This window comes from Chenopodium album, chromosome 20, assembly GCF_948465745.1.
Source record: "Chenopodium album chromosome 20, dcCheAlbu1.1, whole genome shotgun sequence".
NCBI lineage: Eukaryota > Viridiplantae > Streptophyta > Magnoliopsida > Caryophyllales > Amaranthaceae > Chenopodium > Chenopodium album.
Genome location: NC_137853.1, coordinates 30,009,231 through 30,074,590, shown reverse-complemented (window position 1 = coordinate 30,074,590; position 65,360 = coordinate 30,009,231). Strand labels below are relative to the sequence as shown.

Here is a 65,360-nt window from a genome sequence, read left to right as displayed (position 1 = left end):
CTCTACAGCTATATTTTGCCGAACACGCCCTAATTTTACTCTTCGTTTTACAAAATAATCATATCTTCTCTCTCTCTCTCTCTCTTTTTTGCTTTTTCCACTTAGAAACTTTAATTCTTCAAATAAATTTTTAGCTTATAATATCAAATATAAATTAGTGGATTTATTTATTTCATTATAAATTGGAGTATTAAAAATGATTTTACTAGCTTGGTGAATCTATTAACTAATACTAAAACAAAAAGTTGCTGACATCATGTCTTTTCCAAATTGTACACATGTCACTCTGACATAAAAAAATTTCCCGCCAATTTGCTTTGATAATGTCATTAATTTTTATTTTTTATTTGTTTTTCTTTTGCCTTTGTTTTTTTTTTTTTTTTTTATCTAATACAGTAAACCTTTCACAAATGTTTTATCCTTTGTCCCTATCAACTCTTTTTTTTTAGTATGTTAATATTTCAATGTTCAAAAGTGTTCATTGTGATTTTATTTTTATATATATATTTTACAAATAATAAGCTATAGTAGAAATTACTTACCATGTACAAAAAAAAACTAACAAATTAGAAAACTTTCTTTCTCTCCAATATAAACAAATCTCATGATACTCGAAAGCAATAAACGCATTCTAACATGATACTAGGAATACTAATAAAAATATCCTAAATATGATGCTAGAAATTAAACAAATCTAAGCATGCTTTCTACAAGAATAAGAAGTAAATTTATCCTTACTTTGATGACTCGTACCTCTTTTTAATAACAAAATACACACGTTAGTAACTTCAAGGAAAATAATAAAATTAAAGAATTAAATCAAAGAGATAAGGTCAAACCCTCAGAAAGTATCATCCTTTCACGTCTAGGGTGAAGGCAACGTCGAGCCTGGCTAGGTGCGTCTAGATCTCTTGAATGCGGTATGGTGTTTATGAAAAAACTAGTTTAGAAAGCAAGAGAGAGAAAGAAAGCTATATTGCTCAAAGAGAGAATTGTGATGGTTGTGGCTGATTGTTGATGATTTGAAAACGAAGTTCAAGGACCCTATTTATAGAAAAATAGTTCGAAAACCGATAGAAAAGACATCGAGTTCCATTCGGAATAAAACACTTCCTGTCGCCAAACGACAGAACCAGCGCCAGACAACATGAGTTAGCGCCAAGCGCTACACCCCCAGCGCCAGGCGACGGGTATTAGCGCCAGACGCTGCTTCAAAAAATACACACGTTTTCCACACGGAATCCACTTCTTAACATGATTAAGTCGTAAATTCCGTGTTTATCAAATAAAATCAGATTTTCATAAAAACACATATTTTATTCCAAGTAAAACTCTTTAATTATCAACCCTAATTCCATTAGTATTTATGAGAACCTTCTAGAAAATTCTAGAAGACTATAATCAATCCTAATAGTTTTAGGAATGGTAATTAATATTAGGCCCTCCTCTATATCATTGGGCCGCATAATAAAAACCATATCTGGCACAAATTAGTATTATGGTCATAACTTCCTCATTATTCATCGGAATTGGGCTTATAATATATCGTTGAAAAGCTCTTTTCGATCTCAATTTAACTACACTATTATTGGACCCTTATCATGGACTAAACTAAATTGGACTGACTATTTTCATAAATAGAGCAGATTTTCAAAAACAAAAAGAAGGAGTTTTAATAAAAACTACTGCATCAATAGACTTTTCACACTTTCACTTTGTTCGATAATCATTCGACGTGAAAGATATTCATCACTGGGTTTGATTTTGGGGAGACACATTTGGGTGTCTATACTAATTAGCTTACTATTGGAGTTGCTCAATACTTCATTGATTTTTTTTTAATAGGATACATTTTAACTTTACACTATAATGTCTCAACCAGTCCAGCGAACACCCACCCAAACCTTAACTCTAACTCTCGAACCCCACTTATGTGGCGAACTCCCAACCAAAGCCCAACCCTTACTCTCAAACCACACTTATGCGGAAAACTCCCACCTAGCCCCAACCTAGTTGATTCATCGAACCCACACAACTCTCACCCACCTAGCCCCAACCTAGCTAATCATCGAACCCACACAACTCTCATCCACCCTAGTCGGAACGAACCTATGACCATCCAACCCTCCACACCAAACCCAACACCCTAGTCTTTTAAAAAATTATTTATTATAATTAAAATTAAAATTGAAATTAATGTTTTGTATAAGTTAATATTAAGCTATATTTTATTTTTAATTAAGACAATTCTTATTTAAATGAGAGTTCATTATAGTATAAGTCAAATGATGGCTTGTTTGACTGATCACAAGTAAAATCTAGTGCTTAAAATATTTATGGAATATAGACATCAATGTTACTTATTTTTTAATTTACTAACGTTTAATTAATATTGAAAGATCACCTAAAGTTCGACTTATTGTGGTTATTTTTTTCATTATTTTACTGTATTATGTTAGACTTTCCTTTTACTTATCATATGTATATGCATTTCTATTTTACACTAATATTTTCCATATGAAAATGACAAAAAAGGCAAAAAAAAAAAAATGGCGCCATCAAACCAAGAACGAATTTTTTTAGTGTGCAGTGTCATTAAATATATAGTTATTGAAATATATACTTATCGATTATTGATTAGTTATTATACATTGATGATTATTAGTTATTTATTAAGTAAATTATATAGTATAATATTTAATTATAATATAAATCACAAAACAAGGTAAAAAAAAAGTGTGGATAATGAAAAAGTCCAAATAATGCAATTAAATAAATAGAGAAAATATTTAACAAATTATATAAAATTATTTACGAATTAACAAATTATATAACTATTTAATAATTATAAAAATAAATGATTTTTTTAATAACCATTTTGCCCCGGGCCTCCAAATTGTCAAAATCGGCTCTGCTGGTATTATAAGTAGATCTAAGAATCATTGTCTACAATAAACCTAATCTTGTTCTTTTTCTTTATCTTAATTAGCAGTGTTTTGAGCCAAGTCAGAAAATTCAAGTATATATTCAAGTTAGGATACTGTTAACCTACTATTCTAAATGGGTTTACCAACACCTCGACTTCGATGGTCTTATCTCTTTAGGGCTTAGATAGACTCTATGAAGTCCCTCAGCTCGATATAATTTACCTGATATAATGCTTGTAGAAAGATTCTTGATCTTATCTTTTTCATAACTTTGTTCTCATGATCGAATCCTCCATGGCACTCTCGATAAAGGTTCTTTTTCTTGACCAACTGCAGCACAGTCATTCCAAATGAGTACATGTCTGTTTTCTCGTCATAATAACTGTCGAAAACGTCTGGTGCCATTGTCTCGCAACCAATACCCCACAAAGACCCGGTAATCCCTGTCTCAAAATCAAGTTCACAAGCAATACCAAAGTCCCCTAATTTTACATTTTGTGTATCGTGTTCAATAAATAAGTTTTCGGGTTTGATATCACGGTGAACAATTAGAGGATTTCGAACATTAATTGCCAAAAAAATTTGTCGACACCACTTCTTGAGAAGAGTTATATCCACATTATTCTTCAAGTATTTCTTTACGTAATCTCTTAAATTACATCCGCAAAGCTCCGTAATCATAATTTCCCGATTAGTACGACTTGATTGCCAATTGTCCAAACATTGTAAGTATATTTTCGTGATGTAGAGACCGCAACAACGCCGCCTCATTCCGTATCGTCTCAGCAACAGTTGTCATCTTGGCTTCACAATATGCTACTCCTTTATCATTCAACTTATCCCACCCTTTATAAAAGTCCTTTTCAGCACCATGTCCTAGCTCCATTTTCAATTTAACGTATCGTTGATTGGGTGAAGTGTCTACCCACTTCATTCTCTTTGGCATATTCATGAATAAATTTGATTTTCTAATGGAAAGAATGAGAAAATGTCCTTTCTTGATTTCGTTTTTTAATTTTAAAAAATCTTTGATCTTGAATTAGCCCTTAAATCAAGATTTTTTTTTTTTCATTTACAGTTTTATTATTAAATGACTATATAAAAACTACCAAAAATTGTTTGTGGAAAAAATCTAAAAATCTGACTTGTGAGTATACAAATGGTATAGTCTGTATTTATATAAGTGTTTGGTTATTAATTATGTACAAACCATAAAATTAACAAACCGATTAATCTTTAATATATCCGGTTGTAGACTTGTTACTTGTAGATAGATCAATCTTTTATCAAGATCAAGAATTAGAAAATGCCCTTTCTTGAATTTATTTTTATTTTTAATTTTTTTTCTAATTTTATTAAGTGACTAGTTAACACCTAATTAAATTCGTTTGTTGGAAACATTGAAAAAAAAAATTTATGTGTGACACGTGGCATGCAATGTTATGACTTTTCTGAATTGTGGTTCTTCCCACAATTCCAAAAAAATAACCAACAAACTCTATAAATTTATTTTTTTGAATAAATTCCTTTAATTTGCCCTTTACTCAATAAAGATTTAATTTTATTTATTTAAGAAACATTTCTTAAAAGTGATTAGTAACTAACAAAAATCGTTTTTTATTTTTTTTTGGTAAAGACTTTATACTATGATTTTTATTTATAATCATTAGAGAGAAAACTTTGGTTATGCAAGTCAATCTAAAGAGCTTAGTGATTCTAATTAAAACACTCAATTTATTTTCAATTTATGACATAATTTTTCTTAAATTTGTCCTTTATTTTGTTACATAAAATGGTATTCATAATTCTAACATTTTATTTGTTGATGGCAGGTACAAATAATATTAAATGAATTTTAATTCTTTAATTGTTAAAGCAGTTGTTAAATACGGGTCTGGGCCGCACCCGTCATGAGAGAGTGCAAGTTCACCACTTACAAGACTAAGGAAGTTCCACCTCAAAACCATATGCCAATGAAGGGATAAGCCTCTTAGCCTTATATAGTGGTGGTAACTCTTGAATTCTTTCAATATGGGATTCCATTTCCACTACACCCCCCCCCCCTTTAGTGTTTTTAGTGTGGGACAAGAGAATGCTCACATGTGAATTGTTCATGGACTCAACACTCCCCCTCACATGTGAGCTGTCCATAGTGTTTGGCCCAGTATACTTTAGCCATTAAGGCCCCATTCATGAGATCATGGGCCTGGCTCTGATACCATGTAATATACGGGTCTGGGCGCACCCGTCACGTGAGAGTGCAACTCCACCACTTTACAAGATCAAGGAAGTTCCACCTCAAAACCATATAGCAATGAGGGGAGTAACCCCTTAGTCTTATATAGTGGTGGTAACTCTTAAATTCTTTCAATGTAAGATTCCATTACCACTACACTCCTCCTTTTTAGTGTTTTTAGTGTGGGACAAAAGAATGCTCACATGTGGGTTGTTCACGGGCTCAACAGTATTGAAGCAATACATTAATAAGAATGATTTTAATTATATTTTCCTACAACTAAGCCATTTTAATTAAACTATTGATAAACTGGGTCATATCTAGAGTCTAGACCTGGCAATCCTGACCCCGACCCGTTGACCTAACCCGAATGACCCGAAACCTGAAATTGACCTGATCCTGACCCGACACCCGAAGTCGACCCGACCCGAAATTGACCCAAAGTGTTTAACCTGAATAGACCCGATACTTAAAATTGACCCGAACAGACTCGATAATCTGATATTGACCCGAACAGGCCCAATACCAGAAATGCCCCAAACTAAAATCACCTTATAATTAAACAAAAAATGTCTTGTGCCAAAAATAATTCAAATTGTTCATTTTCAACCGTAGCTTAGCTCATAAACTAAAATATACTCTCTAAAAAATTATTGATTTGAGCTTAATCCACAAATGAAACAACCCAAACATGACCCGATCAGATTTGACTTGACCCGAATATACTAGACCCAAAATTGACTTGACCCGAACATACCCGACTCGAAAGTTGACCCGACCCAAACTCGAACCAATACCTGACCCGAAGTTAACGCGAAACTCGAATTGGCCCAACCCGACCCATACCCGACCCGAATGTTAGCTGATCCAAAATGAATCGACCCTAACCCGACCCGAATGACCCATTTGCCAGGTCTAGTCATATCAAACACATTTTTTTCAAGTAAATGTGACTCTACTCTCTACCCGTAGTAGTCTAAAGTGATCGGGGTAGAAATATTGTCAGCAGGTTATATTGAAACATAAAATTTACTTGGATATAAATAATTTATGTTGAGTAAGTAGGTTTATTTTTAATTTTAGAGGACAAATGACCCGGCTTTGCCCTGCTCACCGCTTCTTCAGTCCTCTATTACGAAGTACTCCCTCCGTTTTTAAATACTTGCTCCATTTCTCCATGCGCGGAGTTTTAGGAGAAATTGGAGAAAGTGATAAAATATGGAGGTAGTGGGGTTGGTGGAAAATAAAATATTGTAAAAAACAAAAGTAGTGGAGAGAATTGGAGGGGAGAGAATATATGTTGAGTCCACTATGTCAGAGAAATTAATTAAATATTGTAAAAACTTTCCAAATAAGGAAATGGAGCAAGTATTTAAAAACGGAGGGAGTATTTAATTTTAGAGTAGTAGAGGTTGCGTATACATAGTCAAAGTTATAGAGTAATGAGAAAGAAAATGAAAAACAACTTTTCTTTTCTTTTCTTTTCTTTCTTAAAAAGTATCTTAATTGTATATTGTCCGATTATGATGATATTTTTCCAAGGTCGATCGAAAAGAAAAAAAAAATAGAAAATATAGTTGAACACCCAAAAAATTGAAAAAAATGAAAAGGAAAAAATAAATATATTGTGAGAAATAAGATTTAATCCAAGATCCTCTAATAAAATCAATAAACAATAACTTTAGTCTTAATCACGTTAGGAAACGGATAGAGAGAAGTATGACATTCTTTTGAGGTGATGGTTAATATTTCTACTCGACTCTTAGTGGTAGCAGAAGAGAGTGTGTAAGTAGCTACTGAGTTGTGACCAAAGGTGGTACCGTGCTAGTATTACCATATTAGTTAGCATAAAGAAGGACTTAGGCCAGTGAGTTGGTAGAGTATTCAAAAGAATAATTAGATACGAAGTACTTCAGTATAAGTTACACAAGTTATTTTTTCTAACAAGGAATAACCAACTTAAATTGACTAAGAAAAATAAGGCTGCATTGATTTTATTACTTTGCAACCTTTTGTATTAGCTATTGCTCTTGTTGGTACCACAGGAAAATTTTGGGCAGATTAATGTTACAAAATTTTATTTCGGACACAATGTTATCCCTCGAATTTTGACCAAAGCAGCCACACCAGTGGCAAAAATAACAAATTACATCAATATCAATGTGTGAAATTAGATAAAATTCATAGATTGATTTGAGATTCAGTGTTCAGCAGTTCATTTTGATCTGTGGCATGCTCGCTTTACAGCTCGAACAATATCCTCAATCTGAAATACAAAAAGGCAGAAAATAGACAATTATAAACAAATGACATAGCAAATGTCTGGGTTTAGAATATATTCCCAACAATTTTTTTCCACGGCCATGGGATGTTAAGGTACAAGATGCGACCCGCTTTGCCCAAAAGATTAGTTACCTTATATAAGCAACAAGTCCCTCAAGCGTAGTTAGATATTAATGACCACATATCCTAATAGCCTATGCTGAAAATCAACTATATGTCGAAAATTGCAGGCTAGTATCAAATTCATTGTCTTTAATTGAGCTTTAATTTTTCATTTAAACCTTGATTGCACTTACTTTCTTGCAGGCAAGTTTGTGTTATTTATGAAGAGCTAAATTTATATTGTAATACCCCTTAAAATAAAATAAATATAGCAGGATTGACAGGTGCTACTACTTCATGAATGTAGAAAGAACAAAATTACTATGATCAATAAAGAGAATATAATTTGAACCTGTGGGACGGCCATCCTTTCGAGATTTGGGGCATAAGGCATAGGAACGTCAGCACCACTAATCCTTTCGATTGGTGCATCTAGGTACGCAAAGCTATCTTCAACAACTGATGCACTGTACAAATAAAGAGAAAAAAAATTAGCTAAACAACATATAGTTGATTTAAGCGAAAAAAGTACAGTTGAGAACTCAATGCCAGATGGTCTAAGCTCAATTGACACATGACATTGTTATTGCAGCACACCTTATAATGAGTGAAGCAATGCACGAAGATCAACTAAAAATATAATATTATACAAGCAATTATAAATGAACCTTTTTGAGGGAGCACTAAAGAAAAAGGGGGATAAAAGGCAAGTATATTCAAGGTGATGATTACCAGATTTCTGCACCAACTCCATGCTGCGGGAAACCCTCTTCAACGGTTACCAGCCTATTTGTTTTCCTGACAGATTCATTGATTGTAGGTCTGTCAAGAGGACGAATTGAACGGAGATTTATCACCTGAACAATAGAAGATGCCAGTTAATATCCTTGAGTCCTCAAAATGTAAGCAGCAATTCTAAAGTAAGAACAGTATGCAGCAATATCAATATAAAACAAAAACAAAAAGTTACCTCGGCACTTATTCCTTCTTCTGCCAATATGTCAGCTGCCTGCAGTACAGGAAAGTCAAGTTATACACTCTATAGTTTACAGAAAAATGTGAAAAGAACAAAATGATGTACTAAATTTGAGGGCAACGTTTAAAAGAAATATTGTACCTTCAGAGCGTAGCCCACCATCTTAGAGAAAGCTGTGATTGTGACGTCCTTTCCTTGTCGTTCTACCTGTATTGAAAATAAAGAATTGGTCAGGCAACTTCATCAATCTATGTTCAATAATTGAGATATTTCATCAAGAAAATCATTGAACCTTTGCTTTCCCGATTGGAAGGATGAAATTAGGGTCAAGAACTTCTTCTGAAACAGGGAAGGACTCTCCATATCTACAGAGAAACATATCAAAATTTTGTAAATTAGACGGTGAGCAAATCCACAATTGAAAAGATAAAAAACAATAAATATGTATCATCACTTACAGTATCTCATTTTCTAGAAAAACAACAGGGTCAGGATCCCTAATGGCAGCTTTGAGCAACCCTCGGGCATCTTCTGATGAATATGGACATAGTACCTTCAAACCAGGGCATGAACCGTACCACGCTGCATAACACTGCAGAGGCATAGAAGTAAGCTTAAACCATGACTTTGAATTTATAAATAAAAGATTCCAATAGATTGATTGAGCTGATCACCAGCAAGATTCAACTAATTTTCAAGAAATCAGGGGATTGAAATACAGAGAATTACACAATTTAAGTACAAAACTAGAAAATAAAGGTATATCTAGGGGAAAAAAAATTCAAAAATTACCATATAAAATAAAAAAAGATAAAAAAGGTTGTCGAAATCTCCATAACTAACTAAAAAAGATTCAAAGGTTGATAAAAAAAAATACTTGTACTTAAGTTACAATATAATACAGTATTTGCCCCATTCTAAAATCTAGATATTGCAACAGTTCGCTTTTTAAGGTCTGGCTATATTAGACCAAAGATTTTTATAAACTAGTTACATGGGGACTTACAATATTTAAATTGCTTTTAGTCTAATATTCAAGAAAATTCAATAAAATTATACAAAGTACTCCCTCCAATCCTATTTGTTTTTCTCATTTGGAATCGGGGAGTTATTTAAGAAATGAATCTTAATGTAAGAGAAACAATTAACATACAAGAAATTTTACTTTTGATACTCCCTAGTCCCTATGATCCATTTTGTTCTTCCCATTCAGAAAGGTTCAAATAGATACCCATTTAGAATCTTTTCACATATGAAAGAAATTCTCTTTGATTTTCCTTAATTTTGGTGAATATGTCAAAAGTTATTACCTTTTTTCTCTTTTCCATACATTTTTTCTAACAATTTTCCACTAATTGAATTTCCTCCTCCCTTTTTTTCAATTTTTTGCGATAAAAAAACTAGAATCTCAATTACTTTAATTTATTTTCTCGTTAAAAAGATTCACTTTTCATAGTTTACTCCCTGATTCAAAATGAGAAAAACAAAAGGATCAGAGGGAGTATTAAATAGTCCCACTTTTCATAAAAATAAAAAAATAAAAATAAAAAATAAAAAAAAAGGGCAAAGAAATCGATATGATGGTTACAAATTGGGATCGTGGATGGGGAAATTCACTTAGTGAAGAATTGTGAAAATAATAATATTAAATTTAGGCACATTCACCAAATAAATAGAGAAAAATTAATGAGAATATTTTATCTGTATTTATAGATGATTCCAAATGAGCAGAATTTATTAAACCTTCCTAATTGTGAAACAGAAAGAACAAATAAGGTCGGAGGAAGTACTCTTTATAACATTTTCTTCAAATTTTAAGTTATTTTGAAAGTTGACCCCGGACAATGGAAAAAATACACAGTTAAAATATAAAATGGAACAGATATCTTGGAAATGTTAACAGGGTAAAAGTGCCAAACAAAAGAGTTGATATCATAATTGAGTACAAAGTATCTAGTATAAGAGAATGGTACAATCAATCCTACTCATAGTCTGCAGTGGTGAAATAAGAGAATGAAACACCAGATTTTTATATGCTAACACGCTGCCCAGCTTATGGGAGAGCATGCTATGCTAAACTATATGCCTTGCAACTTCTAACAATGGTGGAAGAAGCAAAGCCCAGGTTTACAGGTTACAAGTCTTTATGTGTATCCAGCCCATTTGGGTAGAAAGAAAATTTGTTACTCAAGCAAAAAGCAACACCTGACCATGGTGATCTTCAAGTCTAAGAGCAGAAATGATAAAGGGCTTGGACAAAGGTTTTGTAATATGTTAAAAACCCATAATTCTTCCTTGCTATTTTATAAAATAACTGTAATAGCACAAGATAATCCGGAATTGCTGTTCTCACACAGACCTACCCATATGGAAGATGTAAGAGGGTTCTCATGGAACTTCTTGGTTTTTGCATGATGCAATTGTATCAGATGGGTTATTTGTTTGCTGGAATAGCTAATAGCAACCACTATTCTACTTCTCATGCTTTTTGGAATTAATGATACTCAATTAGTCTTGAGGACCTAGGATCAAATCATGTATGTCATAACAAGATAACCAAAATTTCAACCAGAAGACATGTGGAATTAATAAACACATTGAAATGTCAATCAAGAAAAGAGCCAGCGAAACTTTATCAGCCATCACCATAAATACTTCCTCCATTCTCTTTTAATTGTAATGTGGAAGGGATGCAGGGTATTATAACTGAGGAGAGAGGGAGAAATAAAAAGAAATTTTTTTTAAAAAAAAAAAAAGAAAAAAAGAAAGACACATGTGGTAACAAGAGTAAAGAGAGAATCATTGTCCAATTTAAGTAATGTTGCAATTAATTTTGCAGCTTTCCCCAAATGAAGTACTTCAAGGATTCTTTCAAGGACTAATAAAGCTCCAATGTCATGATAAAATATTCAAAGATCAACTCCACACCCTTCTCCAGAATGCAGAGAAACATGTTAGATCTTGAAAATTCAGGTATCAACAGACTACACTGCCATTATGCCTGATGTTGAGGCATTTTTAAGAGAAAGATAACCAAGTAACATACAGGTCGCAATAAAAATCACATTAACTTTCTGAACAGAGGCAATGAAATCAAACCTGGGAATGTTGAGCACCAACTCCAGCAGCAGCACCATTTGGACCTCTGAAAACAATGGGTACAGATATCTGACCGGCTGACATATAGTTTGATTTTGCAGCGGAATTTATAATGTGATCAATTGCCTGTTACACATAGGAATGGAGTATGTCAGCATGATCAAAGATAAAATAGAAGGCATAAAATTTCCACACATTAGTAAAATTTATCCATATTGTAATATTTTAATAATTAGTATGAATGGGAAACTCTAACCAGCAAAAAAGAACACTTCAATGTGAATGGTAAATTTTTCTGAAGAAAAACCAGACAACACTTACACGTCTCTACAAAGAAGGGGCTTTGATTTTTCTATCCCAAACAATTAGGGTTTCATTATCAGCGAGATACCAAATATTAGAAAGTTAATTGTGCGATGTTTGTTAGCGTCAGTCCTAACGTGCGAAATTGTAGTTCATGTTAACACAGTTGATGCCAGGTAGCTTATTTGTACAGCCTTGGAAAGAGAACAAAATCCTTGGGACAAATCTCATCGACATCTATATAATGTATATATTTTAATTAACAAGTTGCAGCACTAGAATTAAGAGAATTCTGAAACATAAGCTATGCAGCGGTTAAGAAGGCTGAGAAACTTGTTATGATAAAAACACAAATATATCTGTCCAAACTGGATCAGCAGATCAAGGATGATACTTAAGAAGTCACAGCAAGAAAGGAGGTTGTTCATCGAATCCTATTCGTCATGGTACAGCGTACAGGTAGACTAGGAAGAGAATATTCATTGCATCATTCGCCATGAGCCAGGTCAAGAATCACTTAAATGCCAATAACCCAATAAAGATGCAAGTGGTGTTAAATCCTATTCACAAAACAAGACTGTTGGCAAGCACAAGGAAAATAAGACCAGACGCTTACGGTTTGTTTGGATCGAAAAGTGGAAGGGAAAGGTAAGGGAGGAAAGAAGAAGAAATGGGGAGGAGAGGGAGGGAGGGAGAAGGTAAGATTACACTTTCCCTCCAAATCTTTCCATTTCTCTTCCCTTCACTCCTACGAAATGGTACTCAAACAAGGGAGGGTAGATCCCTTCTTTTCTCTTTTCTTCCTTTCCCTCCAACTTTCTCAATCCAAACAACGTGCTAAAACTTGTTAAGAGTACACCAAAGACTAATTTCATATGGTGGATGTAGCAACCACATATGATATGCAAGAAATAAAAAACTCGTTAAAATAGCTTGATTAGAATATTACAGTTTAGTCACTAATAAAAAATAACAAGGCAGAAATATCCAAGGGTGCAGAAGTGATTTATGTCACATTGTCACCTTAAATGGTGTGGGATTGGATTCTAGAAGATTAATAATGATGTTCCCTCCGTCCCAAATTAGTCGTAACACTTTCACCGCACTACGCACAACATTTTATGCAATTTACTTGACTTTATACTGTTACCACCCCCCGCGCGAGCTTTTTTTGATCTCACAAAACATAATAAATGGAAAGAGCAAAAAGGATCAAGATGAGTCAGTGGAAAATATGTCAGCACTTTTTGAGGATGTGAGTGAAGAATTTCTTTTTATATAAAATAAGGAAAGTGATGCGAGTAATTCAGGCATTTCAAATCCAATTAGTGTTCCAAGAGTGATTGAACATATTCAAAATCCATATATCATTAAAAACATATGCCATTGACAAATATCAGATTTAGAATTAGTAGTATAAACGTACTGCACAAGTAATGTATGACCATTTAATTCATAAGGCTGTTTCAAGAGGCTGTTTGGATATAAAAAATACTCATTGATTTTGACCAAGACAAAGGACCCCAACTGTCTTTCAAATTGCTAACTTGGGTTTTGTTAATATCCACTGTTCCTGTTTCGCACGGGTTTGTTACTAGTGGATGGATTTTGTTTGAGTTAATAAAACCAACAAACAAGCTACTAAAAGTGAAAGAAGTTCAAGCAGCAGCTGAAAATCCTGTTCTTAAACTGCAGCACACAGTTTTGAAGAGTAATGTCATTGAAGCAACACGGCTATTAAAAATGCTACGAGACTAGGTCAGACTTTTAGTTCTTCATGAAATTATTTAGTTAGATTCTTTTTTAATTCAATCTACCTTAAAAAGACAAAACCGATATCCCAGCACATGAATTGTGAGTTAAGACCAGAAATTGTGGTTGACTTAAACCAGAATAATCAAATTGAGTCAACCAATCAAAGCCTTAATCCCTGCATATGAATTGTGAGTTAAGACCAGAAATTGTGGTTGACATAAACCAGGATAATCAAATTGAACCAATCTCCCATAAGTGGGGATAATCAAATTCAATAGCAAATAAATTATAAGCCATAGTTCTACACTTCTATGTTCTCCTGAAATTATCCTTCACTCACCCTTCTAACCAACAAAATAGAAACAAAACTGCCAATAAAAAAATTCTTACCTGCATCGAGAAGTTAAATGTCATAAATTCTATAACAGGTCTGAGTCCTTTGTATGCTGCACCAACTCCAATACCAGCAAAGCCAGCCTGCACAACCATATAACATATAAATCCCTGATTGACTACAGCATGTGAAAAGCAGTTTAAGAGGGAAAAAATATTCATTATTTACAAATCAAATGAAGATAAATGAATAACATCTTCAAGGAAAAACCTCTGTAATTGGAGTATCAATAACCCTTTCTGGACCAAACTTGTCCAGAAGCCCTTTGGTTATCTGATGCAAAATTATAACAGAAAAGATGTATGTGAGCAGAATAGTTTGGCGAAAGCAATAATCCAAGACATAAAAAGTGGACAGAATAGTAAAATTCTAACCTTGTAGGCTCCTTGGTATTCACCAACCTGTTTGTGTGCAAAAGAAAAACATATTCAGCATTAACTTCTACAAATCACATTCGGTATAAAGTGCAGAAAATACAGACATCCAATAGTATTTACACAGTACCTCTTCACCCATCACAAAGACACTAGGATCTGAACTCATTTCTTCATCTAATGCAGAATTTAGAGCATCCCTGACTGTCATCTGTAGAGTCCATAACATTGCGTCATCAAAAAATCCGAAAAAAGGGTGACTAAATGAAGAAGGAATTGTGCAAAAATCGTGAAAATAGCAATGTATATACAAACAAAGATCCTATCGTGCATAATAGGAAGAACAAACAGACCTAATGAAGGCAAGAACTCCTCTTATAATGTACAAACACACAATGTATGCTAACCTAAAACCAATTACACGTGAAGATGTTGTCTGACACTCAAGTACAATGCACCTCATTCAACAACCCTAATCAGATCCCGAACCATAACTAAGCAATTAACAGCAAACCAAAGCAAATTAAAGCCAACTCTTCCACAATTGCATAGCAGCAAAGGCTTCTCTCACCGTAACCAGAAAAATATATTTTAACTAACTAGCAATTTGCAAACTATCATATTAAACCCTAATCAAATCGTTGACAAATCGCAACTCCAAACTACAACAAAATTACAATTACAATGCGCGAAATCAATTACTGCAAAATTCACAAGCACACAAATCTAATTGCCAAATTAAGAATTCAAAAAAATAAAATTAAATAAATAAAATTAAAATTAAAATCACCTCTTTTCCTGCAGTTGCAAAAGTCCTAGCAGCATGTTGTAAAGCCCGAATTCTCTGCAAAAAAAATAGCAAAAAAAATATAAAAAAATCTACATCAATCAAAATTCAACAATTTCAATATTTCTACAATTGCAACAATAAATTTAAAAAAAAATGAAAAAAAAATCAGCAAAAATACCGAGGAATACTGAAGACTTCCATTGTTAACAACTTGCTTAACAAGCCAAGACATTGATACTCTTACAATTCAACTTCTACAACAAACAATGCAACATCAATCAAATGGATCGGAAAATCAAACCAAAAATTTGAACAAATCTGGAAAAATCAAAATTCGATGAAAATAGAATTATTCTTTTTTTTCTTTTTTCCAGAATCAAATTAAAGAGAAAGTCAATGAAAAGTAATAGAAGAATAGAATGTTGGTGAAGAAGTAGTATAGTAGTTAGGTAGAAATGGTGTTAGTTAAATCTATTGAATGCGAATATGTAGAGAGAGAAAATGTAGAGAGAGAAGTGACCTTGGTGAGTGAGGAGAGAGAAAGTGAGAAGACTGGGTTTGCGGTGAAATGGCGGCTTTTTGGTGTTGGTATCGGCGGATGAAAACGACTGTTTATTCGTTGATTTTTTCTGTCTTTTTTATACAACCTTTTTTTTTTTTTTTTTTTTTTTGGATATGTTGCTTTTTTTAGTTTTTTTGTATATAATTTTTGGCTATTTGTTCAAGGAAGAATCAATTGTTTAAATTTATTTCTATTCAAAAAAAATATACTATGTTAAATTACTTTTATATTGTAATTAAATCTTGGTTTGGATTTTTCGTGAGTAAATTACAAGAAAGGTCTGCTTGAAATGTTGTGAATAGAGTTGAAGTTTGTTTTAGCTCTTTTTATTTTTACAAAACTAAATTGTACTCTACTATTTGTATTAATTTACAAAAGGTTTTGTGTGAGACCGGGCTCAATAACAAAAGTCCAATAAAAAGGCGCGGGCTAACTAAACCCGATCGTGAGGCCCGCAACACCAAAAAATGATAGTGGACTCACGTGAGTCCGTCTCACCCAAAACTTTACCATTAACTTATGTACAAGATAATGCTCTAAAAGGCTATGGATTTATGATTAATGGTTGAAAAGTGATATTCTTAATTCTTACTATCTATCATGCACTAGACACACAACCTTCACAATAGACTTTACTACTAATAATTTACTAGCTCCATTTTACGATCAATGCAAATATGCAATGTTTTGATGTTTGAACTATTCATTTGTTAACTTTTTTCTTTTCTTTTCTTTTTTTTTTTTTTAAATTCCAAGGTTACTAATATTGAATAAGATTTAGTTCTTAGCTTAGCAACATTATCTGTTCTTCAAGATAATATGTGTTATAAATTTGTAGTTCAACTATTATATTATTTAGTGTGCAACTCGTAAAATATAAATTGACTCTAGATATTGTTTTTAAAAAAACATTGTAAACATTTGTATTTTTCCTCAATTAATTTCACTTTGAATTACACTTGAATAATTTTTTATTATCAAGATTCATTGACAGTGTCTTAGCTTAATAAAAGGTGGAACACTTAATTCCCTCCTTAAAAAAATAAATAAATAAAAGAACCTGCACAAGTTCCTCGAGGGCTTGCACATAGTATTGTAGATATAAAGTCAATCAATAATAGTACTAAAGGCCAAAACCACACAAAAAGCATTGCATATTACTACGTAATATACAATGATACAAATCATTTGCAAATTAAATGACTTACTACATAGTAACATTACAATGTGTGGTGGCTATTCTAAATTGCACTTCCCATTTTCGACATGTGATTTAGGAGATTGATTAAGTAGACATACTAAACTATATTATTTAAAATGGGTGTTAAATTAGTATGTTGCATATATAAGTACAGATCGATTGTAAAATTATTTCAATTAATTTGTTTGTTTATCAAGTCTATATCATACTTAAAGTGTGTGTCAAAGGGATATATTGTAACTTGCAATAATGATTAAAAAACAGAAGAAGTGTATATATAATAACAATTAACTCGCTAGTTAATACTCTTACTTCATATCTCAAGGTTTAGACTCAAATCTTACTTATGATGTACAGTGTTGACACAATGAGGATAGACCTAATATCACACGATTATTCTTTTTCTTATATACGGAAATTCTTCATCAAAAAAATTTGGTTCTATATTAAAATATTCTACGAAAGTGCGAAGTATATAAGACTACTATAAAGGAATAGAGGTAATGATAGGCTAGGGTGATAACTCAAGTTAAAAAGAAGTTATCAAAAATATTTCCACTATATACCTATTATAGAAAAAACTCCATAACATAAAAATTGCTCAAAAACATCAGCACAAAGGGATATGGTGAAATGATTAAGCATACAATTCAAAACAAGAACTGCAAATATGCTCAAATTGGAAAAGAAATTATATTAATCAAGAAAATGTTATTGACGATCTTGAAATTATTTTTACTGAACTGAACTTATTTTTACTGAACTAAACTGAATTTTACTGAACTAAACTGAATTTTACTGAACTGAAATTATTTTTACTGATTTTCTATTATAATTCTTCTTTAAGAAAACTGAATTTTACTGAACTGAACTTATTTTTACTGAACTGAACTTATTTTTACTGAACTGAAATTATTTTTACTTAATATTATTTTTTTAAGGTAAAGAGAACAGGGGCCTAACACAAATCACACTAATATTGAACCTAATCGACCCAAAGTCAAATTAATTTAATATGTAATCATTAATAACATATAGAGATTAACCAAATAAAAAAGTGGGATCCCTAGCAAATTCAAGTACACCCAATTTTTGCACCCAAAAAAAAGGTACACCCATTTAACACGTGCATAATATAAGTAAACCTATTTTGACATTAATACTATTCACAAAACTTACAGTAACTAAATCCCTGTTCACTTCATCTTAATTTTATTGAATTATAAAAATTATTTTAACAAACTGATTTTTTTTTGCTAAACTAAAATTGATTTTGCTAATCCTACAATTAACTTTATTCATAATCTATATAATTCTTCTTTAAAACTACTAATTTTAATTGAACTCAAATTATTTTTATTGAATTATATTTTATTAAGGTGAAGTGAATAAAGGCTAACTTTTGTGATTTAGACTCATACTACTTGTATGTAAAAAGAGCTAACTATATACGTAGTAGTTAAAACAATGACAAACACAACTAAAGAAACATATCAACGAATTTATTGGAACATAGGAAACATTTTGTTTGATTTCAAAACATAAATAAATTTTTCAAAACTGAGAGAGAACGCAAGATTGATTAAGGCTTTGATTATCACAAGGAATGGCTTGAACCAAGAACGGATCAATGTCCATTTTCACTAGTTTAAGAGGATTTTAGGACATCTGAAACAATAAAAGGGTGCTTATATTATTTTGAAACTGATATTAGTGCAAAGTGGATTTCTTCACCAAAAGTCCAAAACTAAAAGGGCACTAGTGAACAAATAAATAACAATTTTCAAGGTTATACAAACTACTGAGCTACAGCTGATATACACCTTTTCCCAGCATGATGTGAAAGTCATGGCTGGTTCCCATCGCCCGATTTACAACACTTTTGTGAACACCGGCAAAACTGTGGTATATTACAGAATTTCCTGGCCGGAAGGGGAGCAACCTGGCTAACCCTCAAGAACTTGTACATCTGAGGGAGGATTAACCAGGTACACTCCAGGGGCCAGAGGGCTCCGAGTGTGTTGTAATGTATCCGATATAATTTCAGAAAGTTTGTCTATAAGATATCATCCAAATCGTCTGGTACATGCAACTTTTCAATGGCAGCCTGGAAACCACAACCAAACTTTTCAATTTTTAAAGAGCAGTATAACTAGTTGAAAGCCTTTCCAACAAGTTAAAATCATCTCAAAGATAAATGAGTTTATTTTACAAATCAGAGAAATAATACGATCATGTAAAAGCAAAACATACACACACACACACACACACACAAAATAAAGAATCACAATAAAGCACGGTGTGATGAAGAAACTAATACTTTCAATCTGTCGATATTTCCGTATTAGGAGTCCAATTGGACATCAAAGAGTGAAAGAGGCCAATCCATATCAGAGTCCATAGATGCAAGAAGTTACCTTTATGGTGGCAACATCTGTTGCTGATGGCTTCAAGTCTAGAGCCAATCCGAAATGCAACATGGCCTTATCATACATGTTCTTCCGCTTATAGATCTTACCAATCAATGCATAGATACTGCATTCACGGGGTGCATATTCCTTAAGCTCTTCCAAGACCCTTAGAGCTTCATCATAGTTATCCATACCAGACAGTACAATAGCCTTTTGATACATGGGAAGAGGATTCTTTTTATCAGCTAAAATAGCTTTTTCCATCATTGCCAATGCTTCCTCATTTCTCTATTCAGCAACATAAAACAGTTGGATAAGAATAATGAAAAGAAATTTGTCAAACAGGAAACTAAAACCCACAACATAAGCATCATACCCTTAGAGCGTGCAGGGCTGTTCCAAGATATGACATGATTACAGAAGAGTGCGGATTAATCTTGAACGCAACTTGAAAATGATGTTCAGCAAACTCAAACTTCTCTTGGCGAAGGTAGACCATTCCAAGACCGTACCATGCATTGTAATGTCGTGAATCAACACGGAGAGCATTCTGAAAGCTTTTAATTCCACTCTCGAAGTCCTCCAAAGCAACAAGCTCATGACCACAGAGAGTATGAGCATAAGCAAATCTTGAATTAAGTTGCACAGCTCGCTGAAAATTTTTCAAAGCTGTATCATGATCTTTTTGCAAGCTGTAACAATTTCCCATGGCACACCTGCACAGCCAAGTAACATAAAATTAGTGTCAGGTCCCGAAGATTTGCAGAAAAGAACCAAACAAGATATATAGGTGGTAGGTCAAACTCAAAAGCTAGCGAGAGCCAGCAGGTGAAGTCACAATCCATCATTGAATTAATTACGTTTTGAGATTAATGACCAAAAGAACACCACACAGAACATGATAAACTTTCCAAACATATTGGATATAAACTTGAATGATAAAGCTTTAGTCAAATGCGTTAAATTAATTCCTAAGTAACACGAAAGCAGAAAGGCCAGAAACCAGATGAGAAAACATTAAAAGAAGGGGTTGTGGGGTGCAGATCTGAAAAACAGCATAAGCTTAACAAATAAACACTGAAAACGATTTTAGAATACAGTATCTTGTTTTCTTGTATATAAACCAGCTGCTCAAGAATTAAATTCAGTCTTTTTACGTGTCCCTTGCAAGCTTCCCCCTCCCCATTCTTTGTTCAACACAGCTATGGATGCTGTTAACCTAAAGTTACAAGGTTGTTGAATGGTGGAATGATGCATTAAAATCTGAGTAAATGCCAGAGATGTGAGTCTGCCACGCCCCACACATCATTTTGGATCAGTTACTCCAATCATTATTCAATTAATTTTAGAGAACAAAACATTTCATCAACTCTTTGGTACTATTGATGAATTTTATTTTTCAAAGATGACTTCATATCAGACACCAAAACAGGACCATCTAAAGCACAAGGCACATGAACCCACAAACCAGAACATCAAGAAGTAGCTATTTACTTGACCTCAAGAAAGTAGATGATAGGTATATGGACATGTTGGAACCAAAAACAAGCTTACTTTTTATTAAATGTTAAGACTTCACAAGTTAAACCAGCTTTAAGACAATCTAACTTAGCATATACTACCTCCATTTCTAAATGACATCAACACTTTTAATATTGGTTTGTTTCTAAAACATTATTTCAATATTCAAATTATTTTATTTTCGGCAAACCTTTTTTTATTAAATTACCTTTAATAACCCTACAATATTTTCATAATTTCACTCACTTTTACTTTATATCAACCTTTATACCCACCCACTTTTTTACCTTCACTATCTTACTTTAACCACCTTTTCATACACTGATCAACAAACTCACAAATTTTAAGAAAATATTTGTGCAAATAGTAAATTTTAAAATCAAATGAAGATGGAGACAGTACAAGAGAAACTAAAAAACTGCTGCTCAAACTTATATGATAAACATGTTTAAGGATCCATCAGAAAGTACCATGTTTGAGGAGCCAAACGGTCAATTGACAGCAGCTCCTGAGCCAGGTAACTTAGTTTCATATCTTCCTTTAGATGCTGCAACAACAACAAAAAAAAAAAAAAAAATAAATAAAATAAATAAAAAAATAAAAAAAAACCAACTTCACGTCACATCCAAAATATAAACAACCCAACCCCTCTTCATATACCGAGGGATATAAAGAGATACAGTGCAATGAGAAATTGAGGACACAAAAGATGGTACCCTTGCAGTGTCATTATATAAAGCTCGTATAGAAAACATATTTTTGGTTTAGGAGTTGAAATAGCCACAAGATCATAAATTAATAAATAACTCACATAGAGAACAGTTGAGTAGACATCCATCCCATCTAAGCTGCAAGGACATTGGCGTCGAGCGAGACTGAAGGCGCGATCAGCTTCCAGATAATCCACTAATTCAAAATATGCTCTCCCGACCTGCATAAACAACCAATCAGTATAGACAGCAACGCTTTCTACAAATGCTAGATAGCTCATAACAGAATTATTTAAGCCCATTATCTCAAGGATAATAGAACTTTTAAGCTACAATTCTGGAAGTAATTAATTATAAAGCCCCTCTACCACCCAAGTTCTGGCCTGATTTCACTCCACTAAATAGCCTAACCACTATTAACACAAATAAAGTAATAAGATTGATCAATTTGTAAAATGTCCTAATGTTAGTGCTAAATTTAAATACCTCCTGCATAGAAATTTTTATACGCACAAGTGCTTATGTGAAGCACCTAAATAGCAAAAAGGCAACGCCTAATAATTATAAATTGAAACTAGACTCATAATTTATATCTACACAAACAATCTCACCTTGTTCATCTAACAATACCAGATACAAAGCAGGTGGTCTGAAACAGCCAAAACAGACCAAGAAAGGATGATCCTAAGAAAGCACGGTCCAAAAATTCAGAACTGTAGTTGTTATCCACAATTAATTCTCAATTAAATCTGATCAAGACCATAATATGTGCTGTAGTACACCCAGTCCTACATATTAATATGTTGTAATACAACAGTCACAGCAACTCATGCAACATTGATGACAAAATAATAGGCACATTCAATGCATATTTCAATTACACAATCTTTTCAATAATAGAATTGGACATTACTTTTCATCAGAGGAAACAAAAGACATAAAAACATTACTGTATATATTAGATGGTTCTAATTATCATCTCTCCTAAAAAAGACACCATTGAAACTACAAGCTCCAGTTTTACTCCTATTGAGACTTGTTCCATCAGCAGCAAAATGCTCTACAGTGGCAATTACCTGGGAAAGTACCCAGCCAGTACTGTAATGTTTATACGGGAGTTTCTTATAGATCTCCAATGCATCCTACAAAACCAGGAGGGAAAAATATTAACTGGCTATTACAGCATTAACAGGCAGCAAAGTTATATACTTCCTCCATTTGCTTTAAATCGCACTGTTTGGTATGGGCACAAGATTTAAGAAAAAGAGTAAAAGACGGGGAATGTCAAATGAGCCCATGTGATACAAACAAATGAAAGAGAGAAGAGGTAGGGTGATTATGGTTGTTATTCTTGTTATCACATGCGAACAAAGGTAGGTAGGGTATTTTGTGTGTGAACACAAGCAAAAAGTGAATCAAACATACCAAATGAGGAAATGGTACAATTGATATACAACTTCCCAAAAAGGAATATGGTGTAATAAAAAAAATAAAAAATAAAGAATAAAAAAAGAGGAAGTATATAACAAAATTGATATCCTCAAGCAGGCATCTACAGCAGCACAGTCCAGTTGCTTAAGCAGACATAAATTATTACCTGGCACTTGTACATGCAAGATAGTCTAAAGCCATCCCCCAAGAGCCTCCATAAGCCTAAGATTTCAAGAGCCCCGTTATGGACTTCAGAATCATCAGGGGTATTCCTACATATATTCATTGAACCACCATCCTGCTCCGTAGACCCAGCATCAGAAAAGGAAGATGTACTAATACTTGCTTGTGTATTAAATCGCGAATCACTAAAGGCTTCATGGCGATTTCCTGAAGGAGACCTTAATTGTAAGCAAATCTAGCAATGATCTAATTTTAACCAAAGATAATCATGTAAAAGAGAGATCTATGTAAACAAAAACACTATCAAAAAAGAATAAATTTTCGAACTATTAACAGAATAGCATGCAAAAAACATCAAAATCAGTTAGGTTTTTTTTGAAAAAAATAAAACAAAAAAGGCAATTATATGCACAAATTTAGCACTGAAGCTGAATTGCTATTGCTACTACCTACTAGGATTATTTATAGGTAATACAGCCGATAGATTAGCACTGAGATTTCATGATTAAAATATAAAAATAAAAAATAAAAAAGCAGATAATGAAAGATGAAAATTGACCTGAATTCTATTTGATGATTATTTTTGGAAGACATAGCTGACCACCAAATTAAATTTTCTAATCAATAATTAACACTAAGGGAGAGTCTACTAAAGGATTAATGGGCAAAACACAGCCAATTTACAGCACATCCCTAAGGAATTCCATGTAAATCCAAGATACAATTTGTGAAATGAGTCAAACTTCAGTCTTCACACAAGTTTATTGCTTTTGCATAAAGGAAAGTAGAACATGCACAATCACACAATGGTAATTTAAAGGTGCCATGTTAAGTCAATAGCACATTAACGAATCAATATAAGACAGTCACTTGGGGTTGGAGACACAAAAGGTATTCAGACAAATTCTATAACAATCAAGTTCAGATACTATAACTCCAAAGTTAATCACCTTCTTCAAAACTTTCATTTAGCCCTGCCTGCCCTTTGCGAAGTGTCACTGAGCGTAAACCTACATTGCCCAACCTAGAATAACCAGCATTTTTTAAGGAATGAGTGGTTCCATTCCCAGTTGATGAAGTTGTCGTTGTATTGGTGCTTCCTCCTGCATCCCCTGAAAGTCGTGTATTTCTTCTGGGAATAGAATCAGAGAATAATCTGCCGGATATCTGAAGAACAGAAATAAAAAGGATGTTACCAAGATACTACAGCAAAGCACTAAAAGAATTATCAGTAGGTAGCTTTAGATCCTCTATCCTGGATAAGACTTCCTCAGAGCTCTTTTAAACCATAAAACTTTACCTATGTCAGACAAAGAGCAAACTAACTGCTAAATAGATAATTTTTATAGAAATAAGAACGAACAGAAGGGATCACAATCATCACTCCTAAACAAAAATCATAGGAGCTTCAAGCTGTGTATCTCATTTCTAAGTTTCACATAATCAGAGCATCTAACATCAAATACAACAGAATCAGTACAGCAGACATGAGAAAGATGCAAAAAGTAATATAAAAAAGGTATAAAACGAAAACCATCTTTCAGAAAAAGAGCAAAAATCTTAATACCATTAATAAGAAAGATCATCCAAAAGACAGTACGTGCATTAATAATGTTCAAATATTCTTTTCTTCAAAATTTCAATTTTTAAAGAGCAAAGAAATCACGAACTCTATTTTTCAGTTCAGCAGCATGTCATAGTACTTTAGCAAAAATGATAAGCTTATGCTTCTTGTGTATGCAGTGTATCTATATCTAAACAAGCCAAGTACTACCTTCTACTCTGTTCGTGTCCTGTTCATGAAACTTGTTTTTTATACTATGTATGGGTTTCTGGGTACCAATCATTTCATCCAATCTAAACCCATGGTTTGAAACAAAAACCTAAACCTGATACCATAAGTCAAACCAAACGCCCCTTTCAGAGGGTTGGGTCAATACCTTTCTCAATTTCCCTTCATCCAAAACCTTCCTTCGAGGGGCTTGAAGAGTCGTTCCTACAGTTGACCTTGGTGAGCTTTCACTGCTAGCTGGGGCAGTAGTTTGCTGTACATGCCGACAAACCGGTGGAGGAGCAATACCAGACATCTGCAATAGAAGGAAAAGGTTAAAAGGCCATAGAAGAACTTATATAAACAGAATTTTTCTCAAAAACACAAAGAACGATTTAGAAACATCCCACCTACCTAAAAAGAAAAAAGAAAGTTACACAACAACAACAAAAATAAACAATGGATGCTAAATTATATTTACTGAAATCAACTTGTGCTCCACCAGGAAGAACTTGCTTTTAACTATCATACCTAGATCAGAATTTCAAAAGCAATGCAAGGACTTATGTCATCATTATATAGCTTTTAGATCACTCTTTTCTGGTGAAATTTTTCGATTTTTTCTAACTACTGAAAGAAGGAAGTTGACAATATTGATAATTTGATACCACTCATAAAATATGAGAGAGGATGTGGACACTCAAACTACTGACAGATGGAAGTTGACAATATTGATACGACTCATAAAATATGATGGAGGATGTGGACCCTCAGTTCCAAGAATCACTAAGGAGGATTCTACAAAGAGTTTTTCAGAAACTAAATAATAATTGATTTCCTACAACTCAGTAAAGCAACAAGTGCCACTGTATCACAGAAACTAAACGAGGAAAACTTCAAAACAAAAATAGCTTGATTCCCTTCTCTTTATTCTGGTGAAAAAGCATTGTCTCAAAACCTTGTACAAATCATGTTCTCAATGTAAAAAGTTTTACATAAAGTGTATTCAGAAAGAAATACCAAACAAGTCCCCACTCTACACAAGCTACTCAGAATATTATAAATTAATCATAAACTAAACCACGTCAATTGAATAATGATCATTCAATCAAAATTAGAAGAAAATATGGAATACAAAGGAGTAACTCAATGATCTACATTTTATAAATGAGAGACAGGAAGACATTTAAAATTCACAGTGAATAACAAAAAAAATAGAAATAAAAAAATTGAGCAGCACATTAGTTGTAGATGCAGAAAGATGGAATACTATCCACTGTAATATAGAAGTATTCATTAAGATGTACAGTAACTTGTGAGGCAGTTATCAGGAAGTATTAGAGAAAAATCTTGTTCACAACTCCTAATACAGGTAGTAAAGGTTCGTATACTTACAGCTTGATCTTAAAAATCTGGCTGATAGTAATGAGGAGGACAGCTTGAGACATATGAGGCACTTAGAGGCAAAAAAAAAGGGGGGGGGGGGGGGGGGGTAACTGGAGTAAATTTGTTTGAAAAGGGTAAATTAACAGCAGGTGTGAAGGCATTGCTGCAGAAATCCATACTTCATTATCATTCTATGTAAATAATTTATTGATGTATGCCTTTCCCTAGTGCTTTTGAGAAGGTGCCAGCAGTGTAAAGAAGATAGAAAATTTAGGGGAGGTTGACTTGCTTAGGCTTGTTGGCTTATTGCTTCTCAAAACCACAATTGCAATTCTTATTTTGATGAAATTCAAATATTTATCCAAAGTGATATATGTTGTATTTTAAGCAAAGTGACAAACGAAAAGTGGAAAGGAAATTTTGATAGCAAACTGATCGTTTACAACTTAATGAGCTCTTCATTCATAGAGTTTCCCACTAAGAACAAGATTGCATGAATCTTCAACTCACACTCAGTCTCACCGAAAAATAAACATCCAGCCTAAAAGGGTTAAGAATGAGACGACCATACCTTACCTGAGAGGCCATTGGAGAAGGAGTATTGTAAAATGACAAGCTTGAAGATACACAATTCAGGGATTGACTGACAGCAACTGAAGATACATTTGCTCCTTGATAACTTCCAGAAGCATCCTTTGCGCTGTTACCATGGATAGTTTTCAGCTGCCTAGGACTAGCATCTCCACAGCTCTTAGCAGAAACTTGATTTTGGTCCTCAGTGGAAATAACAAAACTCTGAGAAGTGAAAGCATGCTGCAGCTGTTTCTGTATGGTATGAGCAGCTGAATCACCGAACACAGCAGATGCTTCTTCAGCAGAGCCTGAGAATAACAACAGTCACTTTAATTTAAGAGGAATAATACTGTTAATATTTATCACTGCACACCCCGCGCACATCGGCGCATGTCAATCTACATTTCCTATGCTTACACAACTACCAACAAGCAAGCACCTTACCTTCACTAATGCATCTTTTAACTACTTTACAATACTATATACAAATTCAAACATATTACTCCAAACATATCCTACAACAGCAACTAAAACTTCTATATAACACAGTAGCACAAATCTCCGCTAAAGCTAAAGAATAAAACCATGCAGACAACTAAGAACTTGTTCTCTTCAACTTATTTCAGAATCTTATCACTTATACTTCTAAAAATCAGTCAGACACTCAGACCAGAAAATTTCAGATCAAATCAAACCAAAATATTAATAGTTTTATTTATCATTTAGAATTACACTATTATATATCTTGAGTTGCATATATCAGTAAAAATTATGAATATTACATAATTGGAGAGTACACACATCGACTTTTTGGCTTTGTTTACTGTTAATATTCACTATTCACATTCATTACTTCCTCCAATTTAATTTACTTTATTTCTAAATAGTGGAAACAAGAAAGGTATGTGTAAGAACAATGGATATACCCAATATACAAAGTTCCTCATAAGCAGCCCAAAACAATGGATCAATGGACAACGCTTGTTTAAAGTGATGAACAGCACTCTTTCTTCGGTCAGTATACCTGAGAATGAACATTTCAAGCTATCAGATACTATAACCAAGGATGATTTAAATTAACAGTGACAGGTTGCAAACATTTATAAAATTACAAAATATTCAGAAATCAGTAGCTTACAATGAAAAAGATATTATCCCTGATATATCTACTATCTTTTCCCAGTATTCACTACTTGGAATTTGAGGCTTTGATCAAATACAAAACACAGATCACTAGTTGATTTGCCAGGATATAAAGTGTTGCCAAACAGTACACCAGAATGCATCACATAATATCAAGATAGAATGCCATGAATCCAAATACAACCTAATGATAAATACCCCAAAGATACTACAACAACAACAACAAAGCCTTAGTCCCAAAATGATAAATACCCCAAAAGATACTAAAACCAGAAATTACATTTCCATGTCACTATCTGATGCGTATAGCACACTGCCTTTCTCCTTAACACAATCGACACAATGTCTATCAAGCATAAACCATTGTCATACTGGAAAGTCAAGGACTCATCTAAAGTTATAAAAATAGCTTGTCTTTTCTTATTTCTGTTGCTATTTTTCTGACATTTTGCATGTCCAGCAGTCTGAGATAAGGCATCAATGAAAAATTGCAAAGACAAAAATTACTACTCAGATATTGGCACTGCCTTACAAGGGCTCATAAAAGGTTTGCAGAAATTAGAACTCATTTACAATCACCAAGTAGTAAAGTTGGTTTCATCAACTTTCACAAAGAAACAAATTTAATTTTTTAGCTCAAACTCAAAGAGTTTAGACATCACAATAGATTCTAAATGTAATATTCATTAGACCAACAAATTACATGGTATACCCAGCTACACAGCCCAGCACGAAAAGAAAAGTACACTGAGTGTAAGACAGCACATACGGGCCACACGCGTTACAATATAGGTACAACAAAAATACATTATAATGCACCCAATTTTTAGTACTTGAGACATCCTTGAAGATAGATGCATAAAACATGGAAGGACAAAAAAAACCTGTAGATAAGTCCGAGAAGATAATGGCCAGCTGCATCATTCGGTACCTGCACCGAATAAATTAGAAATCATGTTACAAAATGTTCCAAATGCAGTGTTGTTTAGGTTATCAAGCAGGATTAAAGTGCCAGGACAAACAAGGGATTCAATGAAAGCAGTATGAAATACAAAAATCACAAAACAATCACAGCCCTATGATTTACAGTCACATAGTATCTTTGGAAGCAGAACGTAGACACTTAAAATGAAATAAAAGAGTAAAGTAAAAAAAAAAAAAAAAACTCTTAAACTCTCGAGCACTAAAGCAATAAGTACCTCTAGACCCGAATCATTAGCAGGGGACAATGCCTTTTCTGCTTCATTTAAAAGATCCATATGAAAGCATGAGAAGGCAAACAAGTAGCGGGATTGGGCCATTCGTTTTCCTTCACATAAACAAACAAAAAAATCAAAAGATTAGAAGAGTTATCATAGAAAGTAGTAACAAGATAACTGAAAACATCTTAAAGAAGGCAATGTATAAAGCATAATCAATACTCAACTCAATACTAGATTAGTAGAGAGTATATAAAACTTTCATCCACTTCTAGATTTAGTCATAATCAAAAAAGTTTATACAGACCTTTCAATATATTATATGCCGCATAAGCTTGATTATTTCGCAAGTAACAATTAGCCAACAATTGCCAGTTTACCTACATCCAGGGGTGAGAAAATATCAAGATACGATAGAAACATATAAGGATAACACTTGCAGCAAGTCAGCAACTAGTAGCATTTTCTTAAGAGATACTAAATCACATGATCTATTCTAGACTGAGACACTGAGTGTTAAATTGCTCAAGCAGCACACACAGATGAGAGAAAATCCACCCATCAATTATGCCCGCATATTAAAGTGCAAACAGAGACAACACTAGCATTGATATAATCCATCAAACAGCAAGGAGAATTTCATTAAAAAGGAGGCCACCAACACCTCAATTGGACTAAAAAAACAGATTTTAATACCTCATAATCCTCAAACTTCGGCTAGCTTTCTAATGTTTTCCATCCAAGCTTTCTCAAACACCACTCTCTATTCCAACCCCATAGACCCAAACCAAAATCAATTGTGTGAAATTGTACAACACCCTCATGTTATTTTTTCCCCAAAATAAAACATTATATGAAATGTTCACTAATTGCATTGCCTAACACATTGTTCAGACCCAGACCAAAATCTGATTCAATTTATCAAAGTATTTTTATCATGTCAATTTTCAAGTCCAATTCTCATCCAAGTTACTTCTCACAGTGTCCTACTCTTTTATAATTAATTTTTTAGCCGTCTCCTAAACGCCAAACAATGACATAGCAAGGGCAGACCCCTAAGTTCTAAGCATTCCACATCCAACAAAGGTGTAATGAACATAAAACTCGAAATCACCAACCAAATTAAGTAATGAGTACAACTTTCTAGTGAAATCGTCCCCTCTCCACGACATCATCTCAGCTAATCTCACCCTTCCCCCAACACCCTGCCACTCCCAGATATAAAATCATTTATATTTTACGAGATTTGCCTAAAATCACATCATAAGAAGACCAAAAGGGCATTATGAATCACATACCTCAGTAGGGAACTCAGCACAAAGACGTTCACAAATGAAAATGGCATTAGAATACATAAAATGCCGCAAACTATTCTGAACCGAATCAACCAGTATAGCTTCCATAGCTCCTCTGCTCAACAAAGGAAAAAGAAAAAATTCAGATTTTTTTTTCTTTACCTCCAATTTCACTATAAATTCAAACAAAAATCAACAAACAACCCCCAAGAACTTAAAAGCAAAATAAACAAGAACCCAGAAATTCTAAAAGGATATAAATTGCAAACATTAAAAGAAATTCCAAAATAAACCCAGAAAAATTGAATCATACCACGCAAAAAATTAACAAAACCCCTTGTCAAAATTCCTAAAAATTTGATGTCGCGAAAGAAGCGAGGAATTCGCAGTAATGAGAGGGATAAGAAGGTCAACAATGGAGGAGAGAGAAAGAGGCGGCGAAGAAAAGGGTGGTGAATTTGGGGAATGAAAGTGTGAGGAGAGAGAAAATGGAAGGAGCTGAGCTTAGGGTTTGAGGGTTGCAGACATGGTGGAGCTTTTGTGTTGGTGAGAGAGAAGAGAAAGATGTTGATTTGAATTTTGAATTATAATCCAGTTTGTTATTGCTCCTTTTTTAAAATTTTATTACTCGTATCAGGACTCGTAACAAATTTGCAAGTCTACGGGATCACTACTATAAGGCCCGTTCTTTTCACCTTAAAAAAATAATATTAAGTAAAAATAATTTCAGTTTAGTAAAAATAAGTTCAGTTCAGTAAAATTAATTTCTGTTCAGTAAAAATAAGTTCAGTTTAGTAAAATTCAATATTCTTAAAGAAAAATTATAATAGAAAATCAGTAAAAATAATTTCAGTTCAGTAAAAATATTTTCAGTTTAGTAAAATTAAGTTCAGTTCAGTAAAAATAAGTTCATTTCAGTAAAATAATTTCAGTTCAGCAAAATTAAGGTGAATCAAACAGGGCCTAAGTTTATCATAGACTCGTATAGGGCTGGCAAAAGTTGACCCGACCCGAAAACACGACCCGAACCCGACCTGAAAATATCGGGTTAGGGTTGAGATTTTCAACCCGAAAACTTAAATGGGTTGGCACGAACCCGACCCGAAATTAAAATGGGTTAGGTTAAGGTTGAAATTTTCAACCCGAAAATGATCCACTTAACCCGAAAAATTTAAAAATTAAAAAAAAAAAAAAAAAAAAAAAAAAAAAAAAAAACAAACAAACAAACAAACAAACAAACAAAACAGACAAAGGGAGAAAACTTACTGAAGCAAGCCCAAGCCCATATTTTCAAATAAAAACTAAAACCCTAAAATCCTCAAACACCCTCACTCCTCTCAGCCTCAATTCTGTCAGCCGTAGGAAGCTCTTTCTCTCTCATATTTCATTTTTCCTCTCAAATTGTTATATCTTCAAACTCTCAAGAATTTAAACTCCAAAAATCGGACATCACAATTTAAGTCGTTCAACAACTTGCATGTAAGAGTTTAAACTTCATCAATCTTTAAGGTAGATCCCACGCTGCAATTGAATTATGGTAGAATGAGCAGTGCCGGCGACACTACTGACGATATTACAATCTAGTAAATGTGATGAATCTGATGATGTTTGTTTTTTTTCATGTTTTTTTATTTACCTTGTAATTTATTTATTTTTATTTTTATTACTCGCTCGCTTATTAATCACACTTCTTTTAGTTAATTTTGGTTTCAATAAATTATGTTGTTTATTTTGGTTTCAACTAAAGCAATGTATCTATGAACTTGAGTGTTCGTTTGATTATATCAAGGGGTTTGATAATAAAAGGTATTTGAAAAATAAATTAGGCTAGTTTCAGGTTAAATAATCTGATTAAAATTTTAAAACCCAAAAAAAAAAATCAGGTCAAATAAGGTCAATTTCGGGTTGACCCGAACCCGAAAATATCAGGTTCAGGTTGGGGTTTTCAACCCGAAAAGTTAAATGGATCAGGTTAGGGTTGGGGGGTAGCTGACCCGAAATAAACTGACCCGAACACGAACCCGACCCGACCTGATCCATTTGCCAGCCCTAGACTCGTAGTAATCCATCCGATTCACCTCTTGGATTTGGAGATCAATTTTGAATGTGGTAAGGTTTGACCTATGACGTATTTATTGAATTAGTCGGGAAGTACAAACTTTTACCTACACCCTACGGCATGGAACACTGGTGCACCCCCCACCCTCTACGCGTGTTCTGCCCCCGCCCCTTTTCTTTTTTTTTTTTACGGGAAATGCGCAATTTTATTACTCAGAAACAGAATCAAAAGCAATGACAGAATTTACTTCATCAGGAGTTTTTATAAAATGTTCATAATACATAAATGCACGTATTCTACCCCCGCCCCTTTTCACTTACAAATTTTCTGCAAATTTTTATAAAATGTTCATTTAGGGTCTGTTCACATTTACTAAACTAAGCTGAACTGAACTGATTGTAGCTGGACTGAACTGAACTGAACTGAATTGAGCTGAAATGAATATTTTATGAGAGAGGGAAATTAAGAGCAGAGCTGAACTGAACTGATTGGAGCTAAACTGAACTGATTGGAGCTGAACTGAACTGAAATTAAGTAAATATGAACAGGCCCTTATATATATTAGTAAATATTCATTTGTGTAACATAAGATGTTCATTTTTATAATTTGTTCAAATTAATATATTTTTTGAATTGAATTTTAAAAAAAATTCAGGGAATAAAAATGAGAGCAAATTTGTATATAAGGATTACTGTGTTCAAATTATTTTATTATAAGAAGTATTGCATCATGCAATGTTCATTTTTGTTTCTTCGTGTATCAACAGATGTTCATTTTTTTATCATCAAATGTTCATTTTAAGAGTTATGCGTAAGTTTCATAGTATGATGTACGCAAATACATTCGTCTTATATTTCTATTTATATAAATAAAACGTTGTTAGCAAAAAAATTCCAATATAAAATAAATTTAATTTAATTACAATAATTACGCATTTCTATAAAGCTATACTATTACATGTAATCTATAACCATTATAAAACATGCAAAAGAAATCACTGTAGCTGGTGAATAGTTCTTTTGCGTGTTATTACATAGACACCCTTGCTTTTAATGAATTGCCAAAATTGCCCTTTTTTTACCAATTGCATTATGTGTGATAGCTGTAATTGAGAGTGGCCCTCCTGTTTCTCACCGACTTCCCTTTCTCTATTTTCATCTCAGGAAAGGGTCAGAGGCTCTAAGCATGTATTTAGGGGAAACAAGGAGAGAGAAACCTAGAGAGAGAAAAATTTAGCAACTCAAGACCACCGTTCATCCCTTTCGACGACGGCGCTTCGATTCTTGGAGTCTGAGGTTGTGGAAGACGATTTTCCGATCGTCACATTCATCAGGTTCGATCTCGTTTCTCTTTCTCGATTTAGTTTCGAATTTTTGGGGTTTACTTTCCTGTTGTTTTCGAATTTTTTGGGTTGAATCTTTGTGGGTATATTTGTGCGAATTCGTTTCGTTATTAATGGGGTTTATTTGATCAATTTGTTTTCGATTTTTGGGTTTATTTGTTCTATTGTTTTAAACTCTTAAAGGGTTGAGTTTTAGTGCCTCTTCTATTGTGTGGTGGTTTTTTTGGGTCGAATTTGAGTGATTTATCGATTTTTTGGGTTGATTTTTTATATTGTTAGTAGCATTATTATCTGATTTGTAACAGAATTGTTGATCTCCTCTTTTTTATATTGGGTTGAATTTGAGTGATTTATCGAGTTTTAAGTACAATTCTATATCCCCTTTCTCTTTCTTGTTCTAATTATTTGTTCAATTATCATCTAACCTTTAACATGAATGTTGACTGTGTTTTTTTTTTTTTATGTTTTTTTTTTTTTCTAGAAACCAAACGTATTACTGTCCTTCAACCTTCTAAAATGGTGGGCGATTACAAATTTGATGCACCAGCTAAGAGGAATGAAAAGCAATGGTGGGCGATTACAAATTTGATGCACCAGCTAAGAGGAATGAAAAGCAATGTTTAGGTTAATTTCAATTTCTATCTGCTATTTGTTGAATGCATTTTGGTGGGCAATTTGGAGGATATTATCTTTCCTTTGATTTCATTTTTGTGGGGGAGGGGTATGGAAATTCAGATATTTTTTTCACAAAAGAAAATAATCATCTTAGGCAATTGAATCGGGGGACGAGTGTAATCTGGTGATATCTTTCCTGATTTAAAATAACCGACTTTACATTTTCAAAAAATTTAACTATAATTAATTATCAGTTCTTTGCTTAGTTTTGACTTTCACATTCTATCTTGTGCCTAAGCATTGGCTGACCTTTTGCCTCATTGCAACTCATGCCTTCTAAAAACATTGAGATTAAGTCTTCTAATAATGGGAAGCGCACACTGCAAGCTAGAATTGTGCTCTTCACCTTCTTGATTTTTTTTTTTAACAAAAATTGTCTTTTGTTTTCATTCCTATGAGTGAACAAGCTCATCTATTTTATACTCGGGTATAGAAATGTTTTTATATAAAAATCGGGGATCCACCGTCGCATCACAATCTGTCTTTTTCCCTCATTCTCTCTCCCCCCTCACAACTCATCCTCTCTGCACAAAATCTGCTTTGCTAAAACCAAATGTTATTGTTCCTTACCTTTAGCCAAGATTCGCACTATCTATATGTTGCAAGGTAGTTTATATTTGATTGGATTGAGTACAAGATTTTTTTCCCCCCTCTCTCAACTCTATTATTTATAATTATAACATTTATTAACACAAACATAATTATTTATGGTTAGCCTCTTTTAGTTGCCACCTATACATCAAAAGGTGCTGATGTTGACTGAGTTTTAATTGCATTGTTTACGGAGTTTTGTTTTTTATTTACTCATCCTCCAATTTCCCTGTTTTCTTTCTAAAATAAGAGGCAAGGAGTAAGATGGAAAAAGGTTTGGTGGATTCGAGTTTGAGGTGAAGAAACTCAGATATTATTGCATGGTCGATATGTTTTTTTATTTATTTATTTAATTTCTAGAATGTGATTTATTTATGATCTGTGCCGTGATTTGTGTGTTGTTGTTGATGTTTGTTTATGTTTTGTGGAATTGATGGAATTTTAATTTGATTGAGTGAGAAACAAGCTCAGTTGATGTTAGGCTATTTTTTTGTCAAATCTGAAGTGTTTTAAGTAAATTGGTAAATAAATTGGTGAGAGTTTTGACTTGAGTGGTAATTTTACACATTGATGAAGTGTTTTGTTGTTCAAGAATTTAGGGTAATGCTTAAATTAGGTTATATTTGCACCATTATTGTTAAATTCAGTTTGAAATATTTATTTTGTGTTCTTTTGTATGAGTGAAGTATGAGTAATTGTTTCATGAAGATTGGTTGGGCTTCATTGTTTCTTCCTTTAAGGTTGTGTTCATTTCCTTTTTTTTTTTCCGTTGTATTTCTTGTACTTTGATTATGAGTGATGCTGTAATTTCTATATATGCAGACATGGAGGATGAAAAATTATTTCAGAATTATGGGGTGGTTTTGATTCAATTTGGTAAAAAATTGGGATTATATTCCCATGTATTTTAAAGTCAAAGTCTTATTTATTTATCTATTTGATTAGGATCTTTTATTATCTAATTAATTATTTTCTTAATGAAGTCTGCTAAGATATCAGCTCCAACTATTGGAAAAGTCGAGAACCCTCATCGATACCATCTTGGACACAAAAAAGCATTTATGTTAAAGATACGAGTTTAGTGTGATTATGACTAATTTTTAATTGTAATAGGATTGAATTAGTGATGCTTGAGTTAAATTAGATTTCTTGCTTATAGTCAATAGTATTTAAACAGTGGCTTGTGTTTAAATATGGGTGAAAATTTTCTATTTATTTTATTACCTCTTGTTCTGCTGAGTCGGGGTATTATTCTAGAAAATAGGAATTACATATGTCAATGAATAAGTGAAATGTTGAAGTTTGAATCTATGTGAGTATTTTACTTGTAGGATTTTGGATAGGTTATATGCAAATGGCTTTTAAATCCTTTATACAGTTGCTCAAATCTGTCAGCTAGCCCTGATACAACTGAGTTGTAGTAACTCTAAAGTTGCTGTAGTTCTCACTCGCTCGCCCTGCTTTGTTGAGTTCCAGGGGGAAAAGAGGAGAAGATTGAGAGGAAGACAATCTCAGAGAAGTTCTCAAGCACTCCGCTCAAATGCTTTTGGAGCTCCGAACCTCATAATAGTATCTGTGAGTGGCTTCTTGCTTTTATAGATTTTGCATGGTTTTTTTTTTTTATTTTTTTTTTTAAATTTTATTTTGGTTGTGCTTGTATGAATTTAACTGTTTTTTATAAGTATCCTTATCAAGCTTTAAAGAAAGATTTTATTGACTTACAAATTTCTGAACATTTAGGCTTTGGTACTATAAATAGGGGGGAAAAAATTCTTAATTTTGTATGATGTAGCCATCAACCTTACAATGTCTTTTTCTGCCAGCTCTTACTAAATTGTTGCTTCTTCGTGTTACTTCTGCACATCCTATATGCGTTGTTCTTAAGTAGGCTTGGGATGAAGGCATCATTGGCATTGCCGAGATGGATAATGAATGTACTATAGTATCTATTTACAGCTGTTGTGAGGCTGCTATGTCATACCTTGTAAGTTGTAGTGTATACTAAATCTGATATGGTACTATATATATTTATAGTATTAATTGAAAATCTATATGTATGTTTGATTGAATAAGTTGTTGTAACAATCATAATTTTGGAGGTGTTATACTCTTATACAATTGATGAAACGGGGGGAAAAAAAACAATTACTCCTTGATTATACCTAGCTATTACCTCTAGATTTAATTGGGGGTAAGTAGGTAACTAAAAATTTGTAGCACACTTATAATATATTTTTTTCTTATCAAACACTTAAGTTGCATATTTTGAGAGATACCTCTGTCAACAATGCCATATGTTGACATCAGACTAGACATTAACTGAAGTGCTTTGTGGGAAGATGGGAAATGCTTAAGTTGATGGAAGTGCCTTTCATCCTCTCCCCCCAATAATGAGCTTGGAAAAAGGAAATGGAATTTGAAGGTACTACAAATTAATGTTCTTTCATCATTCTGTGACCATTTGTGTACTAAATTTTGCCGGTTCTTAGATGGTTACAATGATAATTGCAATAAAATGTATGCAGTAACAATTATAATGCAGTCCATTCCTTAATTAGACTCTCTATTTGCAGTAAAAAAACAAGTTTGTGGTGAATTGATCATCTTGCCATTGAGACAAATCATTGCGGGTTTAAATAGTCTAGAAGGAAACATGCTTGGTAGCTTATGTTTTGCTTTAGTCAATTGTAGTGGCATTGATTTCAGGAAGCTAAGCAATTTTAGAGCAATAAAAATGTCAGATATCTCATCTCTTTTTAGCCTTTTCTCTTCAAATTAACCTTTAAACAAGAGTAGGGCTTTGGTTAATTGGGTTTGAAGCGACTTTTAAAGGCAAAGTTTGCTTATGTGTATAATTCATGACTTGTAAATTGTCTTCTTCACTCACATTTTTTCAAACTCTTTCAAATTATTATTTTGTTATGTACTTTTCTTTATATCGTACGATTCGTTATGAGGATTCATTTAGCCGACCCCAAATCATTTTGTGAGGATTTCAAGATCCATTGTTCTGTGGCATAAACTATGTCTTCATGTATATATGATTATATGGTAATCTTGTAGGAGTGGAGCACGTGCTTAAAGGCGCCAAGAAGACAAGGATACAACCATCAGTACTCTAGCAACTCTTGGATGGTAGATGAAGCATGTGTGAGATGGTGATGGTGTTATAGGTTGAGGTTATGGGATTTAATTTCATTTGTAGTACGAGTAGTATTTAATTTATAGCTTTAGATTGTAGAAATGGATAGAATTAGATACGTAAATGATGAAGTAATGCAAGATCATATAAATGATGTATACTTGTTTTCAAATTCAATATGTGTACTATCCTTGTAGTAGCAAAATTATATCTTTGTTCTTGAGGTTAAGTAACAAGTTGGTTTTTTTTTTTTTTTTTTTTTTTTTTTTTTTTTTTTTTTTTTTTTTTGGAGAAAAGAGGTTAATATCAAGTTGATTGATAATATATTTAATATAAGAGGGGGAAAAAAACGCACACACACACACACAAATTTATAAGGTATATAATGAGATAATTGGCGTAGAAATTCAAGTTGATTGTAGTAGTTAGTAGAGAAATTATATCTTTGTATAACTATTTGATTTAAAATCAACTAAGTTTTCGATTTACAAGGTATTGAGATACTTTATGTAGAAATTCAAATTGATTAATTAATACTGTATTTTAAACAAATAAATCAATCTTTAAGGTAGATTCATGCTAGATTCATAAGAAGTTATTTCCTTTAGTTTGCATAAATAAATACCCATACACTAGAGAGAGACCTATAAGTTTTGAAGTCATAAAAAAGGAGAAAGGAGAAGAAGGAGATAAAGACTTAATAATGAGAAATAGAGGGTTTTGGAAAATAAAGGAAGGAAGGAGAAACATTTTAGAGAAAGAACATGACAATATTTGCTTAGATTCTTTTTAAAAAAAATGCTCAATCACATTTCACCGATTACCTCTTGGCTTCTTGCAAGTTAATTGAATTCAATTCACATACAATAAAAAAATAAAACAAATGGTGCAAAGACACATCTACAAATTTACGTGTACAAAGTTGGGGGTGTGCAACGCGTGCGCTCCATACGCAATAATTTTTGGGGTTTGCATGACCATACGAGAGATAGAGAGAAAGAGAGAGAGAGAGAGAGATATCTTTTTAATATATGTGCAACCATAGTTATAGATAACTTTAGAAAGATAAAGTTAGGAGATAGGAAGGGGGAGAAGGAGTGAGAGAGATTGGAGAGAGGCGAGAAAGAGATGTAGAGAGTAAGAAATAGGAGGTGAAGGAGAGAAAAAAAGAGAGGGGGATTGGAAAGAAATAGAGGGGCTGAGAGAGAAAGAGGGGGCTAGGAAAGAAAGAGAGAGGAAAGAAACCGGAGAGAGAATGAGATAGATAGAAAGGCATTGTTGAGAGGAAGAGAGGGAGAGAGAGAGAGAGAGAGGGAGAGAGGGGGTTGAGAGACAAAGGTTCAAAGAAAGGGAGCAAAGGCAAGGCCGAGAAAGGGGGGAGGGGTCGAGGGGGTGAGAGAGAAAAGTGTTATGAAAGAGAGGGAAAGCATGCTAAAAGAGAAACAGAGAAAAGCAATGCCATAACTTAAGAGTAAAGAGCATGTCGGGGGATAAAGTAAGAGAGAGAGAGAGAGAAGGGTCAAGAGGCAGAGATGGTGACCAAGAGAATGAAAGGCCATTTAAAAGGATCAAGGAGAAGAGGGACAAAGAGACCGAGAAAGAGGCGATGATAGTTTGAGGAAATAAAAAAAGGGAAGGAGAGAGAGAGAAAGGCTTACTAAACCGTTCAAACTATACAAGAAGAGCAGATAGGAAGGAGAAAAAAGGATTAAGAAGGTGAAAAGGAGCAAGGATAAATAGAAAAGGAAAATACATAAGGCAAGGAATAAATAAAAGATAGAGGTTATGAAGGAAGAAGAGATTGGAAGAACTTAAAACTAAGTTAGTGACTACCACACAAATAAGATCCCCTAATCATTATGTTAATAACACCTCAAATTACGAAACGCAATCACAACCACGAACATTATATATCCTACCGGGGGGGGGGGGGGGGGGGAAGGGGGGCACGGGCATAGTGTGTGCTCCAACGACTATAAACTTAAATAAAAAAAAGTATAAAGTTATTCCCTCCAATCGTATTATCTAAAAATCGTACATAAAATGATTTATAGATAAATAACCAATAAATAAACTTTAATATATACACATGATATTTCTCATTCATTTTATACATTCCATATCGATTACAAACTCTAACTACTAAAATTTTCAATAGAAGAACCACTCGAAAATTTTCTACTTTAAAAAGTCTAACAAACAAATATACAATTCTTTCGCATATATTACATTTAATCCATTTTACACAACTTTATCCTTTAGTGTTGCATTTCCTTATACTCCTTATTATCACAATCATTCTAAGACGAAGCTATTGGAATTTATTTAGGTACTTATAATTAAGAAACTATATTGTGTTCTAAAATAATATCTAAAACAGTAGTATTTTTTTTTTTTTTAAAAAAAAAATCTTTAAACTATAACAAATTCTAGATAACTTCACTTATAACAATTGTTTTTCCATAGATATTTCCTCATAGAAACTTTATCACTACTCCTTCTTAGCACTTACAAATTCATGTAACCTTGCGATTACAAAACCCGAACACAACCACGAATATCACAACAACCGAACATAACTACGAATTTTACTTATCTTGCCGTCGGGGGGGCACGCGCAACGCGCGTGCTCCAACGACTAGTTGTTCCATAAACATGAAATTGAACCAAATGTACATATGTGTCTTGCTAAATTAACATTATTTGTAACATTTGATATAATAAAGTGTGTATATATATATCCTCCTTGTTGCAACCCTAATCATATACTTGTGTATTTCCCATGAAAAATATAATCTAAGCATAATATATATGCTGCTTTCTACTTCCTTACTAGATTATCCTGTACAATGAGAGATCGATCAAGTTTTTCAATAAAAAATAGTAATAATAATAACAACACATTCCAACACAAAAGTATATGAAATCCAAGGATTCAAAATTGAACATTTACTCATGAATAACAATTATAATTCAAAAATGAACACACAATAAAGATATAAAAATCTTTAAATATATGATAATGACAATGTATAAAATCTAAATGAACATGTATTGTATTGTATTCTAAATGAACATTTATCACTTCCATTAAACAAAATATGTCAATTAAGGGTCTGTTCTCATTGACTAGCTTAGACTGAACTGAACCGAACTTAATTTAACTTAACTTAACTTAACTTATTAATTAGTGATTTTTAACTACGGATTAGTGATCTTTGATTATATATTAATTATTTATTATTATACATATGTGTATATACAAATATACCTATTAAAATATTTAAGAAAAAAAAATACTATTATTATTATTATTTATTGATTATTATTATTATTATTTATTTATTATTATTATTATTTATTGATTATTATTATTCTTATTCTTATTATTATTATTATTATTATTATTATTATTATTATTTTTATTATTGTTATTCTTATTTATTGATTATTATTATTATTATTATTGTCGTTGTAAAAGAGCTTAAAAGAATGGAATTGGCTTTATATCATTAGCAATATCATTAGACATGAACTGAACTGAACTGAATTGAGCTGAATTAAATTGAACTGAGCTAAACTAAATTGAACTGAACTGAATTTCAACGTATGAGAACAGGCCCTAAATCATTCACAAAAACAATTTTGAACACATTGCTAGAAAATGAACAAATATTGATATCTAAATGAACATCTTTCAACACGAAAATGAACATACACTTAACATCTTCAATACGAGAATGATCAAATAAAAATAATTAATTAAATTTTTTTTTAATATATAATAACAAACAAGTATTAAAAGTTGAAACAAATAGTAGTATCTTTTAATATGAGAATGAAAAAGTATAAAACTAATGAATATGCTTAGATATAAAATTAAGTATTGTTTTATGAAAATGAACATCTTTCTATTGAGAACGAACATGTAATGCAAAGAGAATGAACATGTATCAAATTTAAATGAACATATATTAATATGTAAATGATCCTAATTGAATATGAATTCCATTTAAAAATTAAAATGATTTTTTTTTCCATCTAAAAGGAACATTTATGATAGATACTAGCCAAAATTCGTCAAATAACACTTTTTAGTGACAAAATAAGTAGTATTAAATGATAATTGATGCTTTAATTTCGTAAATCAAATTGATAATTTGTCTTTAATTTTAGTTATATAAATTTATAATTTTTTTTTTTTTGCAATTATAATTTGAATATTAATCCTTTTACAAATGAACACAAAGTCCATCTAAAGTGAATTTTACGATAGAATAAATGTACTAGTAAAAAATTCACAAAATAACAATTTTAATTAAATTATAATATAATTATGAAAATTCTTATAACATAATATTATAATAAGAATCACTTCCATTAAAAAAAAAACTATGACGAACTATTTACATTTCTATGATTCTACGCAAATTATGCATTATATATATTAGGGCAATTGAACTCTATTATAATTTTTTGTATAAGCTAATAACATACACCGCAATTTAAATCAACTTAAAATAGAGTATATAAAACATCATTATACTACAATCTTAAGAAATCATTATTACCAAGTAAAATTATAAGAAATCATGAACTACTACTATTGAAATTTCATATTATTGAAGAATAAGGCAAAAAAAAGTTAGAATTTGATCTTTTTTTCGACAAATTAACAAAATCATTAACTTACAATTTGATTGATGATCGTTATTTTGTAGAAATTTTCTTCGATTTCTTGATTTTTTCTTTTACAAGTAGAGATCTAAGAGCATTTTGATTTTTTTTTTTTCAAGAAATACTTAGAAGATTTTGGTAGTTAAAATTATGAGGAGAGAGAAAGTGGTAAAATTATGAGGAGAGAGAAATTTTAAATGTTAGTAAAATTATGAAGAAAACTGATTTATAAGAGGAGAGAGAAAATGTAGGAAATTAAAGGGGGAGGGGTTGTAGGTATTATGGTAATTTAGTGGGGGTGTAGGCAATGATACCTGGAGGGGGGTGTAGGTAGCAACAACTAGCCTGGATGTGATTGGAATTCGTCTTTGTATCATCAAGACATTAAAGGGCCGACCCTCATATCAGAATTTGAGCTGAAGGGTACTTCATACTTTCTTTTTAGATGGACTGATCAAACTTCCTGTCCCCTTCCAATTATTGTTGCGGGAAATCGAACAAGCGGTATTTATATATTTAAATATTGGTAACTTTGTAAATTAAACAATAAGAGAAGTTAATAGAAGCTTCACGACGTTAATGGAGAATAAATAATTTGAAGAGGTTCAATGGAGATGTCGAAACTTCAATGGAGAATTGAAACTCAAGACAGCTTCAATAGAGGAGAACGACACCCTTACCCTTCGGGGCTAATTAACTATACATTTTGTTTCTCCCTTTTTATTAGGATTTTAGTTTTAATTTGGCGAAAGTGATTGTAAACATGTCGCTAAAGATGAATGAAGTAGATGAAGATGTCGGTGTATTCGGAACTCGGAAATAATGATGGTGTTAATGAGGGATCAAGAGAGGAGATTGAATGAAGAAGGAGAAAGGAGCAACTTGCAAATTAACATCATTTGACAACTTGAAAAGTACAAAATACAAGAAAATTAATTTATTGCTAAAAACCATTCAACCACTTGAAAAACGAAAATCGTTGATCTCAAAGATAATAGGGGCACGACCGTATCTACAATATGATTGTTACTCCTTAGTCTGTATGAGTACAGTTGATTGAATTGAAAAAAAAATGGTACTCCCTCCGTCCCTAAATTACATTTCTATTTCTAGCATTTATTCCTCACATAATAAAGAGAAAGAGGAATATAATTTAGGGACGGAGGGAGTAAGACTTTTCTCACTTAGATGATAAATAATGGTATTCCCTTTCTCTTAGAGTAACTGACATAGTCAACATTTGCTCACATATTGATGCATTAATTTGACATTGTTTTTAGGATTTTTTGACTCTTAACATAAAAAAAAAAAAAAAATCAAAAAATTATTTTTTACCACCAAAACTTTAAAAACTTTTATTTCATCACCAAATAAAAAATTAAATATTTTTTTTTACCACTTGCCGTAAGCCGTAAAAAACCTAACAAATTTTAAAACTCTTCGATTTGAATGCCAAATACATGGTCTTTAGGGGTTTTGGGGGGGGGGACATTATAGTTCTATGGGACCAATTTGAGGTTAAAATTGGCAAAAAAATGAAAGAACATGCCTCGTTTTGCGTGTTTAAAAGTACCCCGATTTGCGTGAAACATGCAAAACAAGGCATTTTCGATTTTTTTTTTTTTGTCAATTCTGACCTCGAGTTGGTTCCATAGGTTCAAAATGCCTCTCAAAATCTATGAAGAACATGTTTTGCGCACGAATTTTTTTTTTGAACCGTTAGAACTAACGGTATTGTTGACATTAGGTGGTAAAAACAATTTTTTAGAAATTTTTGTTTTTGTGGTAAAAGTAAAAAAATTCTTGTTTTTATAAAATTTAATATTAATGAAAAATATAATAAAAATTATATTATGAAAAATTATATTAATACTACCTATCTAGCAACATATTTTATGACAACATATGTTTATAATGTTAATAAAAAATTTAAGTTAAATTTAATAGATGAAAAATGGAAAAAAGTCCAACGTCTCATTTATTCTAGGACGAAGGGAGTATTTCGTATGAGTTTATGACGACTCCAATCTATTAGATATTCGTACTAAGGCCCTGTTCTTTTGAGCTTCTGGCAGAGCAGAGTAGATTTCAGCAGAGCAAAGCCAGATTTCATTATTATTATTATTGCTATAATTATTATTACTTTATTATTATTTTTATTATTTATCGCATTATTATTATTACTATAATTATTATTATAATTATTAAATATTAATTATTATTATTATTATTGTTATTATTATTAATAATGCTATTATCATTAGTACTATTATTATTATTATTATTATTACCATTACTACTATCACTATTATCATTATCGCATTATTATTAAATATTAATTGTTATTATTATTATTAAATGTTAATTATTATTATTATTAAATATTATTTATTTATTTATTCATTTATTATTATTATTATTATTATTTTTAAAATTAATAATTATTATTATTTTAAATATTAAATATTATCTTAAAATATAAAATTTTATTATAAAAAATCAATTATTGTTATTATTATTACTATTATTGTTTTTATTAATAACGATAACAATTATTATTAATATTATTATTAAATATTAATTATTATTATTAAATATTTATTATTATTATTAAATATTAATTATTATTATAATTCAATATTAATTATTATTTTTAAGCAGAGCAGCTCTAAAGAACGCGGCCTAAGATACTTCATTTTTTTTAGAAGAGTAATGCACTTAGAAACGAAACAAGAAATGGAGGCTCAATTGTCAGGTGGTGAATTAATCGAACTTCATACAATGCAGTAAATAAAAAAACAGGTGCCTTTCATGCTCCTAATATAATTTACAAGGGTGATGGTTCATTTCTAAGAGTAAAGGTAAGTTGAGGTCATTGGCGGATCTATGAAGGGGCCTGGGTGGCACCGCCCCCTCCCCCCCCAAATTTTTTTATTTTTTATTTAAGTGTGTGTAAATTTATAGGCTAAATACAATTTTAATGCAATAAACTAGTGTGTGTCCCGGGTTGCTAATTTGTGTATTTCTATAATTTGGTAATTATAGTGTGTGGTTCGAGCGTTGTCTCGGTTGTCACTTTTTTTTTAACCTCATATGCATTTATATTCTCGTCTTGTGAAAAATAAATGAATTACATAATTCACATCACCTCTAATGTACTTAATAAATGAATAGAATATATAATATTATATGAAAGTTAAAACATTAATTAAAGTTGGCTGAGATGGTGAACGTATCACATTTATGTATCAGAGGTTTTGGGTTCGAATCTAGCATAAAGCATGTTTTATTTTGTTAAATGATGGTAAGCTTACGTGATACATATACTTTGGATGTGTTGTGGCATTATGACATGACGTATTTACTATGAAGAGTGCCATGTAGCACCGTTCCTTTAAAAGGAATGCCTTTTAATATATAGTATAAATTAACATGTTACCCTCCAGGCCTCCACACTAAATATTCTACATCCGCCACTGGTTGAGGTCATTGAATTTTAACGCCAAAATTAAAGTTGCACTTAGGTTGCCAAGTGCTGCTCAAGTTTCAAAGTTGTAGTTAAATCACTTAAGTTGCTAGAAATTACTACTTCGTATAAGCTAGCACAATGAGCTCTTTTTCAATTCCAACTAGTGTGTGGCTGGGGTGCCGGGGTTGCTAGTTTGTAGTTTTGTACTTCATTAATTTGTAAGTAAAAAGCCAATGAACGCCCTGGGTGTTAAATAAGATAACTAAGAGTAGAAATATTTAATAAAAATAAACATTAATTATACTGATTTACGCGTGATTTTCTCATGCTTTTCCAAACTAATACCATATTAGGAAGTATTTTAAATGTTAATCTAACGCCCCGAGGGAGTTCGTTAGCAAGATCCTTTGTAATTGTTTTCGACTTTTTATATAGCTAGCGTTTGGTCTGGGCGTTACCTCGAGTGTTGGGTGCAAAATTATTTGTGTCAATTATTTTTGGACAGAAGAAGTAATACATTATTCCGTACAAAATTTAGCAAATAATATATGTTCATCGTTGGGTGCCTTGCTTTTGTTATGACAATTGAGTTGTTGTTATCAATTATTTTTCAAGCACTGCATTAAGATTGAATAAGGAAATAAAAATAATCCAAGCAAGTATGTAAGAGTAAAGCTTAAACCCTATATCTCCTAAAAAAAGATACTCTATTTTTTTACCGGCCGAAAAATAATTTCATAAACTGTCAAACGTTAGGAATAAATGAACCTTGGTTAAAAAAAAAAAAAAAAAAGATCAAGACAAATTGACAAACCCTATATCCCAAGAGTTCAATTAAATTAACTACTCGAAATCAACAAGTTGTTGACAAGATTATAGGGTTCAAGAGCAAATCATTCGACCAAAAAACAGTTAACAATGGAATAATACTGGAGGAGTCAATTGTAAGTCAATTCAATAATCAATAACTTTGAAAAAGTGAGAAATCAACCCGAAATTATTTACTGTCAAGTACAGTACATTATTAATTAAAGACCTTGGCAAAAATCTTGCTTAGGAAGACGAAAGAATGACTAGAAGACGACCAAATGCACCAATCAATGATCAAAAAGCATGCAAAAGGTCAATTTCTCTCTTTTCCTGTACACATTTTTCCTTCTTCCCTAAGTTTAATTTCTTCTTTGCTTATAAATAACCCTTTTTTTCTCTGTTTTTTGTATGTTTAATGGTACATTTCTTTAAGTTTGTAAATAGTCATAATTCTGGGTGGTACATAAGATTTTGTTGTGTGTGAATTTTGTAAAGGAGGAAACAAAATTCTGGTACAATGGAGGTTGCAAAGCAACATATAGAAGAAATTAGAAAAAATACGTTCGAAATTGGTGTGAGAAAAAACCCTTTAAGGCAAATGTTACGAGAAGCTGTTAAGAATCTCTCTGCAGCTCTATACTCGAAAGATGTTCACTTCTTGATGGAACTTATTCAGGTTTATTTCTTGTAACTTTTATTTGTTGTTTAATTTTGTTACTTAAATGTTCGTGAAATTTTTTTATATACACTCGTGTGTACCGTGAACTTATTCAAGGTTAGCTTTTGTTGTTCGTTTGATAATTAAGTGAAAAAACAATCGTCAGAACAACAAAATACTCATGATTTCATGAATGTACCGTGCAGTTGTGCACTCGGGTCTATATCTCTGGCTTATGTGATTTTTGTTTACTGTATTTTTTTCTTTTATTTTTTTTTTTTTTTTAATTTATAAATTTGTTAAATGATAGGAGTATATGAAGAGTACTCCCCTTGAGTCCTTGACCCTTTGTCGTTAAAAGTTCTTTCTGTTTGACTGTTATTGTCTCACAAAGAAAATTGGGAAAGGAATAACTTTTAGAGACTGAAAAAGTTAGTTTTTGTAACTTTTATTATCGGGTTGAATTTTAGTTCTTAAACAAGATTGCAAGTGGTTCAAAATGGTGGTTAATTTGAAGTGAGCCATCTCTTGTAAATTTACATTCTTTTTGGTAGCTATTCTATTGTGAACATTTGAAGTAGTGTATGACTATGTTCCTGTGATCATATGTTAGTATAAGTTAGGGAGTACTTTATTATCTTCACATTTTGCTATTCATGCTTTTAAGTGTTTTATTAAAAGTGAACGGAGGAAGTATAATTTCGAGAGTACTCCTCCTATTCAATGTTCATCTTTCTGATAGGCTTTGTCTTACCTATTAGTAGTACACTAGCTGTAATTGACTAGTATGTAAATTGATGATCTTTGATGATTTGGTTCGAATTTTTCTTGTTTGGCTTGATTATAATAAGAATGAATGATTAATTTCTGATTCTCTTGCAAGATTAAGAGAAAAAAACTAGTGATAGAAAGATTAATTATATTGTGCAAGTACATGAAGGATATGAAATACTATCACTTTTGAGTAAATAATGCAGCATTTTTTACCTTATGGAGCTGGTATTTGATGATATTGTTGTATTAGCTTGCTTTATGCTCTGGTTTTCTTAGTGAACTTTGTTTGCTTATGTTATTATGGACGACTTGGTGCATTTATTAGTTGGTGAAGTTGAGTGAAATAATCAAACTAGATTAGATTACAGATATGGTTACTAAAAATAGCATATGTAGTGCAAAGTTGGGACCTTTTGAAATTAAATAAATACTGTTAACTCTTGAATAGTCTTGAATTGAGTAAATAATCTTGAATGGACCTTGAAGCTTCCTAGAGTTCTAATCTAAGTAGGAATATATGAAAAAGTTTTGTGGAAGAACCAAGAAAGCTAGCTAATTAGCTTAGAGTTTTTAACTGTAATGTATAGGTATCAATATGTTGCAATGTTGCATCGAAACAACCTTGCATTATAATGTATATATGTACTAGTACAAATTAAAGGTCATGATTTTAGAGAGTGGGTTATTGCTGGTTTATGTTGCTTACTCTTGACTTTTGCTTCTGAAACTTGTGATATTATGTTTTTGTTTGGTATCTTGGGATGGTAAATGTTACATTACCCAAATAATGCTATGATGATTTTTTGTTTTACCCTGATCTGGTTGCATGATAATGCTTCGTATCACTTTTAACTTACAATTGATTTTTACCTCTTGCCTATCCATGTATAAAGGAGCGTGTTTGGTAATCTGTAGATGTTTTAGGATTAAAAGTGTATAACCTGTGTTTGTACATATTACGATAACCCAAGATTTAGTGTATGTAATTGTCTTTGCTGCATTATGTATTTATGTTGTATTAGTATCTTGTCAATTTGGATGAGCATTTTGGAGCTAAAGGCTTCAACTTTAGCTTATCTGATATCTGATGTAACTGAACCTATTAGTATCTTAATCTAATTTGAAAGCCCTTTAACCTGAGCGCTGATTTGATAACATCGGAAGAGGATATTTACCAAGAATATTTTGTTATGTAGAATGCTGAAGATAATGAGTATCCACAAGGAGTTGATCCAACCTTGGAGTTCTTGATAACATCTCGGGATATAACAGCCACAGGGGCTCCAGCTACATTGTTGATTTTCAATAACGAGAAGGGATTTTCTAAGGGAAATATGGAATCCATTTGCAGTGTTGGTACTTCTACCAAGGCTGGCAAACGCAAAAACGGGTATATTGGAGAAAAAGGTTAGTCTATTCAAACTTGCGGATTGTAATGTGCCCCTTATATTTTGGATCATTATGGCTGTGAATGTAAAATTTGGCTGTGATTTCATAATTTTTCATCTGTTTGACGTGATTTTTTTTTTTTATTTTTTATTTTTTATTTTTTAATTGTAGCTATCTAAAGCAAGCTTCTTTAATACCATACATGTTAGGAAATTAGTAACTACTGTTTAAATGTGTATTTTTTTTGTTATATTAAGATCAACCCTTAAACTGTATGCGGAACATATCATTTATATTAGGAAGTTCATGTATGAAAGACCTCTTTTTTGTTGAATTTGTTACTCAAAAGCATTCAAAATCTATCAACTGTTAGAAAATTTGTAAAGGGATTAAGGGAGTTATAAATATATTCGGTTCAGTGGTGTAGTCAGATACAGTTCATGTGATGTATTCTGTAGCTGTAGTTTCTATCAGCCCAATGGTATAGAAATATAACTCTTAGGCCTCATAGTTCAATCCCACATCTCTAAGCTTAATAGGTAGATTATAAATTAAGTGTGAGTATTAAGCTTTAGCTCAACTGTGAAAACACCATCAGTCTTGTGGTCTGCAACATCTGAGTAGTCCATAATTTAGTTGATTCCAGTGAGCATCAGAAATAAATTTGAGCTTTAACTCAAAAATATGGTTTGATGTCATAATTTTCTTGTATAAATCAAGATAATGTCTGCATCGAGTGCCTCCAAATATATGAGGCACTAATAGCCCTTTTGGTGTACATGACTGTAATTGCTACGAGCTCATATATAACTTTGTTAATTATGTCGCACAGAAAGAGTCCATGGTAATGCTTTTTCTCTTCATAGTATGTGAATTTCTTTTAATTTCCATTCCCACTCAATGCCTCCTCTAAATGGTAAATGATTGATGATGCAAATTTACGAAGAGAAGTACATACTCTGGAATACAATTGCATCAACATGAACATTAGCATAGGACAATCCTTGCAATTTCTTTTTAACCAAGTCATTGTTATTTCCATCATTTCTTATAGTTTACCAAACACTATTTCTGCTCATATTGAAAAAATTATAAGTAAAGTGCAATTAGGCTACTGTTAATTTTTTTTTTTTTTTTTTTTTTTTTTTTTTTTTTTTTTTTTTTTTTTGATTTCTGTTGAGCAATCACAGAGTATTGGTACAGAAATAGTGTATACTGTCTAAGGCCTTTTTTCTAATTTTGTGTAGCTTACCATAACTATATAATCCACAAATATTTATAATTGTTGACACCTTTCTGCCATATTAACAAAACTGACCAGGTTTAAATGTTCTTTACATCATTATCAAGGCCCTTATCTCTAATGAAATTGATTTTGTGGTTTTTTGTCACAGGCATTGGGTTCAAAAGCGTGTTTCTACTGACAGCTCATCCCTATATCTTCAGTAATGGCTATCAAATTCGTTTCAGTGAAGCACCATGTCCTCAATGTGATGTAGCCTACATAGTACCTGAGTGGGTTGAATATCCCTCAGTGGCTGATATCCAGCAAGTGTATGGCTGTAATAGAGCCCTTCCGACTACTACACTGATATTGCCTTTGAAGGGTGATAAAGTGAAAGCTGTGAAGGAGCAGCTTTCAAGTCTCCATCCCGAGTTACTCTTGTTTCTCTCAAAAATCAAGCGTCTTTCAGTGAAAGAGCACAGTGAGGATCCAAAACTTAACACCATACGAGCTGTTTCCATTTCCTCTGAAACGAATTTCGAATCAAAGAAGGATATTGATGCTGAGTCGTATACAGTACATTTGATGGCAGAAGAGGAAGGTAGTCCTGACAGCGATGGTGAATGTGGCTATTATATGTGGAGGCAGAAGTTTCGTGTCAAGGATGAAAACAAGGTTGAAAGGAGGAAGGAACTCGAGGAGTGGTCTATTACATTAGCCTTCCCATTTGGCAAGCGTCTGAATAGAGGAATGATATCTCCTGGAATCTATGCATATCTTCCGACTGAGACAGTTACAAATTTGCCTTTCATAATTCAGGCAGATTTCCTTCTTCCATCATCTCGTGAGACTATTTTGTGGGATGACATATGGAACCAAGGGATTCTAGACTGCATTCCTACTGCTTTTGTCAATGCATTTGTCTGTCTTGTCAAGACGAAGGAAGATGCACCTACCTCTTCTCTGGCATCCATGTTTGCTTTCTTGCCAGTTAAAGATGCGTGTCACCCAAAGTTAGATGCAATCAGAAATTCAATCAAAGAGAGACTGCTTATGGAAAATATTATTCCATCTGAGTCACATTCTGACCAGAAGATTTTCCATAAACCTCAAGAAGTTGCCCGGTTGAACCAATCTTTCTGGAAGATATTGTTGAAGGCAAAGCAGAAAGGGATGAAACTGCACAATCTTTCATCTCTAGGAAAGCATATATTGCATTCTTCTTTCGATGTAGACAGGTACAACGATGTGCTTAGCTTTCTTGGTGTGAAGCGTGTTGACACAGAGTGGTACCCAAAGTGCATCCAGAGTTGTAATCTTGTCATGGGAGTTGGGGAAGAGATCTATATTGAGTTGCTTCAATTTCTTGCGCAGTATTGGTCAAGTTTTGTGACGGCTAATATGGTAAGTATACCCCTACTGAAGTATGTAGGTGATTCTGGGGATGTATCTCTTCTTAGCATAAATGAAGCTACTCAGACAAGTGGTCTACGTTTGTGTCGATCTCAAGAAGCACAACATATTTCATGGATGATAGACTGGAGTAAAGAATTTAGATCTGCTGCAAGACTAGTTTTCTTACCCGAGAAAACACAAAGGGCCATCTTAGGAGTGAAAGATGTACTTACCTGGTTGAATGACTATGTGAATGTTAATACTTTTCGCATGGATGAATTTGCAAAAGAGCTTCACCACTCGGTGGGAAACAACTGCAGAATGGTATTTGTTTTTGCACATTTTCTACATCACACATCTTCCAATGGATTTTTGAATGAGATACAGTTACGACAATTAAGTGATTGCATGCCACTAGTGAACAATTTCAGAGATGTATCTGTAAGAAGAAAGGGTGTACTAGTTCCTGCCAATGGGAGCAAATGGGTGAATCTGATAGGTGGTTCCAATTCTTGGAGGGATCAAGATTATGTGGTACTATCTGATGAATATTTGCATTCTGCGCGATATGCTGGTTATTTTACTCCGGAAAAGAAACTGATGGAGCTCCTCAAAAGATATGCCGGTGCCTCTGATATTCCTGACGCATGTCCTCCAGATGCTGCCTTCCCTACTGTAAATGGGCCATTGAACAAAGAAAATGTTTTCTTGATGTTGGATTGGATCAAGAAGATACGATATAAGGGAATCAGAATGCCTGATAATTTTCTGAATTGCATTAAGAATGGAAGCTGGTTGAGGGTAACAATGAGCGGTCATCCTGTTTACAAACCTCCTAATCAATCATTTTTTCCGAGTTCCTCATGGGGGAGTTTGCTGCAGAATGGCTCCGAAATGGTTGATATTCCCTTGGTTGATCAGCACTTCTATAACTATAAGTTAAATGAGTATCAGGAGGAGCTAAAAGCAATAGGGGTGATGTTCGATTATGGTCAAGCATGTAAGTTCATCGGGAATCATCTCATGGCTCTGGCTGCTGGTTCTAATCTGACTAGAACCAAGGTTATCGCGCTGCTTAAATTTATACAATATCTGAGAGAGAAAATGTTGTCAGTGGATGAGATTGTCAATGCCATCAAAAATGTGAGATGGGTCAAGACCTCGTGTGGTGAAAGGTCCCCGGTTGAAACTGTTCTCTTTGATAAAAGCTGGACATCTGCTTCAGTATTCAGTCAGATTCCTTTCGTTGATGAAGAGTATTATGGGTGCAGTATTCACGGATACAAGACTGAGCTTGAGCTACTTGGTATTACTGTGGGTTTCAAAGGAAAGCATCAGATTGTGCTTAATCATCTTAAATCTTCAGTAAGCTGGAGCACTCTACTGCCTGCCCATCTCATTTTTGCGCTCAAGTGCATCAAAAAGTGTCCAAATGCACCGGAAAAACTTGTGACTACAATGAAAAATTCTGCATGCTTGCGCACAAGTGTTGGCTTCAAGTATCCCCGTGAATGCTACTTATTTGATTGTAAATGGGGATGTATCTTACAGATATTTGAGGGTTTCCCATACATTGATGGCAGCTTATATGGGGACAAAATATTCAAGTACAAAGAAGCATTGCAGAAAATTGGAGTGGTGGTTGATTTTGATGGTGCAACTAAGGCAATTTCTATGGAGTTTAAGCAAAGAGCAACAATTCAACAGATTACTGCAGATAATATTCTCAAATTCCTTTTGTGTTGTGAAAAGTTGAAGGGTACACAGTTCACCCTTCATGCTGATCTCAGAGCATGTATTCGAGATTCTAAATGGTTAAGAACTCGCCTTGGTGACTACAGGTCACCCAAGGATTGCATTTTGTATGATTCAGATTGGCATCCAATCTCTGGGATTACGCTGCTTCCTTTTATTGATGACAGGGAGAGCTGCTATGGGAAAGGCATACATGAATTCAAAGATGAGCTGAAGAGCATGGGTGTAGTGACTGATTTCAAGGAAGGCTCACAATTTGTTCTCTCTCATATCTTTTTACCTCAAAATCCAATTGAAATTACTCCTGCATGTGTCATGTCATTGCTCGAATGCATTAGAAGCTTCCCGAAACCCCTCCTCCCAGAGGATTTTTTGGAACAGATTCACCAGACCAAGTGGTTGAAGACCACTATTGGTTATATGTCCTCAAAAGAGTGCATGCTATTTGATCCGAACAAAAAGTCTTCATTGCAGCGATGTGATGGCCCGTTCATTGATGAAGAGTACTATGGGGCAAATATTTTGTCCTATAAAATCGAGCTTGCAGAAATTGGAGTAATAGTCGATCTGTCCAGCAATGTTGCAAGCTCACTACTTGCCATTCACAGCAAGTCCCTTCATGAGTTTGCTAAGATTGAGCGTATCTATGAATTCCTGAGTGAAGCTGACTGGAAGCCTGAAAAAGGCGCTCCTGTGCAAATTTGGATCCCGACAAGCTCTGATGATGGTGTGTGGGTTTCTCCGGAGGAATGTGTTCTGCATGATGATAACCACCTGTTCAGCTCTAGGTTGCATGTTCTGGATCAGAAGAATTACAAGCCAAATCTACTTACTTTCTTCTGTAAAGCCTTTGATGTGAAAAACAGGCCCTCAACTAATGATTACTGTAAGCTTTGGATGGAATGGGAAAATTCGAGGCGTGTGATATCATACGATGAGTGTTGTACCTTTTGGGTCCATGTTATTAGGCACTGGAACAAAGAAACCAAGAAAGTATTTTCTGAAAGTGTGTCTAAAATCCCTGCAGATTCCTATGGCTCTGATGATATTCTGTTGCTTAATAAGCAGGACATTTTCCTCCCTAATGATCTCTTATTGAAAGATCTTTTTGAATTGTCTTCTCCATACTCTTTTTTTGTCTGGTGTCCTGCAAGAAACCATCCCTCGATTCCTCGAGCTTTACTTTTTGATACATACTCCAAGATCGGGGTAAGGAAGATATCAGATTCTGTTAAAGTATCAGAGCTGTCTGCTGTGGATCATGGAGAACTGACAGAGGCGAAATTGAAGGATGCTTTTATTGTGAAGGGCCTTGTAATGATCATTTTAGGATTTCTATCCGATTCCTCAATGGAATCAAAACGGAGGCGTGAAGCTGTTAAGAAGCTCCTTAATGTCAAAGTCTTTGTGACTCCAAACCCCATTACTAGAACCTACAGCTTAATGATGAGTTCAGGTAGTGATGTCACAGCTAGCACGCGTCAATTGGTGCGCTGGGAGAGAGATACTTCTGAGTTTTTCGCCCAGAAACTCGATAGATCAGGCGCTCGTAAGACTGTTGTAGAATATGCAACAAGGTTCTCTCAGGTGGTATCTGAAGGGTTGCTTTGGGATGAGGAGGATAAAATTCATCCACTTTCCGAGCTCATTAAGTTTGGATTCTTGATGGACTTTGATGAGGATGCTGTTACTTATTTCATGAAGTCGAAAAATTTGCAGATCTTTCCTGAGGATGAAGAGTTCATATCCTCTGCCTTCCCTTCCCTGATACAGTATCATAGGTAAATTGTTTCCCTTCAGTTTTGTGATACTAAGTTTGTTGTTTCTATATTACTTGTATTACTACTTTGTTAGTTGGAGAGTTTCTGTGCTGCCGTTGCACTTGATTTTTTTGTTTCTGTGCTGCCATTGCTCTTGATTTTTTGCTATCATCAGTAATATTAAATTTTTGTTAATTTATCTAATACTTGCATAACTTTCAATCTGCAGTGTTTTTCATAGAAGGGTATAAAAACGATTAATCATATAGGATCAGATCAGAGAATAAGTTGTTAGTCCTGTAAATTTAAATATAAATTGTATTTTACATCTCATATTACTACCTGTAAAGTCATCTTTGTTTAATTTTCGTTACTTGTTTTCTAGCATTTGGCTATGAACATTTGGTTTTAGATTGTATTGACATTAGACCAGTTCAATCGACTACTCAGGCCTGATATACTTGGAAATGGTACAAGTAAATTTTGTCTGCCTTTGGAATATCAATTTAAGCTTTTTTTATGTTTCTGGGGGTGATTTCTAAATAAGTTTTTAAATTGATATGGAATGTAAATCTTCTGCATTGGAAACTACTTCCTTCAGACTCCTACTGCTTGTTTAAAGGATTACAGTTCTCGTCTGCTAATATTTCAGACTGCTGTACCCCTAGTATATGCTTCCATATCTCTCTAGTCATGGTTTCCCAAATCGTTCCTAGGGAGACAGGATAACGTCACTCCAGAGAATTCATCTGGAATGCGATCCTTTAAAATGTACCTGTTTGAGCTTCATCTGTTCATCACTAATTGCTAAATCCACTGCATGTCAGAGCGATTATTTATGTTTCAATTTCCCCCCTGCAAGGCTGCAATGGAAGCTTACTAACATAGTAACATTCATCATTGTTAGCTTATAGTCATCAATTGCTCTATTTTTTGGATTATAATGTTTTCCTCGAAATGGAACAACATACTGATATTTGGTAATCTGTGTTTTGATGTACTCAGAAGATCAAGTGTAAATCAACAAGTATGAAGATTGCTGATTCCTCTGTGAGCATCAGGTGTACTTATTAGAGGATAAAACTTAAAGCAGCCTTAGTTTTTGTATGTTCTCTACCTGCCTATTACATTACTTTGGTTTTTCGTGAATAGGCAAAACGTCTTACAAGTATTTCTTTCACATTTTGCAAATTTAAGGTTGTAAATTTAATGCATTCGTGCAATTGAATCTGATTAAATTTGTGACTTGCCTTTCAGGAACATCCTTGAGGGCGAATATATCATGCTGAACCTGAGTATGACAGACAGTCCATTTACATCATCAGTGTGTTCTTTGTTAGCGTTATCATTATATCATGTGTGTAAATATGCTAGTAAAGTTTCTAAGAACAGGGCTGCTATGCAATATCAAGTTGATGTTTTTCTAGGCCAGCTGATTTCCTTTGCTGTGTAAGTTGTAAAATGGTAGAAGTAATGAAACTTCATGGCAGCTTTGTCATTTTGCTGAGTTCAAATGCTTGTTTAACTTTATTTTTGAAAATAGTAAGTGTTTGAAACTTTCATATTTAATTTTGGTATACATGAAATTTGGAGTCATAGTTGATAACCAAATTTGTATAGTTCATATAAACTTGAGCTTGTACCAGGTGGTACTTGAGTTCATCAAGCATGGCATCTCTCTCTTGCAGCTGCTCCTCAACAGAAGAAACAGAGGTGCTCCCAGCAGAGAACCTAACCAAGTGAGGTGGATCACGTCCATAGAGTGCCTTGAAAGGAGAGCAGTTGGTGGCTGTGTGAAAGGACGTGTTGTACCAATATTCTGCCCACGAAAGCCATTTTGCCCAGCTGTGGGGCTTGCCATTGACAAAGCATCTCAGATAGGCTTCCACACCCTTGTTAACCACTTCAGTTTGCCCGTCTGTCTGAGGGTGATAAGCCGTGCTGCGCAAGAGCTGAGTGCCTTGCAATCGAAAGATTTCCTTCCAAAAAATACTCAAGAAAACTTTGTCCCTATCCGAGACAATAGAGCTAGGAATGCCATGAAGTCTGACCACCTCCTTGACAAAGGTTTCAGCTACACTCTGAGCAGTGAAAGGGTGCTTGAGTGGAATAAAATGCCCGTACTTAGTCAGCCTATCCACCACGACTAGTATGGTATCCCACCCCAATGACTTGGGAAGACCTTCAACGAAATCCATGGATGTAATCTAACAATACAATTACTCTTCATTCGAGAGGAAGAGTAGCTCTCCAAAACTAAGCCAAGCTTAACAATATTTTCAGCATGATCATTAACCCTCCTAATGAGTCTTATTTATAGAAAAAGTCTCATAACTAACTCTAACTTATTCCCCAAGACACTACTAATAGGCTATGACTAATGTGCCCCTCCCTCAAATATTGATTCCTTGCATTACCCGCCGCCCAAACATTCACCTTGTCCTCAAGGTGGTTTATAATCGGAACTGGATTCCCGGCCTTGACAACAATGGTCACTGGTGGTAGAAAAATCTGAATAATGCACCAGCATGTAATGAGAGATCAGTGAATTTTGGGTAGAGTTGGTCTTCGTTGACTTGACTTGTGCAAGTTGCTGAGAAATAAAGTATAGCTTGGTCCTTGGATCTGGTTGGAAAACGTTTGAGTGGGTGGGGTTGATAGAGATAGGAATGGGCTGAAAAATCAAATGAGAGGAGTGGGATAAGTAATCTGGTTGTGAGAGAATGGGTTGTGAGCTAAATGTTTTAGTAATGGGCCTTGTGAAAGATGAGCCCATTTCCTCCCTTTTACCCTTTCCAGAAACCCATTCAACGTTATGGTATGAAAAGGACCCCCAAGGATTTTCCTCAGCAATGTTATCATGAGCTTGGTAATTGACAAAATTACCCTTACTAGCATAAATCATTTTTGACTTCCTCTCCAAGCCAACAAAGGACCCCAAGCTTCTCTCATACTCCATTGTTACTGGAAGTTTCTGCAACAAATTCCATGGTTCCTTGCCACCCACAAAAATCGCACCACCAGTGCACACACCCGGGCCACCACCAGATCCACTCCCTCCGGCGCCACCACGCTCGAACACTCCCCCTGGTGAATTTCTTGCGAGACCATTACATCCAGTACTCGATTTCTCGTCGCCGACACCTTTGACCACTGCTTTCCAGTCCAGCAGATGCTCCGGTGGTAAAACCACCTCCACCAGTAAACTCGATGGTACCACTGCCACCAGATCTGTCGTTGCCTCTGCAACCACTCACCGTCAATCTCGGGCCCTGATTTGAGCTCTTCGACCGGAAGCCAAACATCCCACCACCACTACAATTTTCAACACAACCTCCTGGACCACCACCCGAACCACAGCCGGCGTCACCTCTCTCAAATATTCCACCATACAAACCACCAATAAAACCACCTATCTTATTACTCAACCCACTGCTCTCAAAATCACTGCTAACACCACTCGCAAAAGGCACACCACCACCGGTAAATCCACCTGCAAACTCACCACGGCTTCCACCAGCACCTCCATGACATCCTCCACCCAATTTCTCCACCATCACGCCACCAGAGAAGCTGCTAATGATGGAACAAAAGTTTTGCTCACATCTGGAAATTTCCTCACCTATGGAAATGGTGGCTGACTGCAACTCCTCGCCGGTGAAGATGTTCTCTGGAACTTCCTCCTCCTCCATTAAATCTGCTTGGTTCTCTTCATCCTCAAGCTCTTCTTCCATTTCCTTCAACTCCAATTTCATGGAAGAGAAAATTGGAGAAAATACATCATCAAAGATTTTCTCCAGATTTCTTTGAAGGTTATCAACAATCCTCTTTGTTGATTCCTCCATCCTTTCGGAGGCTTGCTCAAGTGACCAAATCGGAGCTCCAGCGACCTCCATTTTTTTTTATTTTTTTTTTAAATGGCAGAAAACCGAATTTCAGGGGCTGATTCTACCAGGACAGAACTGCTCTGATACCATTTGCTAGAAATTAGCTCAGGTCAGAAAGATTAGGGAAAGTTTAAGAAGATGATTAAGCAGAATATAAGCTAAGTAACGGATATTTGTATTGAAGATCAATGTAATCTAACAATACAATTACTCTTCATTCGAGAGGAAGAGTAGCTCTCCAAAACTAAGCCAAGCTTAACAATATTTTCAGCATGATCATTAACCCTCCTAATGAGTCCTATTTATAGAAAAAGTCTCATAACTAACTCTAACTTATTCCCCAAGACACTACTAATAGGCTATGACTAATGTGCCCCTCCCTCAAATATTGATTCCTTGCAGTATACTTGGGAGTCGGCGTATGGTGAAGAGCATAGCTAATGTTACTGATAATTGAAGCACATTTGTTAATGGAACAGGAGATTAATTTTATTGATGTTAGAAGCACATTTGTGATTCGTGTACCTGAGGAACTCTCGATGAAAGTCAGCAGGAAAAATAATAAAACGCACCGGAAAAGAAACCTGTAGGCTGTAGCTTGGTTAGCAAAAAGACATTCAGTTAATTATGATTCAAAACTTAGCATCAGACAACATGAATATTTGGATTCCAGACCCAGTGTTCTTTATCCATCTGCCATCTCTCCCAAATCCTCGTCCTTCTATCGTACTTGTTTGATCGAGGAGCGGTACTAGACAGCATGTTGAGCTTACTGCAGTATCATTCATTCATTTTCAAAGCTGTGTCTCTGACCTGAAAATATCTCAAAGCTGTGACTCTGACCTGAAAATGCATGACTTTTGCTGTAAATATGCCATTTGATTAAAAATAATCAGGTGAGACTGAAGCTTATTGTGAATTAATTTCAATATTTTCATGTGCTATGTCCTTTGAATGATAATGCTGCTTGTTGGTGAGACAGATTATAAAACTCTACATTGCTATATGTTGGGAATTTAGATATTATTAGCATGAATCTGGGAAGTTGGACAGTTCATCTGAAAAAATAATCTAGGGTTTAGTCTTACAATTTCGTTAATTTGGTATGCTAGTCTGTATTCCATTTTCATCAATTCAATCATTCAATGGCGATTCTGCAATTTTGCCTCGATTTGTGGGTGTCTTTTGTGAATCCTTGACGAAGACGACGATGTCTTCATTCTCCTGGTAATTTACTTTTTTGTGCTCATTTGTTAATATTTAGGTTTTCTGATTTATTTTCGTTTTTTATTGATTGCTTATTTTATTTTTTAAGGATTTTTTGGGTTGAATTTGACATTCCTCTTCTGCATATGTGCAATCTATGATAAGGTATGCTTACAGTTACATGACTGATTGGAGAAAAATGGTCTTAAATGTTCAAAGTTTTGTCAAAGTGTCACTGTCAGGTTCATCTTTAGAATCCAATCTCCAAAAATAATCTCAGCTTCATTCTTCTTTTGCATAGATTTCTTCTGTAATTGGTGTAATTATTTGGTTTGTTTATTTTGGATTGCTGAATCTCATAACTTTGATTCATCTGTATCTTCAGGTTATTATAGCAACAAAAGTATGTGGTTTTTCAGAGCGTGTCGGTTTTACCCATGACAATGCAGAGCTATTGCGAGTTGATGCTGCTAATAAAGAGAGTGTGGAGAAAAAACCTTAAGAGGTTCACCACTGACTATATTGATTTATTATAAATCCATTGGTTGGATAATACTCTGCACATTTAGATAATATCAAGCAAGAAGCATCATTTTCCTGTTTCTCCTGCTTTGAATTTCAATTTTGCCTCTTGTTGCTTAGAAAGTGAAGAAGAGAGATTTTTTGTTAGCCCAGATTGCTATGTTGTGTTGTTTGGTGATTTTTATTATGATTACAACAAATGGAGGGAAGGTCGTGTGCCATTTGAGGAACAATTTAAGGCCTTGCAAGAAGTTATTGATGAAGAAAAGGTACAAAGAGCTTATAGGAAGCGAAGAAGGTAATTGCATCTTGCAACGTTCTCATTTACTTTGAGGTCCTGCCCTAACCCAGCCTAGAAATCTAAATAAAAAAAATGGGTAAACATGAGGAATTTTTTTTTTTAATTTAAAAAATGCATGTATTTATGCTGTCAGTGGTTTATAATGCATTTATCATATATTCATGTGTGCTGCTTTCCTCGTCTGTTCTAGAATTCTTAAGGTCATACGAAAGAAAGATGAGATAAGGGAGTGGAAGCAAGGAAGAAGGAACAAGAAAGGGGGAAAGGAAGAGGGATAAGAAGGAGAAATGAGATAAGGAAAAGGAAGGAATATGAAAGAGAGGAAACACGAAAGTTTTCAGTGGTTCAACTTCGAGGTTTAGTACCTTACTACCTTTCGTTTTTTAGAATCAATGACTATAAATGAAATTTTATTAAATTATTCTCACTATTAATGCTTGTACTGCGATTTACGAAGTAGGTGATACAAAAACATACCATGCGTTGTCTTTTTTTTTTCTCTCTCTCTCTCTCTCTCTCTTTTGAGACAATGCATAGTCTATTTTGATCGTAGTCTATTTATTACTCTTATGTTTTATAGTCTGTTATTATTATTATTATTATTATTATTATATCTCAAAAACAAAAGTCATACAACCTATAATAAATTAGTGGGAAGCCGAGATACAATCTGGGCCCCCACTCCTCTAGCTATAGCAAATCCTACCTTAGTGAAGATATGAGCTACAGCACGAGCTCCAATGTCTTGCGTCGTCGAGAACCTCTGAATCCGCTTCGGTATCGCAACAGAAACAAGCAAAGTGATGCAGAAACATATTAGCAAACTTACTTTGTTCAAATATGACTGAAAGGCAAATAAATATTTAGGGAATGTTTGTTGTAAACCAAATAAAAATGGCTGCAAAATCATTCTCAAGAATTTACCAAGCAATGTGAACTTATTTATCATTGCTGCGTCTTCTGTCTCCACTTGAAAAATAGCAGTAGTTTGACACAATGAAAAGAGCTTTGTATTGTATATTACTACAACCATACGTATTTAAGCTATATGTTTTCTTGCCATAAGCTCAATTAAAAGATGAGTATGGTCATTCTTTGAAATTTCAAAGTTTTAAGCATTTTGAGTTGTAACATTATGGCTGTGTCTATTTTCATGAGATATATCAATTGATAGTTGTTACCCTTTTTGGTTGGTCATTGTGTTAGCAACTTAGCATAATTTTTATACTATCTAAAATTCTTTTTACTGTTCTTTTTCTTTTCCTGATGAGATTGTTGTTTTGGTTATTTTAGGATGATTGCTTGATCGTTATTTGAGAATTTGCTGTAGAATCAGAGAATTGAAGAGATGATGCTCAAGTATTTTCCTAATCTAGTACTGTTTTGTTGAGATCCTCTTTTGTAATTTGATTTTGGGTTCGGTCAATTTTTCTTGTGGGTTAATGGATTTCTATTTTTTTTTTCTTGTCAATTTTTCTTAGTGATCTTCACATACCTGTCATATTGCTGACTATCCGTTTTACTATTTCAATTTCAGTTGCTTGAAGCTTGGAGTATTTGTTGTGAATTTAATTGCTTCAAGTGAAGGGAAAGGGGAAGCTGATAAATTGATCACTTCAATAAAATATTTGAATAAAGTATTTGAATTGAGGGAGATAAAAAAATTTCAGGGTATTTTTGTGGTTGAGTGTTTTGTACTTTTGTTATTAGGTATTTGAATTGAGGGAGTATTTATTATTTTTATATGGTGATTCTGCTTGATTGTTAATAACATAATGTAGCTCGCCAGTCTTTTGGGTGTTACAATGGTTAGCTTTTACTGTATAGGATGGGAAATGACATGGGAAAGGGATAGGTCGAGGTTGAAGGTTGAAATTAAACAGCTGGAACAGGTGCTTTCTGCAATGGAAATCGCTTACAGTGGAACTGAGAGTCTAAAATGGAAAGCAAAATTTGTGACCTAGGTATACATGCACATTGACTAAGAATTTTTCTATTTTATACTATGATGGAGAAAGAAAGAGTAAGATCACTTTTATGAGGCCATGTCTAGAGTAAAATTAAGGATAAAATATAAAATGCATTAAATATAGTTATTAAGAGGTAACAAAAAGATAAAATGGGGTAGGAGGCCATTAGGATTAAACTTACTAAGCTGTTCAAATAAAACATGAGCTAGATGAAGGAAGAAGAGGTAACCAAAAGATGTGAGGAAGAGTGATAGGAAGGAGAAAAAAGATTGGAAAGAGGGACTTGTTAGTAGCATCTAGGGTGCTGTAAAACCAAACCAAAGATTGCTGCCTTGCTGTAGGGTCTTTGTAGTCTTGTTAGTAGCGTCTTGAGTGCTGTACTCATGCTGCGTTTTAATTTTGTCCAGGTTGTGTTGTTGTTGCGGTTTTGCATAGGCTGCTTGAGGTGCTCATTCTTGATTTCTGTCTGGTCTTTTTCAAAGGCATGCATTTTTTGTGTTCTGTGCTGGTTCTGATTTGTTGCCTGCTTGGATTGCTATAGCCAGTTCTATATTTGCTGGTTAGTTGTGCTCTTTGTTTTGTGTAGAAATTAATCTCTTTGCTGTTGTTCATATTCAACCTTGATTTATTCAATCTTAGGCCACAGCAAATTCCCATGTGTAACCCTGCCTATAATTTAGTACTCAATCTTATGCCCGCTATGGCGCAATCTTTGCATCTTATATTAAAATTGCTGCTTCGGACCGTTACCCCCCAGCCCCCTGGGGGGGGGGGGGGGGGGGGGGTTGGGGTTTGGGGGACACATGCCTCCTTTTACACTATTTTAAAGATTGCGTAACACAACACTTATATCAGTTAAAATGTTTGATAAGTTCTCTCTTGTCATACCATTATCTATATGATTTTGTGTAGCCACAAACTAGCCTCAAAAATAATGTGCATCTCTAAGATTTGGTTTTGTTACTTGTCCTGCAGCAAAATCAATATTATTGATTACGTTTTGTATCCACATTCCTTACCTATTTCTGTATACAGTATATGTTAATTTGGGTGCTTTATGTAAACAGAAAAACTATGAGGCTTTTCAGTACATTCAGTACATACTGCAAACTAAACCTGTTCCCAGT

At 33.6% G+C, this 65,360-nt stretch overlaps 3 protein-coding genes and 2 long non-coding RNA genes across 5 annotated transcripts; 3 read left to right on the top strand and 2 right to left on the bottom strand.

Moving 5' to 3' along the window:
• Positions 1-7,127: 7,127 nt before the first annotated feature.
• LOC145597733 (pyruvate dehydrogenase E1 component subunit beta-1, mitochondrial-like) lies at positions 7,128-15,839 on the bottom strand. The gene is made up of 15 exons (XM_081653974.1): positions 15,760-15,839; positions 15,418-15,493; positions 15,240-15,293; positions 14,580-14,660; positions 14,450-14,476; positions 14,286-14,348; positions 14,072-14,158; positions 11,624-11,749; positions 8,983-9,116; positions 8,817-8,889; positions 8,666-8,731; positions 8,519-8,557; positions 8,281-8,405; positions 7,901-8,015; positions 7,128-7,429 (listed from the first exon to the last, which is right to left on the bottom strand). Exons 2-15 carry the CDS (start codon positions 15,469-15,471, stop codon positions 7,379-7,381), a joined length of 1,095 nt encoding a protein of 364 aa, XP_081510100.1. The 5' UTR covers positions 15,472-15,493; positions 15,760-15,839; the 3' UTR covers positions 7,128-7,378.
• Positions 15,840-18,639: 2,800 nt separating this feature from the next.
• On the bottom strand, positions 18,640-31,215 carry LOC145597731 (cell division cycle protein 27 homolog B-like). Its single transcript, XM_081653970.1, has 16 exons — positions 30,939-31,215; positions 30,629-30,740; positions 29,638-29,710; positions 29,331-29,440; positions 29,016-29,062; positions 27,915-28,012; positions 26,992-27,296; positions 25,199-25,345; positions 24,209-24,425; positions 23,242-23,465; positions 22,721-22,786; positions 21,746-21,865; positions 21,405-21,481; positions 19,790-20,129; positions 19,420-19,701; positions 18,640-19,109 (listed from the first exon to the last, which is right to left on the bottom strand). The coding sequence occupies exons 2-16, from the start codon at positions 30,731-30,733 to the stop codon at positions 19,059-19,061; spliced, it is 2,262 nt and encodes a 753-aa protein (XP_081510096.1). The 5' UTR covers positions 30,734-30,740; positions 30,939-31,215; the 3' UTR covers positions 18,640-19,058.
• Positions 31,216-33,881: 2,666 nt separating this feature from the next.
• On the top strand, positions 33,882-38,658 carry LOC145597736 (uncharacterized). The gene is made up of 4 exons (XR_014103394.1): positions 33,882-34,018; positions 34,509-34,651; positions 36,770-36,868; positions 38,357-38,658. It is a non-coding gene; the product is annotated as an uncharacterized LOC145597736 (long non-coding RNA).
• A 9,165-nt stretch (positions 38,659-47,823) lies between these two features.
• LOC145597730 (uncharacterized) lies at positions 47,824-57,854 on the top strand. The gene is made up of 5 exons (XM_081653969.1): positions 47,824-48,067; positions 50,020-50,230; positions 51,607-56,368; positions 57,353-57,451; positions 57,605-57,854. Exons 1-4 carry the CDS (start codon positions 47,909-47,911, stop codon positions 57,378-57,380), a joined length of 5,160 nt encoding a protein of 1,719 aa, XP_081510095.1. The 5' UTR covers positions 47,824-47,908; the 3' UTR covers positions 57,381-57,451; positions 57,605-57,854.
• Positions 57,855-60,676: 2,822 nt separating this feature from the next.
• On the top strand, positions 60,677-65,136 carry LOC145598528 (uncharacterized). Its single transcript, XR_014103573.1, has 3 exons — positions 60,677-62,260; positions 62,454-62,619; positions 63,557-65,136. It is a non-coding gene; the product is annotated as an uncharacterized LOC145598528 (long non-coding RNA).
• Positions 65,137-65,360: the final 224 nt, after the last annotated feature.

Bases quoted from the DNA above. Each gene is read 5' to 3' on its own strand.
- LOC145597731 (XM_081653970.1), bottom strand. From the start codon at position 30,733: ATGGAAGCTATACTGGTTGATTCGGTTCAGAATAGTTTGCGGCATTTT. The intron at 21,482-21,745 runs GTGAGTTATTTA...TTGTTGTTGCAG, and splicing joins TCTACTCAACTGTTCTCTAT to CATCTAAAGGAAGATATGAA. The intron at 19,110-19,419 runs GTAACTTCTTGC...TGTGGTTTCCAG, and splicing joins CAGATGTTGCCACCATAAAG to GCTGCCATTGAAAAGTTGCA.
- LOC145597733 (XM_081653974.1), bottom strand. From the start codon at position 15,471: ATGTCTTGGCTTGTTAAGCAAGTTGTTAACAATGGAAGTCTTCAGTAT. The intron at 15,294-15,417 runs GTATTTTTGCTG...TTTTTTTTGCAG, and splicing joins GAAGTCTTCAGTATTCCTCG to AGAATTCGGGCTTTACAACA. The intron at 8,406-8,518 runs GTAACTTTTTGT...TCTATTGTTCAG, and splicing joins AAGAAGGAATAAGTGCCGAG to GTGATAAATCTCCGTTCAAT.
- LOC145597730 (XM_081653969.1), top strand. From the start codon at position 47,909: ATGGAGGTTGCAAAGCAACATATAGAAGAAATTAGAAAAAATACGTTC. The intron at 48,068-50,019 runs GTTTATTTCTTG...TTTGTTATGTAG, and splicing joins TCTTGATGGAACTTATTCAG to AATGCTGAAGATAATGAGTA. The intron at 56,369-57,352 runs GTAAATTGTTTC...TGATGTACTCAG, and splicing joins TCCCTGATACAGTATCATAG to AAGATCAAGTGTAAATCAAC.